This window comes from Phaseolus vulgaris, chromosome 11 (genome assembly GCF_000499845.2).
Source record: "Phaseolus vulgaris cultivar G19833 chromosome 11, P. vulgaris v2.0, whole genome shotgun sequence".
In the NCBI taxonomy this organism is placed as follows: Eukaryota; Viridiplantae; Streptophyta; class Magnoliopsida; order Fabales; family Fabaceae; genus Phaseolus; species Phaseolus vulgaris.
In genome coordinates this window covers 10,197,560-10,269,648 of record NC_023749.2, presented here as the reverse complement: position 1 = coordinate 10,269,648, position 72,089 = coordinate 10,197,560, and the positions used below count along the sequence as shown (strand labels likewise).

At 33.4% G+C, this 72,089-nt stretch overlaps 2 protein-coding genes and 1 pseudogene across 2 annotated transcripts in view; all 3 read left to right on the top strand.

Moving 5' to 3' along the window:
• The first annotated feature begins 12,779 nt into the window (after positions 1-12,779).
• LOC137831119 (aluminum-activated malate transporter 2-like) lies at positions 12,780-15,570 on the top strand. The gene is made up of 6 exons (XM_068638662.1): positions 12,780-13,139; positions 13,269-13,409; positions 13,572-13,844; positions 14,155-14,285; positions 14,389-14,532; positions 14,884-15,570. Exons 1-6 carry the CDS (start codon positions 12,866-12,868, stop codon positions 15,352-15,354), a joined length of 1,434 nt encoding a protein of 477 aa, XP_068494763.1. The 5' UTR covers positions 12,780-12,865; the 3' UTR covers positions 15,355-15,570.
• Positions 15,571-39,136: 23,566 nt separating this feature from the next.
• Positions 39,137-41,533, top strand: LOC137834013 (uncharacterized; annotated as a pseudogene).
• A 30,484-nt stretch (positions 41,534-72,017) lies between these two features.
• LOC137834007 (uncharacterized) overlaps positions 72,018-72,089 on the top strand; it is a 495-nt gene continuing 423 nt past the window's right edge. The window contains exon 1 of the mRNA XM_068642077.1: positions 72,018-72,089. This exon is cut by the window's right edge and continues 423 nt beyond it. Coding sequence (XP_068498178.1) covers positions 72,018-72,089 — 72 coding nt within the window.

The following is a 72,089-nucleotide window of genomic DNA, read 5'->3' as shown; positions in this document are numbered from 1 at the left end:
CTGAAAATTTAAGCTCAAGAAAGAAAATCACTCTGAATCTAAGGACCTAAAACATGTTATCCAAATATTACCAAATTTCAGTATGCGGTAAAACAAGTTGAGAGAAACACTTTTCACCTATTGCAAATCTGATCATTAGAGTAAAAATGAATTTATTCTATTTGAAAATCTGGTCGAATAAAAATGTTTTTTAACTCTTCACCTTCTACAAATTGTGATCAAATCTTGGGATAGATGAAAATTAGAGAGAAAAAATGAAGAGAGAAGGAAGAGAGATAGAGAGATGAGATAAACACGAGGGGTTACAAACGTCGTTATTATTATTATTATTATTATTAGTATTATTATTATTATTATCAATATTATTGTTTATGAGGTCTGATGTACATGTTACATATGAGTTGAATTCAATTAACAAATCATAATAATTTTAAACATCACTTTCAACAATTCTATTTACCCCAATTTAGTTCAAAGAAGTACTAAGTCTAGAGGGAAGTTTGGGTAACAATTCTTTGGAGCATTGGGGATCAAAGGAAAAAAATAATGTTTAGGGAAGGGAAGGTTGATACTAAAGAGATTTTCCATTTAGCCCAGGTATAAGGTTGATCTTGGTTGAGGCGGAAAGTACCTAAACTTAATTTTTCATACTTGGATTAGGTACTTTATCTGGTGCATTGTTCTTCCTTTCTAGCTGGAAGGTTCTATGTTAGTCATGCTATACTTTGGAGCTTTTTGATTCTAGACAAATCTCGAGGGTTGGATGCAAAGTTTGAGTAAGGCAGATGCTAGCTGGTGTATATCCTTTCTCGTTTAGTCATTTTTTGGAATTCAAATTCTGTTTAAGGTTGTGTTGTTGGCCGAATGATATGTTTAACTTTGCTATCTGATCAATCTCACTACTTTTCCGAAGGCCTAGAACAAATCATTAGTGTGTATAGAAAATGGACTTTTTGTTCTTTGAATGTATGAAAGTTCTGGGAAGACCCATCAACATGCAAGATCATTGGGAGCTCTACTCTTCGGTCAAATGAAGGCTGAGCTCGACTGCAAAATCAGCCAAATCTTGTGATTTAATTGCTCCCCTAGGTTGGTACTGAATCTAAAACTCAGATAACTCGACGACCCATTAGATAATTCGACCGACCAAATTTGGCTTTGCTAATATCTTCATTATCGGATAGTCAGTTTTAACTATTATGTGATGATTCTGAAAATACATGCACATTCTCCGTGCTATTATCACTAAGGCCAAGACAAACTTCTCAATCATCTGATATCGGACCTCGACACCGTGAAGTACCCGACTGAGATCGTAAACGGTTGCTCCTCCTTTTCAGCATCTTGAACCAATGTTGCATCAATTGTGTCCTCTGAGATAGTGAGGTAAACAGTTATGGGCTCCGTGGCGTTCAACTTTTGAATAACCGGGGGTGACGCCAAGAAAGCTTTCAATTGGAGAAAAATCCTTTTGCACTTGTGCGTCCATTGGAACATTGCCGCCTTGCGTAGTGATTGCATGATGGCCTTGGTTCTCTCTATTAGTCTTGGTACGAATCTAGAGAGCATTGTAAGTCGTTTGATCAGTCTTTGAATTTCCTTGACATTCTCGGGGCTTCGCATCTTGCTGATCGTCCTACATTTCTAAGGGTTTGCTTTTATGCCACGATGAGTGAGCATAAAACCCAACAATTTCATCCTTCATCCCTGAACGCACACTTGTCATGGTTGAGCCTCATGCAATGGTCGCGAAGGGCTTGAAATATTTTCTGTAGGTCTTTGATATGTTGTTGGCATGAGTCGGATTTGACCAAAATATCAAGCACATAGACTTCAACTTTTCGACTGAGCTTCCCCTTGAAAATGTAGTCCATTAGTTATTGATAGGTGACACTTGCATTTTTAAGGCCGATCGACATGACTTCATAATAGAAGTTGTTACAGCCAATCATGAACGTTGTCTTTTCTTTGTCTCTCAGGTGCAATTGAATTTGGTTATATCCCGCGCGGTGAGGTCTTGTATAACTGACTAGTCGGTTCAACCTTCAAACTCGCGACATAACATTCACAAGCCGTCTTTTGATAGACATGAACTGTTACGATGTCACCGGTTGCCGATGGAAACTGCATCACAAGGTGGGGAGTGGACACTATTGCCTGTAGGCAATATATGGACGACCGTCTAAGCAATATGTTATAAGAGGTATATGCATTTACCCAAAGATACTTGATTTTTATTGTTTTGCAAAGATACCCTCCTCCCTAAATGTAGTGTGCAGATCAATGAATCCTCTTATGTCCACCCACTTCATAGAAAATGCCACAATCTGTTCGTCATAGGGTTGGATTTCTGATTATGGAATTCTCATTTTCTTGAAAGCCTTCCAGTATAGAATATCAACCAAGCTTCCTTGATCCACCAAAACCTTGATGATGGTGAATTTATCTATTTCCATGGTGATGACCATGGGGTCGTCCAAGGTTGGGTTGATGGCAGTGAAATCGTCATCTGTGAAGGTGATTGGCTGCATCCTCGGTTGACGTTTGGTGGTTACCGAGTGGATCGACTGAATGACCCGCAGGTGCTTTTTCCGGGTGGAATTGGAACATCTACCTCTAACGAATCCTCCAACGATAGTATTCATGTACTCCGTGGTGTATTTGGGGTTTTGGTTCTCAAGGGAAGGACTCTTACGAATTCGTTCCTCCCTCCGATCGACATTTTTGAATGGGATTGGTTTGGTTATCATGTTGATGACCTCCCATACACTGCACCTCGATCTATCATTCCTTTGAGCACTCTCACTCCATGGTCGAGTCCTATGTATAGGGCTTGCACTCGTTCTTCTCTGTTTGGTTGGATGTTTGTCATCATCAAAACAATGTGATCCTCCGCGCCCGCGTTGTACGTACTGTTCTTTCCGGTCCTTAGAAGGGTACCTTTCCCTTTCCGGAGATCGGTACAAGTTGGTGCTTGTCTGAACAAACTTGCGCAGATGACGGGTTTAATAAAATCCTTTATTTTGTCCTTCAGTGCTTGACATCGCTCGATCGTATGGCCAAAGTTGTTGTAGTATTGAGAGTGGTTAGACATATCACCGTTTCTCAAACTTTGTAGCTGCTTTAGGGCCAGAATCAGTTTAACTTGTAGTGCCTCGTCCATCATTTTACCCCTTGCAGCATTAAATGAGGTGTAAGTAAGAAATCGAGGCCCTTGGTTTTCTCTGTTCTTGTCCGAACGACCAAAGGTAGGTCGATTTCCTCTGTCCTTCTCTTTCCTTTTATCTCCTCCATTCTCGGATCGAACGCTTATGTGAAAGTCGGTCAATTCCTCTATCTGCATGCACTTAGTTGCTCAGTTGCTTAGTTCGTCAAGATTTTTGGCTGGTCTCTTAATCAAACTTTCGATAAACCGACCGGGCTGGATTGTCAAGACTAGGTGATGCATGGCTATCTCTGGCATGAGATTTTGGATGCCCATATGAACTCTACTTAATCTTCCTATGAATGTACACAAGGATTCCTCCTTTTCCTGCTTTACGTTAAGTAGTGCCATGGACGACATAAGATGCATCGTAATCTCTGATTAATAGGGAGGTATATTGGTATGTTGGAATATTTGAAGAATATTTGTACCATCTTTCAGTTAATCAATATTTAGCTGATTTGTTAGAGATATTTCCTGCATATTTTGGGATATGAATGTGACTCATTAAGTGCTATTGTAACTATCATTACTGTCATTTATTGCGTGTCTTGAGATGTTATTTAACTCGGTCGATTAGTCAACATACCCGAAACTCGTTTGTCAAGTATCGACTGGTACAATTAAAAAAATAAGTAGAATTAAAGTGAAGTGTAAAGTTTAATAAAGAAAATTAGGTTTTAATTTATAAGTCAATTGAAATTTGAAGTAAAATTTATTTTTAATTACATCTATAAAGAAAATGTTAAATACATAACCTTCCATAGAAACTATAAGTCGATTGAAATATTTCAAGTGAAATCTAAACAAATATCCTTGATCATTATCATAATTTTTATTTTATATTGTTTTTTCCTAATTCCTCACTTTTTATTGTGTTGCATTATTCATTGTATTATATTGTTATATATATTTTTCTTTACATAGGTGATGTTAGATCAGAATTGATCCTCGTGATAATTTTAACTTACCAATTAGTTATAGAATTGATATTTAAAATTAATTGTAAGTGATAATTGAAAATTGAAACAAAAGTTTTTATTATAAAACTCATCTTTATAAAATTTATCCTAAACAACACGTGCTATCACATGAAAAATAATATAAAAAAGAATATGGAGAATTAAACCAAATTCATACAAAAAAAAAATAAAAAATAAAGAAACTCTCAAGAGTAACCTAAGCAACTATATTGAGAGTTTAAACCAAAAGAATGAAAAATTAAATAAAGAGAGAAAGTCAAACAAAAGAACCTTTTGTAATGTGTAGGTTTTATAAAGACAAAAAAAAGGAACGAATTCCAATTAATCCTCATTTGCTATCAGCAAAGTAATAAAATTCTATGATATTAATATCGTTATTATTACTTTATCATTACTTTTTCTTGGATTGATGTGTTTTAAATGTCATCTTATTGACTTTTACTCCAATTTTATTTAGAATAAGAGAATCTTTAACGTAGAGAAATGTAATCTAATGTAATCTAGCACTGGTGCAGAAAGGCCAAACAACAACCAGTAATTTATATTTAAAACGGCGGCTATATAACCGCATTTGTCGTACACGTAGTCTTAAATCGAAGATATAAAAAGGCGGCTAAATAACCGCATTCATAAATGCCATTTATAAATGCGGCTATGGTAAATAACCGCTATATGCTTCTGAATGGTTTTATCCAGGGAGGAGTAACACATTTATGAATGACATTTACGAATACGACTATGGTAAAAAGTCGCATTTATAAATCTTAAGCTGGATTTATAAATGCGGCTATAGTAAATAGTCATCGTTGTAAATCATTGTTTTTTTAGTTCAATCTGTTTAATTCTAATTCTCATATAAATTAACATGTTCAATTATAACCCAACCAGAAAAATACATAAATTCAGATAATCAATTTTTATATATTCATAAAATTGTATTACAAACACTAATATATATATATATATATATAGATATCTAATTTCTACACTACATTATTGATCATCAGCTATCCAAGAGTTATAAAAATATAGGAAATATGTGGACCAAGAATGTCTCACATATGCTATATGGCTTCCGAAGATATTGGTTGCTCATCCGTGAAGAACTGCATTACAAAATACGATTGACATAAATTAGTTTTAAGATGTACATATATGTTAAAGAATTATAAAGATTAGTAACCATCATGCTACCTCATGCCAATCACTTTTAAGGCCTAGTCTTACAATGGTAATCATCCATTGCATAATGTAATAGCCACACTCATAGCTTCATGGTTGTTTATTACACTATAATTCAATAAATAATTAAAATTAATATTGATAAACAATGAAAAGAGAAAGAAAAAAAAATCACAAACCTTTAGTTTTATCCAATTCAGATTTTGAAAATTTGAACTGGAACGACCTTTTAGGATGTTATATCCACGTCATGAGTTGATTAATACAAAAAACCGAGTTAGTAGATGCTTAATTAGTAACATACGAAAGTGTATAGTGTACTTACCTATCAATGATATTCTTAAGACTTGTGGATATCTTCTTGTGTAGGGAATAGAACCACACAACAATCTTATCAACCATTGATAAGACAAGTAACTATCCATGAAAAGAGTTAGTAAATATTTAAAACATGAAATAATAATAATTGAAGACATATAATTAAACTTACTCTTTAATATAAGGGCATAAATAAATTTCTTTTCCTTCCTTTTCCAGGGTGTTAGTGATGTATGATTGGATTTCATTTGCCTTTGTTCCAGTGGGATTAGTATATGTGAGATCTAAGAATCCATACACATTTTCCTTCCCCTCAGTGATAGAAACACCATTCAAAAACCTACAAGTTATTAGTTAAAGCATAATCAATGCTAATTTAACATAAAGTAAATTGAAATATAGGTAAAGATACTTACATCATAAAAAAATGAATTATATTTATATTGAGCTCCTGATCCCCAACCACAAATTAGAACAAATTTGACATGTATATGTACAGTGACAACTCAGTGTTTATTTAAAAAAACGTACCATCCCATGGAACTTCAAGAGGATCTCGATCAATCTTTTTAGCAACTATAGCTAAGGAAGTTATAAGATCATCAATCGAAACCTCATGCTTCCTTTTCAGACTTGATTTCCGACAAGGTTTCTACAAAATAAAGAACATTAGTATTAAATTATATGTAATATATAAATATAAATTAATATAATGAAATGAAATTATTACCGGAGGTTCTGGCATAATTCGAATGAGGTATTTGGGGCAGGCTACGAATGTCTGAAATGCAACACCACAGTGGTTACATCATCTGAGGGTAGTGGAACACGAGCATCAGGTACTTATACTCTTTCAACTGTTACCTTCGCCACATCAGGGGAGAGAGGAACATTATGTAAGGTGGTGACCTCTTTATAGACTTTTCCAATGGCCACCACCTGAGGAAGCATGTCGCCCTCTACCAGTAGCTCACATTGGCTCGTCTCGCCAATGACATCCTCCCCTGATGTGGTAGGAGCCGACACAACTTCCCTTTGTGCTCTTGGGAGCGGGATTAACAAGCGCCTGAATTGCCGGCTTAACACAAAGTTGTTGCGATAGTATCTCCTGGTGCAACTCTAGCCTCATCCGATCAGCCTCCTTTCTCATCTGCTCCATTAATTCTTTACGTATCTTACTCGTCATTTATGCTTTGGTCTCTTTGGGGGAGGAGGATAAGTGTTGTGGTGCAACTCCAAAATATAGTTTAATTCGAACCCCTTTTCCAGTTGCACGAAGATGACCACAATGCTCAAGTCGTCCAATTGCTTCAATCAGGATATTGTGACGAACTTCAGGGAAAAAATTACCTTGGAAGCTCAAGGAATCCTGGAAGAGACCAAAATCATATTAGTTTTAAATATAATAAATTCTTTAAAATAAATGCAAAAGAGGATATTAATAACTTACAATTTTTTCACAGACTATCTCTGATTGAACAGAACTAAATGCACCCGACTTTTTAATTCGGGTCCTCTTCCATTTTACATGGCGCAAATGTGGTAATGGATGAGTAGTGAACCCTGTATCAATCTCAGACCCAGTCCCCTCTCTGGATTGCACAACGCCTATGGTGCCACGAATTAGCTGGAAGACCTATTGGATTTGCTTTTGACATGTACTGTGAACAAAATTCAATACTTTCTTCAGCTATGTACCTTTCAATCATTGAAGCTTCTTAACAATAATGATTTTTCACATAACCTTTCAAAATTTTCATATACCGCTCAACAGGATACATCCATCTTAAGTACATTGGTCCACATAATCTAACCTTTCTTACTAGATGCACAACTAGATGAACCATGATGTTAAAAAAAGATGGAGAAAAAAACATCTCCAATTCATACAAGATAACAACAATTTCATCTTTAAGTTCATCTAGTTTTAATGGATCAATGACTTTACAACAGATGGAAGAGAAGAATGAGAACAAACGGATTATGGTATGTCTAACATTTTTTGGTAAGATCCCACGAATAGCTACTGCCAACAACTGTTGCATCAAGATGTGACAATCATGAGACTTCTGTTGATCAAGAGTGATCAAGTGCTTTGAAGAAGTCAACTTGTGCTTTGAAGAATCCAAATCCTTTGTGCTTGATGCAAGGCTGTGTTGCTGCTGTGTTTTGGGAGGGATTTGGGTAGTTTTATTTGTAATCCACTCCTTTGTTGAATCTAAAGCTAATGTGTTTTAAATCCTTTTTAAAATAAAGTGTTTTTCAAACTAAGTGAAAAACAACCTGTTGTTTTGTCGAATCAACCAGTTGTTTTAATCTTAGGAGTTTTTGAAAAGGTTGAAAATTGTTTAAGTTTGGTTGACTTAACTGCCAAACCAAACAATCGGTTGTTTCGTGGTTTCAACCGATTGTTTCTTTGAAAATCTTAACATAATTCTGTTTTGATGGTTGAATGTGCTTTAAATGATTTCCAACTGAATACGCTCCTTCATTAAATGCTTTGACCAATCTTTGGAAAATATAAATAGTTTGTTTATGTTTTCAAACAAGATAAGAAAAACAGATTTGAGTTTTTTAGTTGTGAAAGAGTTGATTCAAGATTTGAACATTCACATCAAAGCTTTGGGTTTTCTAAGAGAGTGGAATAGGATTGCATTTATATTGATTTCAGATTGTTCTGTAAACAAGTGTAATCTCTTTTCAACCTTCTGTAATTCTGGTGTTGTGTTGCCAATCAATGTTGTGTGCTCTTGAGGGGATCAAGATCAATACTCTTGGTGTGTAAATTGCCAAAGTGAGTGTGTTTCTTGAAGGGTTCAAGGTCACTGCTTTGGTGGATTGTGTGTTGTAATCTGGTTTGATTACTTAGTGGATTACCCAGTGGTTTTCTGGGGACTGGATGTAGCTCTTGGTTTAAGTGTGAACCAGTATAAACTGTTGGTGTATCTTTCTCTTACTCTTAAACTCATTTACATTCTGTTTTTAGCTTTTACTAGTATAAACAACCGATTGTTTCGCAGAAACAACTGATTGTTTTTCTGCTGCTTTGCTGATTTATTGAACTTACTCTTGGTTAACCTAATTTCTGTTCTGAATTCATACAAAGAATTTTGTTAAACTTGAAAAAGATTTCAAAAACCTCTCTTAAACAATTCACCTCCTCTCGTTTAAGGCCATATATTCTAACAACTTCAACCCAATTAACTTCAAATCTTGCATTGACACTAGACCCTTCACATTTGAGGAATGTCCTTGTGGCACTTTCACACGCTTTAGACATTGACAATAACTTACTTTTTCATCTTTTGGCATGGTGTAACAGGTTGGGGGCAAATATGTATGCTTACCCATTCTATCGGTGCCAACTCGCCTCGTATGTTCATCTCAATCAAATCTAAACGAGCATTTAGACTATCCTTCGTTTTCCCATTAATGTTAAGAAGTGTACCAATTAAGCTATCACACACATTGTTCTAAACATGCATTACATCTATACAATGTCTGACTTCTAATCTCGACCAGTATGAAAGATTAAAGAAGATTGATTTTTTCTTCCAAATGTTTGTCACAAATGAATTTTTTTTTACTTACCGAAGGTGTGCTTTATGTTATTTACCTTTTCGTAAACCTCAACACTAGTTAATGGAGTTGGTGGACCACTAGTCTCTTGATGTCCATTAAAGGCTTTTTTCAACCTCCGCTAAGGATGATGACTTTTAAGAAACCTCTGATGCCGAAGATATACCGTCTTCCTTCCATGTTTTAACTGTGGAGAATCGATGTCTTCTTCGCATATTGGACATGCTTTATGACCTTTAACACTATACCCTGATAAGTTACCATATGCCGGAAAGTCATTGATGGTGAAAAATAATATGACATGCAACTTGAAAGTTTCATTAGCAAATTTGTCAAATACTTCAACACCCTGATCCCACATTAACTTCAAATCTTCAATTAGGGGACTTGGATAAACATTTGTGTCATTCCCTGGCTATTTCAGACCAGATATCATCATAGACAACATCATGTATATTCACTTCATGCACAATCCAAGAGGTAAGTTTTAAATAAATAGTAAAACAGGCCATGAATTGTGATTTGTACTCATATTACCAAACATATTCATTTCGTCTCTAGCTAAACCAAGTCAGATATTTATTGATTCTTTACTAAACTCTGGAAACTCATCATCAAATTTCTTCCATTGAATAGAATCAGCTGGATGTCGAAACATGCCATCACATTTCCTCTCATCTGCATGCCATATAAGATTCTTAGTATCGTTTGAGTTTGCAAACAAATGTTTCATCCTTGGAATGATGGGAAAATACCTCATAACCTTCATTGGGGGTCCATGCTTTTTTATCTCTTCAATAGTATCATCATCTTTTTGTTTCAACTTATAACGTGATAACCCACACCTCGAAAATTTTTTAAACAATTCAAAATCTTTCCTGTATAATATACAATCATTAGAACATGCATGTATCTTTTTATACTCTATACCCATTGCGCAAAGAATCTTTTTGGCCTCGTAATTACGATTAGGTAGAGTATTTCCCTTTGGAAGCATGTTCTTCAATAACTGAAACAATTTCGTGAAACTTTTATCAGTCCATCCATTTATTGCCTTCAAATTCATCAATCTTAACATTGTCGACAACTGTGTGAAGTTAGTTGACCCAGGATACAATGAAGTCTCAACATCGCTTGACATACTTCCATATCCATGCGCTCCAATCGATCATGTGCTCCAATCGATCATCATCTACATTATCATGTACTGCAACATCCATATTGGACCCTACATATTCTTCAGTTACGGAAACACGTGGTAAATTTAATAATTCACCATGCCATGTCCAAGTTGTATAAGATCGAAGAAACCCATCATATAGAAGGTGCTCCCTAATTATCTTAGCATCCAGTATCCTTCCATTCAAACACTTAATACACGGACACCTCATCGTTGCTCCATCATGACCACTATTATTCGCGTTACGTTGCGCAAATTGTATAAATTCTTCTACTCCTCTTTCATACTCATCACTTATGCGAAGAGAAATAATCCAATTTCGATCCATTATATTCTGTAATAGCATTCAAGTGGTTCTAATATGTGTTCTATCTCATGCGTTTGCCGAGGGTCGAACACCCCCAGACTCAATACCAACGCGTATCAATTGCCAATGGACGAACACCCTCAGACTCAATACCAACACGATAATTCTATTCTAAACTAATAACTAACATAATATAAATTTAATAATAATAAATATTATAATAAATACTAAATAATATAAATTTTAAAAAATACAAATTATAATAAATAAAAAATAAACAAATTCATAACATTAAAAAAATTTCAAAAAAATTTAAAACACCACCAATGTTGTGCGTGAAGGCAACGTTGGTGAAGTGTGGCACGGGATCAACAACAACGACAGACGGAGCAAAGAAAAACACACCCAAGAAGCGTGAAGGCAATGAAACAGTACCTCAACCAATGCATAAAAAAAAAAAGTAAGAGAAAAGATCAATGCAGAAGAAGAGACGAACAAGAAGAAGCAACAGAGCTCGAGAACTTACAGTGGCACGAGGAAGCGAACGCAAAGCAAAAGAAGAGGTGTGAGCACAAAGCAAACGCGAAGCGAAAGAAAAGGAAGAAAGTACGAAAAGTGTAAGTGGCGCGCTTCAGAGTTAGAGTAAAAAATGATTTAAGAATGCGGCTACTAAAAATAACCACATTCTTAAATCATTTTTTACTCTAACTCTGAAGCGCGCCTACTAAAAATAGCCACATTCGTAAATGAAATTAATTTCAAAAATACCATCGCATACGTCTAATGGTAAAAACACATTAAATAAAAAGTAGTTTTTACATTTTGCACTGACTTTTATTTTAGTTATATTAGTTGTTACAGGCTGTCTATATAAGAATACAAAGTTGAATGATCAAATTCATGATTCATATATACGATAAAACCACATCATTCATATGTAAGAAAGAAGACAGAATTTCAATTTAAAGTGGTGACTTGAATTATGGGCTAATGAATCTTTGTATAAAAGGGCATCATCCAAACACTATTTCTTTATATTATTAGCAAGTCCTGATTGAGAATAATTGTTTGCAACTGCATGCTCACTATTGCCATTAATTACATAGGGTTTAGCCGCTGGACCTACCTTCCGGCTTCCACGAACAATGACATTCCAAGATACAGATAAAATCCCCGTGTCATAAATTCCATTGAATCATCAAGGACTCGTCCTTTTCATCAAAACCTTTGCCTTTCTATCGCTGATGTTGTATAAGACGAACTTCAACAGTTGAAAATGATAGTAAGTCACAAATAATTATATATGGATGGCCATGTCCTTAATTACAAGCTGATGTTAAGGGGACCCTGTAATGTAACTTGGCCTGTGCATGTGACTGTTTCTCCTAGAAGATTGAAGACAATTATGAGTTCAACACCCTCTCCTACCATGATCCATTGATAAGCTCTAAAAACTTTATCTTAATGTTAAAACTTTAGGTCCTACTACTCAATTCCTTGTACATATCCTATTCTTTTTATGACAAAAAATATTACAGCTAGCTACAGTCATCTCATACAAACTTTTTTACCACTTAAGCTGTACTCCAATAAAATTTTCCAGTTTTCACCACTTGAATACATCCAAGTGGGTGCAATTCTTGTTTCACCTTCCTGATTTAAATTGTCACTGGAGCCAAGTGTCTCCAGCCATCAGTTTTGTTGCAATTCTAAGCTTGTGGGCAACATGTAACACAATCCACACACGTCTAAAATGCACCATTATTGTAAACTTTTGTCGCATAGCACCAATCTATTTATTTTCTTTATTAAGGGTCTGTGTCAATTCTCCTCTCCTACCTTTTTTTTCCACCTTACAGAGTTCAAACCCCTTTTTGTATTTGGATAGTCTTTGTACTCTCACCGTACAACTATTAAGCGCGTTAAGCCACTAACTAATGTTTATTACTTGCATTAAAATATTATTCCCCACACACTGAATCAGGTGCTTTATCTTGCCACTCTCACTCTATAAATAAACATGGAACGTGGCTAGTGTAGAACCTAATTAAGCAACAACAGCATCATATCTATCTTTGTTCCTCGTTGCTTGTTGTTTACTTTCAAGAGAGATGGCGTCTCCAAACACAAACCAGGAGAAAGCAGGGGTAGTTGGTCGAATATTGGTCATGCCAAAAGTTCTTAAGGAGAAGGTGTTGGGAATTTGTAAGTTAACCAAAGAGATAGCCCAAGATGATCCTAGAAAAGTTATTCATTCACTAAAAGTGGGGCTTGCAATCTCACTGGTTTCTCTTTTCTATTACTATCAACCACTCTATGAGAACTTTGGTCTATCAGCAATGTGGGCTGTGATGACTGTAGTGGTAGTTTTTGAGTACACAGTCGGTAAGCTAATTTGTTCATATTTTAATCAATGATCATGATGCACAAAACCATGTTTTTGGTTTTGTTTTTTTTTAATTTATTCCACAGTTAAATTAACCATTGTATTTGTAATTTATGGCACATTTTTAGGAGCCACTCTAGGAAAAGGTTTGAATAGGACCATTGCAACATTGGCAGCTGGTGCTCTTGGTGTTGGGGCTCATTACTTGGCCAGCCTTTCGGGAGCAACAGGGGAACCAATATTGATTGGTGCATTTGTCTTTGTGCAAGGTGAAAAGAAGTTATATATACTTAATAAATAAACCAAATAACAACAATGACGAAGAAGCTTTAAGAAAAGAAAAAAGCCAAAAGAATACGGCTGTAGGGGAAGCTATTTTAAATCAATCATACAGTATATAGTTTTGATCGTTATTGTTTTTTGTTTTGCAGCTGCCATAGCATCATTTATAAGGTTTTTTCCGAAAGTGAAGGCGAGATATGATTATGGGATGCTTATATTCATCTTGACATTCTCTCTGATATCAGTGTCTGGTTTTCGAGAAGTTGAAGTGTTGGAAATGGCACACAAGAGGCTTTCGACCATATTTATAGGGGGTTCAGCTTGTGTGATGATTTCCATTTTTGTTTGCCCTGTGTGGGCTGGTGAAGAGTTCCACTATTCCATTGCTCACAAGTTGGAAATACTTGGCGATTTCATGGAAGGTCAGCTATAGATAGTAGAAATTGCATCTGGATAAAGTTATACATAATAATATTACATTTACCAAAATCAAAAGGCTATATATATATACATATATATATATACACACATATATATATATATATATATACATATATACATATATATATATATACGCATATATATATATATACATATATATATATACATATATATATATACATATATATATATACATATATATATATATATACACATATACAGTGCTATCTTTGTAACAACAAAATGGAAAACTTGTCTTGAATCATACATAACTTGTTATATATTTTACAGCTTTTGTACATGAATACTTCGACCAACCAGAAGAAGGAGAATCTGAAGACAGCAAAGGAGATTCTAAAGACAAATCATTTTTAGAAGGTTATAAAAAGGTTCTCAATTCTAAAAGTCTTGATGACTCTTTGGTGAGTGCTCTGTGTATATTTCCCTTCATACTTCTTCACCTAAATCAAAATCTCATGCATGCACATGTTTCATCTAATTTAACTTCATTTCTTTATTGTGCAGGCCAATTTTGCAAAATGGGAGCCAGGTCATGGCAAGTTTAGATTTCGTCATCCTTGGGACCTATACCTCAAGATTGGTGCTCTTTCTCGCCAATGTGCATATCGAATGGAAGCTCTAGATGCACACATCAATTCCGATATCAAAGTATTCATCATGAATCTAATTAATACACCTTTTCTTAACATGTCCAATAAAAATATCATTGAACAGTATTAGGTTGTAAAGAAAAAAGTTTTTACATACCATTATATATAATTGTCTTGATCAATCTTTTACCTGATACATAAAAAGTCTGCAATATTCAATTATAGTAATTATGAACTATGTAATAATGTTTTCATCTATGTGACAGAACAAATAAATAATTGGAACTTTAACTATTGTGGTTCTATTTTTTTACAACCAAATGAGTTTGCATGTATTTGAATATAAACTTTATTATGGGTCATGATGATTACATATATATTGACATGTTACTTGTCTCAACATTTGTAGGGGTCCCATGAATTTCGTTCCACCATCCAAGAGTTATGCTCAGAAATGAGTTTGGAATCTAGCAAAGCCTTTAAGGAACTAGGATCATCAATTAGAACAATGACTAGGCCATCTTCTTCAGACACACATGTTGCAAACGCAAAGGCTGCAGTGAAGAGCCTCAAGTCACTGCTCCAATCAAGTTCAAGGAAACAAACTGACCTTTTATCCCTTATACCAGCTGCAACAGTGGCTTCACTACTGATTGATATTTTGGAAATCACAGAGAAAATAGCAGATTCGGTGAATGATCTTGCCACCCTCGCAAATTTTGAGGTTGTAGATACAGATAAATCCCCTAAAGTACCATCACAATCTTCACACTGTGAATGTGATGAATCGGTTCCCAAAACTGATCATCTTCAAGTCGTTATTCTAATTGAGGAGTCAGCACTGGCTGTGTCAGATAGTGAAAAATCAAACGTAGTTTGAGTTTGACAATTACTACACGTAAACATTGTAATAATATATATCATTGCTTCAACTTATTCACAACAAAAAATAATGGTGCATTAATTGCACCATATAGTGTATTTTGAAGGCATACCCTTATGTTTTCTAAACCGTGAGGGGTATCTTATGTACAATAATGTCAAATTTGTAATCTGGATTTCATTTCATTACTGAACATCATTCTCATCATTTTAACTGATATTTTGCACTCTCCATTTTAATCCTTAGTTGTTTTCTACATAATCTTATTTTGCTTGGAACAAATCATATTAACAAGTAAAATGATCAACTCTTTAAAATCATAATAAACCAGCAACTGATGGTGATTACTTTTGAAATCACATGCTTGACAATCACCTCTTTGAGTTAAGTTATCATAATTAAGAAACTTGATTTCATTAATCAAGCACTTATCATGATTATTCCTCTTAAACTAGGGAGGATTATTTTAGTTCTGCCTACATGCAGATAGGTATGGTGGTGATGAGTATCTATGGCACATGACATGTTACTTCTTCTCAGTTGGAAAGAAAGTGGAGTGATCTAATTAGTGGGTTCATGCTTTTCACCGTCCCATTAATTCAATGAAAAAAAGATAATTTTTGCTTTCACCAAACCAATGCATAGAGTGTCATATCATATGCATAACACTACATTTATGGCAATGCTTGTTGTTGTTAAATTTCTTTACTAAAAATAAACCCCTAAATACTCAATATTTACTTTTGCTATGGATGTAATATACCACAGAAATCACAGAGGTGGTTATCTAGTCAATTAGCTATGGTGGAGATCATTTTTCATTACCTCCATAGTTGTGGCCATTATTCATCAAACATTATCCAACCTCTATATAATCATGCATCATAAAAGAAGGAATATATATATTCTAGAGTCTTCAAAAATATCTGCAACAAATTTTCTCAACCATTGAAAAAAGTAGAATATAAAACATGCAATTATTTTCTGGAAAAATACTTATTCTTGCATATATTATGTTATATTTCCAGAAATTGGTCTTTCTCCATCTCTCACTATAACCTTTATATCTTTATATCCAACTCTAGATAAAAAAAATTAATTTTATGTGGCATCTCATTAACATTATAATACGAGATACAATAATTCAACTAGAAATGTAAAAATTATCTCACAGCAAAAAAGCACTGAGATACACATTAAAAAATAAAAGAAAAGAAAAGCTGTTACATGTACGTACGCACACTATTCACACAAGGCAGATATGCGCACACACATATCACTAGGAACGGTGTTCATCACCTTTCACCAGATTTTAAATTATAATACAGACATTTATATTTAAATTTAATAATTATCAAACTTTTTCATGTTTTATCTTATTTAATGTAAGTGGATGTCCTTTAATTTCAACTTTATATATATATATATATATATATATATATATATATATATATATATATATATATACACACACACACACGTTATTTGATTTTAATTGTTAAGATGTATAATACCTTTGTGCATTTATCAATCTCGTATAACATCATAAAAATTTATGTTGATATATCCTGCATGCTTTATATAATATTTAAATGCTACTTTCTTATAAATGTCTAACTTTAAATCTTATTTTAATTATATTTTTACAAATACTCAATTATAACTTTGAATAAAATTATCTACTTTGATGTCAATATTTAATATTTTATTAATTATTTTTTTCGTTGAAATAATTTATAATTGATTAATAATTATTAGAATAGTTAAATACAGCTCACGGTAGCATTAAAAATATACTCTAAGGTAATTTTGGTAATTTTGAATATTGATACACCTTAAATTGGTCTCTTTATTATAGTTATGCTATTATATAAGATTTATGAGATTATATTTTAATTAGTTATATAATAAATTTTTTTATTACATTTGGTGATATCAAATAGTTGTAATTGAGTAATATATTAGAAATACACATTTACCTCTTAAACTTTATATATTGATGATATGTAACTTATAAATATATTTTAAATATAATATTGAGATTTATCTCCTCTAACAAAATGATTAAGTAAATAAATAGATAATAATTAATTATAAAAAATAATAATTTGTTTATAAAATAATTAACTAGGTAACTCAAAAGAAATAATAATACAAATTTCCAAACTCGTAATTCGAGTAGAATATGAATTAAACAGGTGGATGATTTATGATAGTTGTTTAATTGTTATTTAAAGGGATAAAAGAGTTTTAAACAATTTCAGAAGCCTTTGTTTTATTTAGGTTAGAGTGTTTTTCAAACTTAGTAAAATTGATGCTACTATTTATAGTTATTTGTAACATATTTTGAAAGTGTTTATTCTAATTAAGCTTTGCATGACCGTTATTGTTCGTCATATTATCATTTATGGGTAATCTTTGCTAGAGGTAATATTTCCTTTATTCATTTGGTAATTTTGAAAGTTTATTTTCTATTTAACTTTTTTTTTCAAAGTTTAAGATAACATTATAGTTACTATTTTTTTTATTTATTATCTTACCATTCACATAATATTTAATTAGTTTACATATATGTATTTATTGTATTTATTGAAGTATACAAATTAAAATAGTAAAATAAACTTATAAATATTTTATTGAATTGAATAAAATTTATGCATTTCTTGGTTTGATTAAAAGATACTTGAAAGAAAATTAAAAATTGGTTGATAATGAGTTTTCGTGAATCCCGAGATGACAATATCATTAAAATGGTTGTGTTTAATTTGTTAAGAGTTGTTCTAGAACATCATATCACTTGGTGAGCAATTCTGGTCAACAAAAAACAACTTAAGTCGGAAAAAGCTCAATCAAGAATTTGAAAATTTGAAGTATCAATAATGGCAACTAGCTGAAAAACAAGTTTGATGATAACAACTAAATTGAGATTTAAAATTCACATACATAACTCAACTTGCTGTATAAGTTGCTTATAATGTATAAAATTGATTTACATAACATAAAAGTTAAATCTGAGAATCAATTTTTTGTGAATAACTTAATTTGAACGTGGAATGTTGACTTTAACCACTTATTGAAAAAGTAAGTTCAAATATTATGAAAATAATTGAATTTGATATATTGCAAAAATAAAATAAGTAGCTTTATTTGTCAATTGAGCTTATTTAGTTAACAAGAATTTATGTTATGTTCAATTGTACAATACATAGATACTTGTTTATTCTTCATGCTATTTGTTTATTTTTAAGTATAATTTAATTTTATGATTTAACGTGTGACATAGAGATTTATGTTTAGTATAACTCATTGTTATCACTCGATTTATATATTCTTATTATAATTCGGTGTGTTACATAGTTAGAAGTTTACAGTTAACGTAACACTCCATAAAATAACATATAATTATTATAATACAAGTTCTACATATTTCTATACAAGCTTAGAGTTTTTCAAAACATTCCTAATACATGATTATGACATATAGAAATACAAATATTTACAATATAGATTTCAAAATCAACAGCCTAAAGCTCTTCAGACCCTCAAACACCTGTAAGATCATTTGCTCGTGTACGTAGTACAGTCATCGCAGTTCAAACACAACAAGAAAATTAAGGGTAAGCTAGTGAAAATAGAATTTTATAATATACACAATTAAATCAAAAAGAGAAAACCAAATTACATGATCAATTTATCAAATTATTCATTTTTCTTCAAATCTCAACAATAAAACAATCACATAGATCTCACATGGATCTAAACATCCAGAATATTCAATAGACAACATCTTCCGAAAGACCCGTATTAAGTAAGTCCTACCAGAGACTAACACCTGATCCAAAGATTACCAGCGAATCCAACAGAAAGGATCAGGGTAAGTTCCATACAACCCAAGCCGTGCATCTCATATATCACGATGTGCATGAACTCCCCCATCAGCTTCTCACCACCTGATATCTTAGTATATGTGACTTAAATCATCAGTGAAGCTCGGAGATCTCTGTTACCACATAGGCATCAATACTTAATACACAACAAACATCAGTCCATACATTATCCCAAATGTATGAATTCAATTCCACACCATTTCATCATACAATATCATTCCAAACACAATGCACAACATTCAAAAACTTAATTAACATAAAAACAACCCTTAAATATTAAACCATCAAAATCTAATATTTTTATAAATTTTAAATAATATATAAACAAACAACACACAACATCCCTACAAGAGAAATTGAAACTTGGGACCACGTCCCTTCCGCATTTAGATCTTCTATCCTAGGGTGCTATTAAAAATTAAATTTAGCTTCCCTTACCTTAATTGCTTGCTTTCCAAGCAACTTCTAGAATTTTATTCCCCACAGTCTGGATAAACTTCAAGATTTACGGGTCTAATGCAAGTTATCCAAACATAACAAAAAATCAGTATATAGTAGAATAAGCTGAGAGGATTAAACTTCTCAACTGACCCCACCAAGAATGATGACTAAATTCTAAGGAAAAACAGAGAACAAAGGAACTTTATAGCAAAAATGAACTTACTTTGTTTGAAAATATGCTACAATATGGTCCGATCAGATTCTAAAATAGATGAGCTATGAAGAGAAAATTAAGAGAGAGGGAGAAAAGAGAATATGGAGAGAGAGAGAGAGAGAGAGAGAGAGAGAGAGAGAGAAGAGAGAGAGAGAGAGAGAGAAGAGAGAGAGAGAGAGAGAGAGAGAGAGAGAGAGAGAGAGAGAGAGAGAGAGAGAGAGAGAAGAGAGAGAGAGAGAGAGAGGAGAGAGAGAGAGAGAGAGAGAGAGAGAGAGAGAGAGAGAGAGAGAGAGAGAGAGAGAGAGAGAGAGAAGAGAGAGAGAGAGAGAAGAGAGAGAGAGAGAGAGAGAGAGAGAGAGAGAGAGAGAGGAGAGAGAGAGAGAGAGAGAGAGAGAGAGAGAGAGAGAGAGAGAAGAGAGAGAGAGAGAGAGAGAGAGAGAGAGAGAGAGAGAGAGAGAGAGAGAGAGAGAGAGAGAGAGAGAGAGAGAGAGAGAGAGAGAGAGAGAGAGAGAGAGAGAGAGAGAGAGAGAGAGAGAGAGAGAGAGAGAGGAGAGAGAGAGAGAGAGAGAGAGAGAGAGAGAGAGAGAGAGAGAGAGAGGAGAGAGAGAGAGAAATAGAACCAGTGGTGGGGGCGGCTTCTCTGCACCTTTATTCCTCTCTTTTTTAACGTTCTTACAGTTAATATAGCTTGTCGTTACGACTTAATAGTTTATTTTTATAAAACATGAAGTTTACCTTTTATGTTTATTATTGTATCGTGAGATTTATGCTAGGCATACCTTTATGCTTTTATTATTTTGAAGTTTGGTGCTTACACTTTATAAAATATGATGTTTATATTTTAGATTTATATAACATAGTGTGATGTTTATACAAGATATAACAATATAACTTGATGTTATTACTCAATGTCTTTAATATTATGAAGGTCAATGTGTACATCTTTTGTATTCTAGCATAATGATACAAAAATATTAGGGCATAAGGTTAAACTAGACATATGCTTAAGGTGCAATGCCAAATTAAAAATCCTTAATGTACTAATCTAAATTGGATATATCAAATTAAGCTAAAGATGTTCAAAGTGTGAAATCAAATTAGAAACACTTAAGACGTGAAGTCAAATTAAAGAAGTTCAAGACATGAGAATTGAGCTAAAAATGCTTAAGGTGTGATGTCGAGTCAAATATGCTCAAGATACAAGGTCGAGTTAAATATACTTAAGGTGCAAGGGCAATTTAGAAATGCTCTGGAAGAGAGGTTGTGTTAGAGACACTCAAGACAGAGAGTAAGCTAATTTGTTTAGCATGATGTCAAGCTAAAGATGTTAAAGACATAAGGATAAGTTAGAGATGTTCAAGTTGTAGAACCGAGCTAAAGGTGCTCAAGATGTTGAACATAGCTAGAGATACTCAATGTGTGAAGTCAAACTAAAGAGACTTTAGACAAGAAGTTGAGTTAAAGATGTTGGACATCTCATAGGTCCCAACCATAGTGTTTGATGAAGCCATGAGTGAAGACCTGTTGCCTTATGTATATAGGTAGCTTAGGTTTTATTTTTGGTTGTCTTGATTTATCTTTTACCTTTATGATGGAGATCAAGATCAGAAGAGATAGAGGCCGAAGATCAAGGACAAAAGGAGGTAGAGGCCGAAGTTGAAGAAGCTCAAGAAGTCATTAACCTACCTCAAAGGCTTACAAGGAGCAAGTTTAAGGAATTAGGAAGTAGTGGTAGATTGTTTTCTCTTTTTATAGTGTCTTTTGTATAAAAAGTAGAATGTTTAAATACATAGTTTTTAGGAAGGTACTTAGAGGGAAACATTAGATACCTCTTTTGTAAAGCATCTTTAGGCTTTAGTTTAGAATTTTCTAGAAGGTGACTCTTCATGAGTCACTATAGGCGTTAGCTTAGGAGACTTTTGGGTAGCTTGTGGTACAAGCTTTGTAGCATCATGACCGGCCCTTGCTCCTATAAAAGGAGGGTTTGGGTCCTTCTAAATTCAGAATTGATATTTGAAGTAACAAAACTCTCCCAAATTGGTGATTGAGTGTAGTGAGAACTTGCCTTCTCCTCTTCCTAGTCTCATCTTGAGAGCCTTGGTTCCCTCAAGTGGCGGCAATTCACACTTCTCTTAGAGCTTTCACACTTCAAGTGGCGTGTTCATCAACCAAGAACTACAACCACATAAGTCTTCCTTCTTCTCCATCTATTTCTTCCATTTCCATGTCCATTTGAATTCATAAACAATGTCTTAGGCCTTTTCTTGCATTTCTATTCGGTGCTTTAGTTTCTTTTGCTATTTTGTTCGGTTCATCTTCTCCTTTGCAGAATATAATCGGTTCATTTTCCTTTTCTATAGTTTTGTTCGGTTCATTTCACTTTTAAGGCTTTTTAATCGGTTCATTTGAACTCTTGCATCTTTTAATCGGTTCAATTGGCAAGAAATGGAACTTCCATATGAGTTTTGGTGAGTTCTTGAAACATAGAACATTGATCCATTTCTATAAAAGTGCCTTTTAAATCTCCAACTCAAGTTGATTCCATAAAATGTCAAAGAATCATCTATATCTTGCTATTGGAATCATATCACTTTAGGAATGATGAAGGTTCTAAGAATAAAATGGTTTTCAATTGGTTAAAATGTTTTTGAATTAGTTAAAAAGATTTTTAACTGATTAAAAAAGTTTTCAATTGGTTTTAATTTAAGTTGTAGTTTTTGAATATGTTATCTTTTAAATAAGTTGATTCAAAATACTAAAATGTTTTTAGATTTTTATGTAATGTTTTTTATATACTGAAAACTATATTTTAATATGTAAGATGATAAATGTTTTAGGGTTTAGGGTTTTTGAGAAAAATTAGTTTTCATACAAACGATTGGTTTTGATTTTAACTTGTTGATTTTACTAACAGTACCCTTTTATGTTTTAAAACTGTTTCTATTTTTATCTTCTATAAAAGGGTGAGTTTATTTTCTGAAAAAGGTTTCGTACAATGCTTACACAAAATACACTTTTACAATATGTGAGAATTATAATGTGAGTTGTGTTTGAAAGAATGAGTCTTTGATTGGTCTTTGAAAGTTATTGGTGCCTAATTTTCATCATCTAGCTAGAGGTCAAAAGGCTCTTCCAAGTGTTGCTGTGAATTGGAAGATCCTATTGCATTTCTTGGTTCACAATCAAGGGAATTTCGTTTGATCTTATTATTGTTTTGTAATTTTGTGTTTGTATGGATAGGGTTTCATGGTGGAAATTACAGCTGTGACAGGGTGTTGCAGTGTGTGATTTGGTTCTTGTAGTGTTGCTTGGTGGAAATTCCACCTTGGTGTGAGGTGCGACTAGATATGACTTTGTTTGGAGTGAACCAATATAAAATCTTGGCGTCTTGTATGTTTCCTTTATCACTGCATTTTAATTTTTTAACATAATTTTTTTGTACTAATCAATCAATTGTTTATGGAAATTAATTAGTTGTTTTTGTTCCCTGTAGATCTATTTGATTGATTGAATTAACCAAAACTATAAACTAAGCAATACTGTGTGGTATTTTTATCAATTGATTTTGTTTGTATCCATTCATATTCATTACATTTTATACAAGTTAGTGTGAATCAAAGAGTTTCTTTAAAACATTAATTGAATTCTTTGTATTCTCCATTTTCTTGAAGTGTTGTAATAATTATTTTCTAGTTTTGTTAACAATTAAACAATTAATTGTTTTCAAATATAATATGTTGAAATTAATTCTGAAATTTATTTCTTAAAACATATTTAAATATTTTCAAATTGTGATTTTTATTTATAATTGTGATCTAAGATTTGTGTGTCAAGAAATTAAATCAATTATTTTTTATAAAAACAAATTCATTTTTTCTTAATTAGTTTACTTCTCAAAAAATTAATCTGTTATTTTGAAAAAACAATCAGTTAAAATCACATTTATTTTGTTTTAAATCAATTATTGCAAAAATTTAAAAGTGTTTAATTCATCCTTCTCTTGAATTTAGTCCTCCATTATTTCAACAAAAGATACTCAGGAGTAAACAAACAAAGGTTAGACATATAAAAATAGGCAAATTGACAAGTTGTCAAACTCAAGTGGGCCTCAACTAAGCGGTGTACCAATTACGCACCTTTTAGAAATAAAGAAAATACAAGTACAAGAAAAAAATAAAATTTGTAATATATTAAAATGAATTAGTTAAGTTATTTTTATATGAAATTCTGGATTGTGCTTGTCAATGTGAAATTAGTATATTATCTTAGTCATATTTTATCATGTGCAATAGAATATAAATATGCATTAAATATTTAGAATTAAAATTACGTTAGTTGAAAGTAACGTATTATTTTTTATAATTTTATTATAATTCTGACGGTAAGGACCGAGAAAAATAGTCTTAGAGTATAAATGATACAATTAAAATGGCATCTGAATATTTTATTATTAAAGTGAAAAGACTATATAAATAGAAATTTAGTTATTCAGGTTTCATTTTAAAAGAACCAATATCTCTCTAAAAACTCATTTTCCTTTCCTCTGCCTTCTCTCTAAGATTCTGATCTTCAGTTTGGCGATCAGAGTCTGCCGTTGGACTCCTGGCAGCGAAGACTACAAGACTGCCCGATCAGAATCTCTTATTGAGTAAGTTTAGTTTTGTTCCTCTTTTTCCTTTTCTCTCCCTTCTATCTAAGATTCTGATCTCCTTGCTTATCAGTTTGGCGATCGGAGTCTGCCATTGGACTCCTGGAAGTGAATCCTATAAGATTGCCCGATCAGAATCTCTAATTTTCTCTCCCTTCTCTGAGTCAAATTTTGAACTTGTAGGTTTATCTCAATCTAAGTGTATGCATGTGCCTCTTTTAGTTTTAGGATTAGTCTTTAGTAGATCAGAGTCTTAGAGATATAGTTAGATTTTTTATCAGGACTTTGTGGTGCAGGTTAAGCTACTTTTGAAGATTTTGGTAGGTTTGGAGTTCTTCGTGAGCATATGCTCAAGTAAAGGTAAGGGAAGCTAGTTTAAAATCTTCAATAGAACCCTACGTTAGAAGATTTGAATGTGAGTGTGACGGGGTCACCAATTCCAGATTTTGTTGTAAGATTTCTTGTTCTGAGTAGATGGTAGTTTGTTTGAAATTGAAAGTGTTGTGATTGAGAATTGGTTGTTTGATTTAAATGGTTTTGGAATTAGAAAATATATATGTATAAATGGACATAATAACTCAATGATTCAATGAGAGTGATTGTACCATGCTGAACAGGAATTGTCAATGTAATGTGTAGATTTATAATTTATGAATTGAATGAGATATTGATTTATAATCTAATATGTATATTAAGTTATGCAGAATTTTTCTGCATATTTCGCTCAAGCTAGCAAGTGCTAGCTCAAGCTAAAAATTTTGGGTGCTCTGTGGAGGATTTTAGCCCAAGCTAAAAATTCTGGGTGCTCTCTAGAGGATTTTAGCCCAAGCTAGCAAATTTTAGCTCAAGCTAAAATTATGGGTGCTCTATGGAGGATTTTAGCTCAAGCTAGCAAATTCTAGCTCAAGCTAAAGTAAAATAAAAAATAAAATAAAATAAAAATATTAAACTAATTTTTATTTGCTTTTAAAATATTGATTTATTTATTTCTATATAGTTTTTCTTACAAAGTATGTAAACCTTTATTTCATGTATAGTTAATTGAAAATCTCTTTAATTAGATATTTATATAATTAGTCAATGAATTGTTGTGTATTTTGGAAATTCTAAACATTGGTATGATTTGATTATTTTATGTTGAATATTATGAGGTTCAAAATATGAATTCTAATCAAGACATAGTATTTTCAGGAAAGAAAATACCGTGTTGAGATTGTTATTAGGGTGTATTGATTTGTGAGTGTCCTGTGAATGAGACGATCCTGACTCTACTGATATACTATTAGGGTGTATTTTCAGTTGGTGAGAGTTGAAGGAGGTCCATTTAGCTGAGTTTGAGGTTTGAAAGAACTTATCAGAGCAGATCAAATGGATTTACCCTGTCATATGAAGATGATGAGATATTGAGATAATTATGTGCATGGTTGTGTGGGTTTCACGGTAGTAGTATGACAGGTGCAGGTCTCTGGATGCTAATTTCAATACACGAGTCTTCCGGAAGTAGAGTCAAGTGTCTGTGTTATGAGTCAATAGAAGTCTGACATGAGAAAGATGAATATTGAAATTGTTGACAGACACTTGATGGTTATGTGAAATGCATGAGAAAGGATGGATTTATGTGGATGTTTAAAGTTATATTTGTGTTATAAGTTTTAAAAATACCTAGCTTACCCTTTGTTTTGTTTTGTGGTTGTTTTCTTTAATCTGTGATGATCGTGTATTTTACACGGGAGCAAATGATGTTACAGGTGATAAAGTTTCTCGGTGAGAAGATGAATGATGGAAAATGTTTTTTTTTTCTTTTGAAATTTTGTTTTAAATTTTATGTAAATGTTTCAAGTCTTATGAAGAGAGAGATAATTTGAAACATTATCTCTCACCAACTGGTTTCTCTTTGAGGGTTGCCTCCTCTAGGGTTTCTAACACCTTCTATTCTCCCAACTGATTTCAATCCACTCAATGATTTCTAAGGTTGTGCCTCAAGCCTCTTATTTAACCTAGTTGGGCTTGGGATAAGTGACTTCTCGTCTAGGTGTTTTTTGGCTCACCTAGGCGAGTTGCATGAAAAAAAGGTCCAACGTCGTTGGAGTGATCTTGCATGGGCGAGATTGGACTCACTTGGCGCGAGATCCTCCGGGGGCTCCCAGCTTGGGCGAGCTTGGGTGAGTCCTGGTGCGTTCCAACTTTCCCTTTTTTAGCTTTGTTTATTCTCCTTTTGTCCTTTCCTCACCATTCTTCCATGGAATCCTGAAATTAACACAAATTTGAGAATAAATCGTTCTAATTCAAATTATAAACACAAAATATGTTAAAAGGTTTAAATTCATAAATTAGGGGTTATATTATGGTTATTTTATCAATTAATATCCACAAGTACCTGTATTTTAATGTGAAATATTACTGAAATCTGACACTTATCAATATAATGACATTTACATGCACCGTGTTTTGTTCTAAAATCATTTTTCAATGAAATAAATTGCGGCAATTTTTTCTGACATTAATTACATACAAAATCGTCACTTTATACAAAACGTTAAATGGTGAGTGTTGTAGCGAGTCGCATAAGACCGCCATATTAAATTTTGTAGCGGCCAGTTCTATGGGGGTTTGGGAAATCGCCACACACGTGTATTGTGGCGTTTACAAACACCACTTTATATGAAAATAACTGTCACCGCATACACGTTTTTTTGTAGTGAAAGAGATGTTGAGCCAATAAAAGTGTTGTTGCATCCATAAAGGAGTGAGAGGTGGTTTAGTATAAATATTGCATCAAAGGTTCACCCAACAAAAGGAATGTTTGCGCTCACATGGTATGGAAATGAGTTAAAAGAGAGATTCACTTAGAGAAGTATGGCTGGCGCACTAATATATAAATTGCTTTGAACATTTGTCTACAAGGATGTAATTTCCCTCACATTTGTGTGAGAGACACAGTAGCATAGTAATTACATCACAGGTTCAATCATAAGGGTCTAAATGCACCCACATGAGTATAAGAAGTGTGCTAGAAAAGAAACATTTGCAGAAAATATTCGCTCACAGAGTTATGGTTTACCCATTCTTGTGTGGGGTCATGCTAGAAAAGAGAAGTGCATCAAAGATTTACTCATTGAGGTGTGGTTTTGCCCAAATGGTTGTGGATATGAGCTAGTATAGAAATTACACCACATGTTTTATCACATGGGTGTGGGATGTGGCATAGAAGAGAAAAAACATTAGAGTTCTTGCATGGAGGTGTGTATGTGATCACATTGGTGTGGAAGACATGCTAGCAAATTTTTTTTGGATTAAAGGTATCTCTACAAAGATGTGGTTATGTCCACATGGGTATGTCCATATGGGTGTGGAAGGCATGCTAGTATAAAAATTATATCAGATGTTCATACATAGATAGTGTGTGAAGCATGATAGTTTAGAAATTGCGCTAAAATCATTGAATTTAGTGTTGCCAATATTATGTTGTTGAATTTTGGTGGAGAAATTGCAAATTACTTGGTCAATGTTGTTCAGTTGTTTTAGTAATTTCTCATATTTGTTGAGATTCTTTCAAAATCATAAAATCTATAGGTCAAATTATTAATGATTCACATCTATTGAAGTTACATATTCTAAAATTTTATGATGAAATTTAGGCATTGTTTTATTACATTTAATAGATTCTTCCAATATATTATTGTAATATTGTTTGAGACCTAATGTTACAAGAGTTAAGGACTACATCAAATGGAAGTGTATTTGTAAATGACATCTAACACTACAATCACTAAGTGAATAAGAAAATAATGAGCGAAAAGTAAATATGAGTATTGAAACTAATTTGAAGTTAATCTACTTTTTTAAAGTATGTTATTAAACATTTGATGACCTTATCGTTTAGTTAAATGTAAGATATATTTTTATCATATTAGATTATATTAAGTCAGTATAACTTAATAATATATCAGAGATAAAAGTTAATATATTAGGTAATATATCTTAATGATGATGTAACTAATTATAATAGATTAGAGATAAAAAAAAATTATGCTCTTGATTTTTATCTCTCATAACAAAATAAATTAATTGTTATAATTTTTTTAAGTTACCTATTAATAATTATCTACGGATTTGGATTCATAGATAAATTAGGATTTATACGTAAGTAAAATTGATATGTAATTTTGGCGCATTGGAGTTAAAAATATTTTTAAAAATATTATCTCTATGATAATTGGACCGGTAGGTAAATAAAGTTATGCTTACACATACAAATTATAATAAATAACTTATTAAAAAAATTAAAATTATATTAATATCATTATTAATATTAATATAATAATATTAATATTAATTAATAAAAATAAATATTAATATTATTATATTAAAAATATTTATTTTATTAATATTTATTTTTATTTTTATTTTGTAATTGAATTGCATTTTTTTCTTCTTTTTATCTTGTTAATTTAGTTGTGTAGAGTAATTTATTAATTTGTTAAAGTTATTTTATATCATCAGGTAAAAATCGAAAACTGAACACAATTATTAGAAACCTTTAATAGAGTTAACGTTTGAGCCACGAAAATAGGTTTAATTCTTCCAACTATTCAACAATATATTGATAATAATTAAAGAACATAATTAAGTGTAGGATTTGCCTTGATAGAGGTGATTTAGATGAATTAAAAGTAAAAGTACGTCTTCAAAGAAACCTAAGTTGATAATGTAGATTAATTAATTTTGCCTACTAATTCTCCCTCTTTATTTATTATGTACCAAGTCCCTTTAATAATTTTATAATCTATAATTTATGATAAAATGTGCATTAAAAGAATATATCGAAAATTAGTGGTAGCAGTTTTGTTTGAATTTAATACCATGCCTAATCATTTCTAGTGAAACAAAAGATTTAATATGAATGGTGAGTAGTGGTGAGAAGTCAATGGGGAGAGTTATTTTATTTTGTAATAAGGAAGAATGAGTGAAGATTCACGTTAGGTAATGTTATGAGTAACAATTTTCAATTCAATTTTTAAATAGAAAGTGCGTTGAGAGTCCATAGAAACCACAGAATGAAGATGCTAAAGTGTGAAAAAGCAGAAACAGTGTGTAAGACAAAAAGTGGGTTTTGAGGTGTCTTCCACCATAACTTTCTACTGCTACCACTTTTCCAAAACTCAAACAAAAGTGCTTTAATTATAACCCTTTTTGATTTGTTATAGCAGATATCACTTCTTCATAAATAATCTCCTATGCTTATCATCTATCTACAACATCAACTATCATTAATCCCAAATAACCATTTTAACTCACATATATTACATTCATTTTCCAAAATACAATGTAAAATAAAATATAGACAAATATTTATAATCGATGATTTTAGAAAATATATTATTCTGATATTAATAGTTTATAATTAAAGAGTAAATAACATATCTCTCACGTCAAAAGTGATAGCTAGTATGTAAAACATATTATTGGTGGTTTGATAGCGGATGACATGATCAACCCATCAAATATTTGTTATGATAAACTTTAAATGATTCTGATATCATATTAAGAAATGAATTTTAACCCTAACTCAACTTTAGAAAACTAATTTATAAGGTGAGATTTGCATATAATACAATGAAGTGGCTTCATGTATATGATCTCTAACAATACTTACACTAATAGTTGTAGTTAAATAATGTTAATATAATTTTAGTAGTGGATTGCAAAATAACATTTGGCGCATTTAAAATTGATTTAAATCCCATAAGGTTTGTTTGGCTTATTATTTCTTACATTTACAAGATTTATATATAAGTGATATAAACTAAAGAAATGAGATTGAAAACAGTAACATAGGGTTATTTTAGATCAACTTCATCCTAACTAATTTTAGAAAACTAAAATAAGAAGAAGAAAATTATCCAAAAGTTAAAGTTAGATTATATATAAATTTAAAATAAATTTTGAAAAATTAATATAAAGGATTTTTACGAATTAATTTATATATAAATTAGTTATAGTTTTTATAATGAGTTTATTTTATTTTATTTTATTTTTATAAATAATTATGGAAAGTTTTGTTAAAAAAATATAGTTGATATCCAATTACTTTATTTAAACTAGCCGAAGCACAAGTGATGTCTCGTGTGTCCACATTTTTTTCTAGATATTACAGTTTATAATAATTATAATTTTATTGAATTAATATATGATATAAATTTACAAATGTTATTATAAATTTTACTATACACATAAAAATGAAAATATTAATTTAAAGTCTAGTCATCTTATAATAATAATTTTTTTTAATTTTTGTTGTTGCATGTAAGTTATTGGGTAGTGGTTTTTATTTGGAATAATTATTTTTAAAAAGTAGTTATTTAAAGGCTAAAATTATAAGAAATCATTTTTTATTTATTTTTTATTCAAATTCAAATTTCTTTAAATTGTTTTAAATTCAAATTTTGAATTTAAAATAAATAATTATTAAATTTATTATAAAGGATAAAATTGGAAATTACACAACAACAAAAATCTCTTTATATTGTTATAGATATCTGATTAGGAATCCAATTCTCATGCTTTTGTGCTAAAAAAAAAATGTTAAAAAATTCATCCTTCTAAATAAATCTTACTAACTAGAGAAATTAGCCACAAAAAATATTTGAAGAGATGAAAAATTAAAAAAAAAGCAAAATTACAAAAATGGAAACCTTAATACTTTGCACCTTGCTAGCTTATTGCGTGTTGATTCATCATGTTGTCCCCCATTATTAGTAAGTCGCCATTATAAACCCTAAATCAATTTCCTTTAATAATTTAGAAACCTATTAAATGCTTATTAATTTAGAAACCTATTTAATTGGAATATTTTCAAGATACAATTTTTTTTTATATGTAAATTGTAATTACCATATAATTAAAGTTATGAATTTTAGTTTTGAAATTGAGTTTAAAACAATTTGTATGAATAATATAAGAATATTGAAAGAAAGAGTTTGTAAAGTGAAAACGTAGTTGCAACAATAATTACCTGAATATTATATTTTGACTTTCACGCTACCTAAGTAAACATGACGGATGACATTACTTTAAAAGGATGTCGTACCACATTCGAAACAAAGTACAAAAATGAAGTTACGCATTTCAAAACCAAAATGGTTACCACGTCATCTCATCTTCCTTGACTTTTTTTATTCATAATAATTACTTTTTCCTTTAATCAAAATGGTGAAGTTAGTAATGATAACTGTAGAAAAAATCATAAAAGTAGTTAAATAAGATTTAGAAATAAAATAAAAAATATTGAATAAGTTCCCAACTACGGTTTGTATTTAGAATTATTTGTTTACAAGGTCAATGTTCCTATTAAGCTTATTGGAACAACATTACTAATTTTTACAAGGTATTGTCGATTTTTAAATTCGAAATTTTGATACGATTTTGTCTTTTAATGCTTTGTTTGAATTAAAGATTGAAATTGAGGGAGTAAATTTGAGATGATTTAAAAAGAAATTGTAAAGAAAGTGAAGATGTTTGGATTCACATCAATAAAATAAAAAGTGTATGAAAAGTTTGTGTGTAACACCCCATAAATTACATATAACTATTACAATAAAAGTTGTATTAGTTTCTATACAAACTTTGTGTTTTTCAAAACATTCCTAATACAAGATTAAGACTTATGAAAACACAAATATTTACAATATACAGTTCAAAAGAACATCCTAATGCCCTCCAGAACCTCCAACACATGTATGGTCATTTGCTCATGTACGTAGTACAGTCATCGCAGTTAAAACACAACAAGAAAAGCAAGGGTAAGCTAATGAAAAGAAATTTCATATCTTATCTAATTTTTGCAAAAAGAACCAATCAAACAAATCATTTATAAATATTTCTTTAAATATTGTCATAAAAAATTTCAATATCAATTTCATCATTCATATAGACCACACATGAATCTATTTTCAATCACAATCATTGGATTTCATTTCAATCCCACTTCATCTTCCAGAAAACTCATTAAGTATTCCCTTACCAGAGACTAACACCCAACTCAAAGATTACCAGTGAATCCAATAGAAAGAATCAGGGTAAGTTCAAACATCTAATACCGAGTGTCTACAGTGGGACCCGGTGTGTATGAACTCTCAACTTCTCACCATCTGATATCTTAGTCTACATGACTTAGATCATTAGTGAAGCCAGAGGATCTCCGTTAAACATAGGTTTTTCATACTTAATGTACCATCAAATAACAACTCATACATTATCCCAAATGTATGACATCAATTTCATACGATTTTCATCATACAATATCATTCAAAAAGTGATCCACAACATTCAAAAGTCTATTGGACATAAAAAAAAAACTCTTTAATACTAAATCATCAAAACCTAATATTTCCACCAATTTAAATAATATATAAACAAACAACCCAATATATAAACACACAACATCCCTGCAAGAAAAATTGAATATTGGGACCACGTCCCTTCCGCATTAAGATCTTCTATCCTAGGGTGCTATTAAAATTAAATTTAGCTTCCCTTACCTTAATTGCTTGCTATCCAAGCAACTTCTAGAATTTTATTTCCCAAGTCGGGATAAGCTTCAAGATTTACGGGCATAATGCAAGTTATCCAAACAGAACAAAAATTCAGTATATAATAGAATAAGCTGAGAGGATTAAACTTCTCAATTGACCCTACCAAGATTGATGACTAAATCCTAAGGAAAAACAGAGAACAAAGGATATTTAGAGTAAAAATGAACTTACTCTGTTTGAAAATCTGATCGGGTAGAAATGTTCCTTAACTCCTCAGCTACAGCGTGGTATAATCAGATTCTAAAATAGATGAGGTATGGAGTGAGAAATTAAGAGAGAAGATAGAAGGGAGAAAGAAAGGGAAGAAAAAAATGGTGTGTGCAGGGGAGGCAACGATTCTCAGCTTTTTTGTTTTTTTGTTTTACTTTTTTTTTATACTTTTACATTGTGAGTGATGTGACGCGTGTGATTGAAATTGTATTTTTTTAATTGATAAAAATATATAAGTTTAAACATTTGACCTTGTATTTAAAATATATTAAAAAATTAATTTGATTGATTATTTGAATTATAATTGTTTTGAATTAAAATATTATATGTAAACTGTAACACCCCATAAAATATATAGACTTGGAGTTTTTCAAAATATTTCTATAACAAGATTATGACTTATAGAAATATTAATATTAACAATATAAGATTCAAAACTACATCCTAAAGACCTCCAGACCCTCTGACACCTGTATCATCATCTGCTCGTGTACGTAGTAAGTCATTGCAGTTCACAACACAACAAGAAAAATCAGAGTAAGCTAATGAAAAGAAATTCCATAACATATTTAATTCATGCAAAAAGAACCAATCAAACTAACCATTTATAAACATTTCTTTAAACGTTGTCATATAAAATTTCAATATCAATTTCATCATTCATATAGACCACACATAAATCTATTTTCAATCATAATCATTAGATTTCATTTCAATCCCACCTCGTCTTCCAGAAGAATCATTAAGTATGTCCCTACTAGAGACTAACACCTGATCCAAATATTAGTAGTGAATCCCAAGATAAAGGATCAAGGTAAGTTCAAACATATAATACCGAGTGTCTGCAACGGGAGCCAGTGTGTATGAACTCCCTTTGAGCTTCTCACCACCTTATATCTTAGTCTATATGACTTAGATCATCAATGAAGCTAGAAGATCTCTGTTAGCAATAGACTTTTCATACTTAATGTCATCATACAACAACTCATACATTATCCCAAATGTTTGACATCAATTTCATACAATTTTCATCATACAATATCATTCAAAACACGATCCACAACATTCAAAAGTCTATTTAACATAAAAAAAACAACATTTAAATACTAAACCATCAAAATCTAATATTTCTACAAGTTTAAATAATATATAAACAAACAACACAATATATAAACACACAACATCTATGCAAGAGAAATTGAATATTGGAACCACGTCCCCTCCACATCTAGATCTTATAGCCTAAGGTGTTATTAAAAAATTAAAGAGTTTCTCTTACCTGAAATTCCTTATTCTGATAGAATTTCTACCTCATGAGTCACTCCAAAATTTAGGAACCTAGAGCAAGTTATCCAAAAATTACCAAATTTTAGTATGAGCTTAAATCAAGTTGAGAGAAACATTTTTCTCAACTGGCCCCACTAATATTGATGACTAAATCATAGAGAAAAATAGAGAATAAGGGATCTTTAAAGTAAATATGGATTTACTCTGTTTGAAAATATGATTAGGTAGAAATGTAGTCTAACTCCTCAGCTACAACATGGTGTTATCAGATTTTGGAATAGATGAGGTATGAAAGAGAAATTGAAGAGAGAAGGGAGAGAGAACGGGTGAGAAAAAAAGAAAAGGAATGTGAGGGGTGGGGGCACTGACGGTCTTATAATTATCCCCAACAACAAAAATTTCCGTCCTCGAAAATTAGCTTACCAAGAAATATTAGGATATTATTCTCTTATATTCTCTTTTATTTTTTAAGTGGAATCACATCATATGAGATTTCACAATACTTTAACTATGTCGATATTTTCACCATGAAGTTACTTTAATTGAGAACCCAAAATTTTAACTTACTCCACTTTAAAAGAAAGATATTTTATTTAACTAAATTAGACATTAGAATATGAGTGTGACCAATCATATATATTTCTTTAGTTACGATACACGAAAGACATAATGAATATTGGTTAATGGAAGAGACAAAACAAGTTTAAAAGCAATAAAACTTATTCTCTTGAGAATCTTGTAGAACCTATGAATTTTGGATTCATCTTTTTAGATATGATTGCTCTCCTTACACCAAGGAATGGCGTAACTCTCAGAAGATCAAGATTACCCATAAAGAAAATTAAAAGTCTTCTTCATTTATTTGCATCAGATGTCTACCTAATCGAAGATGTCTTAAGTCATTATAGTTCTCAATGATCCACGACTTGTATTCTTATATGAATAAAGACATCTCACACCAACCTCTCCGCAAGTATATCTCTAATAAAACTCAAGTTATCCAATTCAAGCTTATACTAATATAGGCAATACCAAATCCCAAAGAAATGGAATCCATAGAACCATGAGATAGGTATAACTAAATCAAAATGAATTTTTCCCATATTAATTGGGAGAACCTCTTTTACTTTCCAATGGTCATACGTGGGTGTCAACATCACTAGCTCATTTTGTTCTTCAATTTCGAGCGATAATATTCTCATATTCAGAAGGATGTGCAACATGAATTACTAAAGACCTCTGCTTAGAACTAAGAGTAAGATCTACCACCATCTCACTCCATTCAATACCATGTACTAGAGGATTAATTCCCAACCTTATGAAAATATAAGTATAACCTCCAAACATAAACTTCCTTAACAGTACCTAATGTCACTTCTTCACCACTTTTGTCAAACTGAAACCTTTTATCTCACCCAATTATTTGCATTACCTCAAGCATATCATTATCTTCCATAGGTAGAATGTGCGTAGTCTTCATTAATCCATCTCATATTACTCATATTGAGTCATTTTTCTTCACTATATGTGATCACAAGTAGGTGATAAAATTCATGGAAATATTATTTCACTATCATCCCATGAATGTAAAAACCATGTTAACATACTTCCTAGTCATTATTTGTTCGGTCTTTGATTTTTTTTTTTTGGACAAGATAAACGAGTAGCTACATACTTGACTATATCTTCCTTCATACCATGTCACCAAATAAAAATCCTTAAATATTAATACCTTTGTGTCACACTTAGATGTAAACTGAGTTTGCTTTCATGACTCTTAGATATCCCATCTGATTCAATTTATCATCCTCTGTCACACATATTTTGTTTCTAAATCTTAATATACCATTTGTTTCCCACAGAGAACTCTTTAGTTTCAACAGTACATAATAATCTTAGAATAATCTTCAAATTCAATTTCACCAATTTCCTTACTCTTACTTTTTCTAGAAACTCATTAATTATAACAAATGTACTACAACTTCCAAATTTAAATTGTTGGAACTTCCACTTAACTCCAACTATATAATTATGTCTCCCCGTGACTTTAACTAAATGCAACAACATTTCCTTTCCCAGGATAGTAATTCCACTAAAATTAATAATCTTTCAAAACTCCATTCATCTTCTTCAAAAGGAATTATGCATCGTTCATTACTCGGTCTACCACAATCTAGATTTCATTATGTACTCTTATTGTTTATGGAAAAGGAACCACACATATAACAAAAACAACTTTATTTCTACTTAGTCACGTCCAATGGTTGTAACATTATCCTAGGTCTTTGATATTCCACTTTAGTCTCTTATAAGTCAGACAAAGAAGGACCTATGGAGCCACTTCCTCTTTATGTTGAACCATAAAAAGAATATGCTTGATGCATATTAAATCATTTTTATAACTTCTTGTTTGCAAATACAAACAACTTATCTTAAAACTCATAATTCTCCTTTTACTTCCATAATGAAATTCTCAATCCACTTAGTTATTAACTCTCATTAATTTGAGTTTTTCACCATTATATCAGACACTTGAAATATCTCCTTGCTCATGGCAGTTTCAACCAAATTTTCCTTCCACCAATGATACACATATTGAAATCTTACTCCTTTAATAACTTCACCAATCTCTTTTGTCTCACGTCTAGCCTCTTCTAATCAAACAAGTACTTAAGATTCTTATAATATTGAATGCAACTAATCAATCTCTTGTAACAATCAATTAAAACCACAAAAATTTATGTTTCCATGCTAGCCTTGTAACGACATCGTTACTCACTTCTACTAATCATATTTGGATCTATAAGTTGTCTTATACAAATCTTCACTTTTTACATAAAGTTTTGGATACCCGAATCTCATGTCTACTTGGAAAACATTGATACTCAACCCAACAATCTATTTTCTCCAATTTAATTTTTTGACTTTACTACTCAGATGAAGACATTTGATAATGTGCCATTAACACCAACCCTACTCAAGCACTAGACCAAAGAAAATTCCACTTTTATCTTTGAAGACAACCTTGACACTTGCTCTAGAAAACTATGTATAAAACACCATTTTGTCGAAGTACTACTTCTCTAACATGTATTATTTATCCTTATTTGAAGTCGGATTATAAAACAAGTTACCCTAATTTGTGACCCGTTCCATACTCGTTATGCAATTACTCATTCCATATTATTCAAATTTGAAGATGTCACATTTCCATTCATCACAATTAAAAAGATTGTGATCGACATAAACTTAATTCACCCTGAAATATTATGTTTAGGTCCTCCAAAGACAAATGTCTCAAACTCACTTAGAATTTGAGTCTATCGGTAATAATAACCACCTATCGTGTGTGTTTATCTCTCTCTCTCTCTCTCTCTCCCTATATATATATATATATATATACACATATATACACACACACTACACTCAAACAAATGTCGGTGTAAAACTATTAGCTAAAAAGACCGTTTTAAAATTTTCAACCAAACACTTACACTAATTAAATTTATTTTCCTAAAATAAACCTGTGTTCAATATCAACTTCACATAATATAGAAATAACCATCCCAAAACATATACAAAAAATTAAACTCTACTTTTAGAATTAAGATAGAAAATCATCTTGATTTAGTCATAAGTGTGCACCCCCACCACTCTATCAAGATTCTTTTCATTCTTAATACTTTCATCTTTATTCATAACAATCACTTTGAGTCAACCACAAACAAGATTTAACAACACCACCTTGTTAAATATCCTATTCGAAACTTTTAACCATGGTTGTCAAACTCGCGAGTCAACTCGTTGACTCGTCCGAGTGTACGTTCCCACTTTGCCTTACCGAGTTAACTCGGTAGCAGACTCGGTTTTGAGGTAAACTCGGTGGACTCGGTGTGGAATCGGTAGACTCGGTGTGGACTCGCGACTCTGGTCCGAGTTGGAGAGTCCAGCTGGGTTTTTTTTTTTAAAAAACAAAACTGTGTCGTTTTGAATGGGGGGGCTGAATGAAATAAAAAAAACATAGGTTTTTGCGTTTCGTTTTGTGTTTCCATTCTGTTCTGTGGAGTGTGGCAGCGATAGATTGAGTTGTGAGTTGCAGTGGTGGTGGTCGCGTCGCAAGTTGTTGCAGGTGGTGGTCGCGTCGCGAGTTGCTGTAGGTGGTGGCGTTGCGTTGCTGCAGGTGGGGCATCGCGGTGGTCGCGCCGGAGTGTTCGTCGGACTCGTGGGTTGTTGCAGGTGTGGCGTCGCGGTGGTGCGTTGCGGTGGTCGCGTCGGAATGTTCGTCGGACTTGTGGGTTGTTGCTGCTCATCATATAAGGTTAGAGTTGGGTGGTGTGAAATTAGGGTAGGAAAGGGAAGGGATTATTAGGGTTCTATTTTTTTTTTTTAATTGGCTGCATAATGAACTATTTTTTAATTGAGAATAGTTGCTGGTTGCCCTGCACTTTTGGTTTTTTTACAGAAATTGAATTTGGAGGAGCAGTATTTTTGTTAAGAAATGTCTGGGAGTGGATCAAATTCAAGTGAGCTCAATAGAACTGCATCTGCATCTTCTAATAGAAGTAAAAATGCTCCAGGAAATAGAACTGATGTTGGATGGAAGCATGGGATAGATATTAATGGAAATGGTAAAAAAGTGAAGTGTAGTTATTGTTCAAAGACTGTGAGTGGGGGAATATTTAGGTTCAAACATCATCTTGTTGGAACTAGGGAGGACTCTGAACCTTGTTGTTCTGTTCCAGAAGAAATAAAAGATTTGATGATAAAAATTGTTGCAGAAGCTAAGCAAGCCTCTTTGAAAAAAAGAAAGTTAAATATAATTGATGAAGACCAAGGATGTGAGAGGCTTGAAGAAAGACAACATATATTTGGTTCTAAAGGAAAAGAAAAAGTTGGTAGTAGGGGGGCAGTTCAAGCTACCATAAATCAAATGATGAAGAAAGGTTATAAAGAAGAAGTGGATGCTCAAGTTGCTGAATTTTTTTACACAAGTGTCATTCCGTTTAATGTAATTAAAAATCCAGCTTTTACAAAGATGTGTGAAATGATTGGAAAATATGGAGCTGGCTATAAACCTCCATCTTATTATGATATTAGAGAAAAACTATTGAAGCAAGCAATTGACAAAACTAATTTAGTGCTTCAAGAATACAAGGAAGAGTGGAAGAAAACAGGTTGCACAATCATGTCTGATGGGTGGACAGATAAAAAGAGGCGTTCTATTTGCAATTTCTTGGTAAATAGTCCTAAAGGGACTGTTTTTATGTATTCATTGGACACCTCAGACATATCAAAAACTGCAGATAAAGTTTTTAAGATGCTGGATGACGTTGTTGAATTAGTTGGATAAGAAAATGTGGTGCAAGTGGTGACTGATAATGCTGCAAATTTCAAGGCAGTTGGAGAGTTGTTGATGCAAAAAAGGGAGCATTTGTATTGGACCCCATGTGCTGCCCACTGCATTGATTTGATTTTTGAAGATTTTGAAAAGAAGTTGAAGGTCCATGAGCTTACTATCAAGAAAGGAAGAAAGATCACCACTTATATTTATGGCAGATCAATGCTAATTAGCATGTTGAAGAAGTTCACAAAAGAAAGAGACTTAATAAGACCGGGTGTAACTAGATTTGCCACCACTTATTTAACTCTAGGTTCTCTTCATGAACTGAAAGCCTCATTATTGACCATGTTCAGTTCTGAAGAATGGAAAACAAGTAAATTTGGAACTTCACAAGAGGGGAAAAAGGTTGAAAATATGATATTAGACAACCGATTTTGGAAGAATATCTCCACGTGCCTCAAAGTTGCTGCCCCTCTTATGGTGGTCCTAAGATTGGTGGATTCAGATGCAAAACCTGCAATGGGTTTCATATATGAAGAGATGGATCGTGCAAAGGAGAAGATTAAGAACAATTTTAATCATATTAAGAAAAGGTAAAAAATTTATAGCTTTTCTCTTTAAAAATTTAATTACTCCTTCTTCTTTTATTACTTATATGATAGTTGGTTGGTTGGTATTGATTACTATTGAATGAATGTATGTAGCTATGAAGAAGTTTGGAAAATAATTGATGCAAGATGGGATAATCAACTTCATAGGCCTCTGCATGCAGCTGCATACTATCTCAATCCCCAATTCCATTATGAACTTGAGTTTAGATCTGATGATCCTGAGGTGAAAGAAGGCTTGTATACATCCATGAGAAGATTGGTTAAGGATGCTACTGAAAGAAGGATAATTAATGTGCAACTTGTAGAGTATCATTTTGGTAGAGGAGCCTTTGCAATGGATGACGCAAAGGAAAGTAGAAAAACAATACTTCCTGGAGAATGGTGGGAGATGTTTGGGTATAGAACTCCAGAGTTGAAGAGGTTTGCTATCCGAATTCTAAGTTTGACTTGTAGCTCTTCTGGATGTGAGCGAAATTGGAGCTCATTTGAAATGGTAATTGAAGTTATTTATAATTTCTTTATTTAGTTTTATATGGTTAGTTACTAAATTTCCTATTTAATATAGGTTCATACAAAGAGAAGAAACCGTTTGCATTAGAAAAAGATGAATGATTTGGTGTATGTCATGTATAACTTGAAGTTGAGTAATAAGCAAATTAGAAAAACAGTTGCTCTTCCCTTTGATGATATTCAATCAGATGATGAATGGATAACTGAAGAGGGAGATAATATTGATGAGATTGATCAAGTTCAAGATGCAAATGTTCACTTAAATCCAGCAATAACAGTTCCAACTCTAGATGCATTTGATATTGAAAATTTGACTTTTGATGTCAATGTGGATGAAGATGAAGATGGAGATGATGATGAAGATGATGATGGAGATGATGATGGAGATGATGGAGGAGAGGATATCATTAGAGGATTGGACATGGAAATTTGAATTTCTAATTATTTAATTTCTATGACTTGAATTGAACAATTTAACTTTAGTAGTATTTGTATGACCTTCTTTATTTGAGACTTTGAAGTTAGATGATTTGGTATATTATTATTTCTCATTAAGGACTAAATGTAGTTATTTACACTATTTTTTTTTTAATATGAAAGTAGACTCTTACGAGTCTACGAGTCGAGTCTACGGAGCTCCCACGAGTCTATGTAGACTCGCGAGTTTGACAACCATGCTTTTAACTAAGTCTTGAAGCTAAACTTAAACAAAAATCAACACGCAGGAGAAACACAATAAACCCACTACCTTCAAGTCATACTAAGGATGAACTGCTCTGATACCATTAAATGTAACACCCCAAAAAATGTATCTAACTATTACAATACAAGTTCCACCGATTTCTATATAGATTTGGAGTTTTTCAAAATATTTCTATTATAAGATTATAACTTATAAAATATTTAACAATATAAGGTTCAAACTACATCCTAAAGACCTTCAGACCCTATGACACTTGTATAATCATCTGCTCGTGTACGTAGTACAATTAAATGTAACACCCCAGGAAATATATAACTATTACAATACAAGTTCCACCGATTTCGTAGTACAATCATCGCAGTTCACAACACAACAAGAAAAACCAGAGTAAGCTAATGAAAAGAAATTCCATAACATATTTAATTCATGCAAAAATAGTCAATCAAACTAACCATTTATAAACAGTTCTTTAAATGTTGTCATATAAAATTTCAATATCAATTTCATCATTCATATAGACCATGGATCTATTTTCATCACAATCATTGGATTTCATTTCAATCCCACCTCGTCTTCCGGAAGAATCATTAAGTATGCCCCTACTAGAGACTAACACCTGATCCAAAGATTAGTAGCAAATCCCAAGATAAAGGATCAGGGTAAAATCAAACATCCAATACCAAGTGTCTAGATCGGGACCCGATGTGTATGAACTCCATCTCAGTTTCTCACCACATGATATCTTAGTCTATATGACTTAGATCATTAGTGAAGTTAGAGGATCTTTGTTAAACATAGACTTTTCATACTTAATGTCATCAAACAACAACTCATACATTATCCCAAATGTATGAAATCAATTTCATACAATTTTCATCATACAGTACCATTCAAAACACGATCCACAACATTCAAAAGTCTATTTAACATAAAAAACAACACTTAAATACTAAACCATCAAAATCTAATATTTCTACAAGTTTAAATAATATATAAACAAACAACACAATATATAAACACACAACATCCATGCAAGAGAAATTGAATATAGGGACCATGTCCCCACCATATCCAGATCTTCTAGCCTAGGGTGCTATTAAAAAATTAAAGTTAGTTTCCCTTACCTGAAATTCCTTATTCTGATAGAAATTCTACCTCAAACAAGGGAGTCACTCCAAAATTTAAGAACCTAGAGCAAATTATCTAAGAATTACCAAATTTTAGTATGAGCTTAAATTAAGTTGAGAGAAACATTTTTCTCAACTGGCCCCACTAATATTGATAACTAAATCATAGAGAAAAACTAAGAATAAAGGATCTTTAGAGTAAAAATAAACTTACTCTGTTTGAAAATTTGATCAGATAGAAATGTAGTCTGACTCTTTAGTTACAACATGACGTGATTAAATTTTGAAATATATGAGGTATGAAAAAGAAATAGAAGAGAGAATAAAGGAGAGAGAAGAGAGAGAGAACGGGTGAGAAAAAAAGAAATGGAATGTGGGTTGGGACACTGACGATCTTACATATAGTATATGTAAAGTAGTATTTTCAAAAAATTAAATATTCCTTATATTTATAATTATGTATAAATAAAAAATAATATTTATAATTTTTTTAATAAAAAATATTATTTGTAAAGTATCTGTAAAATAGTATTTTTTTCAAATATTTAAATATTCTTTATATTTATAGTTATTTTATAAATTCAAAATAATATTTATAAAGTTTTTTGACTTCATTTTTTTAAAATATAATATTATATATAGAGCCGGCTTTTCCAAAAATTAACTGTAATGTAGCCTTTTTAAATTTTAAAATATTCTTTATACTTATAATTATTTTTTAAATTTAAAATTAAATTTATAAATTTTGTTTTACTTGATTTAAAAAAAAATGTATATTATATGTAAAGTAGTCTTTTTCAAATATTATCTGTAAAATAATATTTTTAAATCTTTAAATATTTTTTTATACTTATAATTATTTTTTAAATTCAAAAATAATGTTTATAAAGTTTTTTTACTTATTTTTTAAAAAGAAATAATATTATATGCAAAGTACATGCAAAGTAGTATTTTCAAATATTTAAATATTCTTTATACTTATAATTATTTTATAAATTGAAAATATTATTTATAAATTTTTTTATTTATATTATATGTATCAAAATCAATTTTACAAGTTGAATATAATTTTTTTTTAATTTGATAATTAACTCTACTTAATATTATTATTTTAAAAATATTTATGTATTTAAACTTAGTTACCATTATCAATCACCATCCATCAGATTTTTTTTTTAAAATGTACCGTCCCGTTTCCGGGCGTTGACCAAAGTCAAAGTCAAATATATGGTGGGACCCATCCAGGGAGCACAGGGAGGAAAGTCAACAGGTTGACCGCTTAAGGAGTCGCCAGGATAAGGCGTCGTCGGGTTAAGGCGTCGTCGGGTTAAGGCGTCGCCAGGATGAGGCGTCGCCAGGATGAAGCATGGCCAGGTTAAGGCATCAACGGTGTCACCCCCCGATACCCACGGGTAGGAAAGACTGTGGAGGGGGCGACACCACGAGGGGCCTCAGTACCTCAGAACAGTAATAAAGAGAAGATAAAGGTGGCTTCAAGGCCATATTCCCAGTACCAGTGAGAAGTAGCCTGACTCGTGAAGTACCCACGCCACCTCTGGGAGACCCTGGGACAGATACGACCCATGAGAGGGCCACGCCTAGGGACGAACCATGTGCGTAGTACGAGAGGAAGGTAGATACACTCCCAGGGCAAGTGACCAGAGGCTGGGGCGCATAAGTTAGCACCCAGAAAGTCACCCCTTGCGCCAAATGCACTTCGAGAAAGGAGGACTTACACGATGGATTATCCCTAAGTTGGGTTACGACGCTGTAAGGCCCTCCACGTAGAATAGCGATCAAGTCAGAAGAACACATGGCAGTAAGCATTGAAACGTCAAGGTATACAAGTTTCCCTGAAAGTTTGCTAAGGTACGTTTTTATTCCGTTTACGTTTCAAACGCTTTAAAGCACTTTAAACGCTTTAAATGCTTTGAACGTTTTAAACGCGTTGAACGTTTTTAAACACCTTAAATGCGCTTTAAGACGCTTTAAATGCACTTTAAGACGCTTTAAATGTTTTAGACGTTTAAAAGAGGCTTTAGACGTTTGAGACAGGGATCGAAACTCAGTTCTACACAGACACACACTCTAGTCGCTTGCTCGCGAACCCACTGTATGCACAGGCAATTAGAGAGAAATCAGTTACTCAGTTATTTTACCACCTTCAGAGCATCCATTCACGGTGCTCCGATACGGAGGTGTGTTCTTTGATGTTTCTCGCTAGCTGACTTGATCGTCGGAGTGCAAACGGCCGCGAGGGAGCCCCTTTGTTCACTTCTTTTCAGGTACTCACAGCAGCTAAAGGTGGGGATTTGGACCGAAGACGAGGGAGTCCTTGATACGCGAGTCTTAGCTACGCACGGAGCACAATCTAGTCAATCGACGGGAACAAAAAATATTATACTTATTCACCATAAACAAACCATCTAATTACCATTATATATTTTATATACATAAAAACAATTAAATAATAATTCACTCAGCACAAAAAAAACATTGCATATATATATATATATACATAAATCTAATCAAAATATATATACATGAAATTAAAAATAAATATAAAAAATAAAATATATAATTATTAGAAATACAAAAGTAATCAATTTTGCAATGTAATAATCTCTCATATTAAATATGTAAACGATTATGATTTACTAAAACATCAATTATATTTTTTTTTAATATATTATATAGGCAAAACATCAAATAAACATTGAGATTTGAAAGTAAAAGAGACAAGTTAATACGACTTTACACTTATACTATTGAGATTTATAATGTAAAGATAAAAATAATTTATATGTTTTGAAACAAAAAAAATAAAAATATTATACATGTTAATAAAATGTGAATGTTATATATATATATATATATATATATATATATTAATTTATTTGTTTAGTATCTAATTTATTTATCTATATTTGTTCTCACTTATTTATTTTTTACTTTGTCTTTATGAAACAAAAGTGAGAAAATCAATTCTAAAAGAGGAATGCACAAATTAATCTAAATTCATTCACAACAATCATCTCAACAATCTCTCTAAACTTTTTAACGTTCAAAAGAGCAAAAATGTTAACCTTGATTTTTCCCTCCAGTATACATTTTTTTATCATCTTGGAATAAACGATAGTTGTTACTTTTTTATTCTGCCTCTCACTATTCATATTATCCCTTATAGATATGGTATTATATAATATAACAAAAAATTGTGAATAAATAAAAATATTTATTTCTCTTCAAATAATAAAGATATATATATATATATACTTTTGTCTTAATTTATTTTATTTTAGGAGATTGTTCGTTGTAGGAAATAAATACACATGAAAAAAAAAGTTTAGAATATTTTACTTCCTAATTTACAAAAATATAATTAAATTAATAATTACAAAATATTTTTTCTTCCTAATTTACTAAAATATTAGAGAATGTTCAATATGGTACTTGAGTGATATTCCTACTAGAGGAGAAAAAATTGATACAAGTTTTTCATTGCTCACTCTGCAAAATATCGATTGAGCAATAAGTTTCAATGTTTTAGCGACATTCCAACACTTCAATGATATAGAGGAGAGATAAATATATAATTTTTCTCTCACTCCAATATCCATATGATAGCTTGAACAACCAAACTCATAGAGGATATAAAATTGATGTGATTTCTCTCTCACTCAAACACAAATCATATCACTTAAGTAATTAGTTGAATGCTTATGTGATAATACTCTAATAACACATTAAATATAAGATATGGAGTGACATTTTCAATAATCATAAATTTTTTTTTGAATTCAATTTAAACTTAGACAAGTTTCACCCCACTTCTAAACATATTCCTTCACAAGAGAAACACATAATTCAATTAGATTTATATAGTGAATTTCAACTAAACATTAAGATTCACAAATAATGACCAAAACAAATAATTATAACTAAAAGAATTAAGAGTTTCATAAATCCTAATTCATTCTCAAAATAACTACTATGTGTATAATTCAATCTCAGCAACATAAACTCAATATTTCAACATAAATTTTCATTGTATTTATCCCCGTTACCAATCAAAAACCTCACAAATCCATAATAAACAATTCATACTTATACAACTTAGGTATATTTCAAATTTATTCATTTTCTCAACATGGTGATCAAACCAATTATAAATTTAAGTTAACTTCTTTTACCTTAAAATATTGTGTTCTTTATGAATTTAATTCTAAATACAAAGAAGAGTTACACTTTTTTAAAACACTTAATTACATAGTTAATTATATCACCACAATCTCTTCTTTTTTTAAATAAAAATTTTCATGTTAGGCATCACTATGCAATTTAAGATCTCAGCTAGGCTGACACTTCAAGTAAAAATAGTCATTTGTCATCATATGAAAAAAGTATTATTAAACAAAAGAAAAAAATAAAGAAATACAAAAATACGGGGGACTAGACTAAAACCCATATGTTAACAAAAACGATATATAGGTAGACTATACCTATTCATAAAGAATTCTAAGAACAGACAAAATGGAAGACTATTATACCAATGAAAAAAATTCTAAATTAGCCAACTTATCACCACAATCTTAGATTAACTTAAATTCATCTTTACTAAACAAATTTCTCATGTAGTTAAAAATCTCCCATCATAAAAAAAAACAATCATAGGGTTCAAAGATCTTGAAGAGAAAATTTATTTAGATGAAAAATCTAATTAAACAAGCTTGTTTTTATCATTTTTTTTCAATGAGATTTATCGAGAAAGGAATATAAAGTGCACTTAAAAAATTAGAAAAAATAATTCTGAAAATGATAGTTTTATAAAATTAATAATACAATAGTTAAATTTACAATTTTTTACTTAAATTTAGTATTTATTATTCAAGATGACACCTAAAACTCATAAAATATATTCCTACTTTCGACATCTTGAAACCTATTCAATAATGAATAATTATAACTAAAGTTAAAGAAGAAATTGTTGGTTGAATTTATGTCATACAATATTTTTGGTAGATCTCTACTGGCAGCACCAACAATTTTTAGTTTCGTGTCAAGTAGTATTTAGGAATGTATTCTTGGTCTAACACTTTTTTATTCCAAAAATAAATAAATAAAGCATTCTAAAGTAGATTACCAAAAGTTAAATTTATCATGAATTAAGTTTAATAAGTTTTTAATTAGAACACATTAAGTTAGGAACATAATGTATTTTCTTGTTCAAATGATTTACTCTTTCCAATTAATGTTCTTTTTCGCTGTATAAATTCAAAATTTATCATTGCATTAGATTATTGGTGTATAAAAAAGTATGATATATAAAATAAATTAGATATACAAAATTTTAGCACTCTAACATTTCGTTTTAGTTTTGCATTTCAAAAACATAGAAACTTTCAAATTCTATAATGCAATAATTGCTAGCTTTTTAAGTTGTTTTTTTAATTTCAAAATACATTAATACTCCATTTATCAACATGTACATATGATATCAGAGGTCCAAAACTATAATTTTGAAATGAAGGACCTAAAATTAATTGAGACAATTTAAAGGGAGTTGAAAAACATTTTATCCTTTAAAAAACATATATTAATTTTTTGGTAGTTGTTTAAAAATTATCCTAAAATTGAGAGTTTTATTTCTAGTTGTTCAAAACTTTTAAAATTGATTTATCCTTTTTATTTTTTGGGTACATAAACTCATTTATTATTTTTAATACTTAAACCAATATACTAAAATTAAACAAAGTAAAGACCTGCTTTAGAGTTACCCACACCAAGCTTAGTTCTGTTGCCAACTTCCATTATGGGCCTAAAGCCCAATAAAATGCAAAGTGGACCAAAGTCTAAAATCACTGCAAAAAAGGGTATTTCTTGCTGCACCCCATACTTTCTTCCTGCATCGCATAATTGTCACGAAAAGACTATTTTACCTTTAATGAAAATAATTAGTAACCCTAATCCGAAAAACCTTCATCTGTTGTGCACCCCAGACATCCCCTCTGCGCACCTTGGCTATCTTTAGAGGTTTTTGGTGTTTTTGAAAGCCTACATTTGTGCAACCCTTCCCAATATTGACTTTATTGACTCTGGAGACTTACTATCTTTTTCATTAACAAGGTTTATTTTATTTTTTTGAATTGAGTGATTCAAAAATAGTTTAGATTACATTGAGAATAATTTTTTTAATAAAATACATTGTGAATGGTATAATATAAAATGTATTTTTGGATATGAGAATACATTCTAAATTGTATAACATGTAGTGTATTTCATAAAAATAGACATTTCGTTCCAAAAGGTATTCCCAAATCTTGAAATACCTTTTGGGTTGTACAATCCATAATACATTCTTGATATTCCTTAATCTAGAAATACCTTTCATTATGGATTGTACGCTCTGAATGTATTCCTAAATTTGAAAAAGCCTTCTAAATTATGCAATCTGGAGTGTAAAATTAAATTTCAGATTACGCAATTGAGAATATAACTTCATATTTTGGATTGTAAAATCTAATGTATATAAAATCAAAATTACTATATTATGGATTATGTGGTTCAGAAAGTGTCTAGATTACAAACCTGAAGGTGACAAAAAAATGAAGGAATTTAACCACAAACAAAAATCTACAACCAATCACCACCATCAACTACCACCTCTCATTACCACTACCACCACCATCACGAACAACCATCCATGAACCACGATAAACTTCACTACTAATTTCATTCATCACTACAACTAAGCACCATAACCTAAATATATATATATATATATATATATATATATATATTCTTCATAAATATTTTTTATAAATTAAATTGCTCACCCTAATGTGAAATTTTAAAAAAACAAACAAATTTAAAAAATTGTTTACTTATTTTCAATATTTATTTAATATCAAATATTTTGTATTCTACAATGTTTATACTAAAATATATTTTGATTCATGTAATTTTATATGAAGTGTTTTGAGATATTTTTATTGTAATTTTTTTTTTTCACTTTAGGGGAAACAATTTTTTTTTTATAAATCTTAACTTCAAGATAGTTAATTCTATGTGTGTTCATCTATGTTATTTTATGTTGTATAACGTAAATTATTATATAAATGTCTTGGGTTCCTCGAGTAGATGTATTAGGGATAGTCAATAAGTGATTTGGGAGATATGTATTAATGAGTCTCGAGCAATTATTCATCTCATATATAAGAGACCTAACATCACCTTTAACACAAAATCTTAAGACAATGTGTTTGCGACTCTTTCTCATTATATATTGTTCATCTCACTCATTTGTACTCAATGTGAGACTCCTAACTTTACATTTGAATTCGTCACAATCTCTCTCTCAAATGTGAGTCTCCTTTATAGATCTCAAGCTCTCCCTCCACCTCGAATGTGGTATACCCATGAGTCCTCTACTCGTATATACAAATTCTTGAGTTCCATCAATTTATTTTTGTACTGACTAGCTATAAGGATATTGTCTACATATAAGAGCAAGAACAACACAAGCCTTCTATTTTGAGGATGTAACCACAACTATCATAACTGCTCCTTTGGAACTTTGTTTGCCTTAGAAAATAATCAAATCTCTTGTAACACTATCTTAGACTTTGTTTCAAATCATACAATAATTTATTAAAGAGACACGCATTTCCCTTTTCTTCAACAAACCCCTTAGGCTTCTACATGTAGACGATATCCTCTAAGATTTCATGCAGAAAAATTGTCATAACGTCTAACTATTCCAACACCAGATTATATTGGTTAACAATATACATCAAAATCCTTACCGAATAGTGTTTTACCACAGGCGAGATCTCAATGTAGTCTACCCTCTCCACTTGTGTAAATTTTTTTGCCACCAGTCTACTCTTGAACCTATGTTTCCCCATACCTGGTATTCCTTCACTTTTCTTGAATACTCACTTGCATCCTACCACCTTCTGGTTTCTTGGTAGATCAACAAGCGTACATGTTTGTTTTTTCTTCAGAGATTCAATCTCCTCCTCCATAGCCACCTACCACTATTGACCATATTTGCCTTCTATAGCTTCCTTGAAGCTTATAAGCTTTGGACTTCTATCTCTTGAGTTGTTGTCGAAGTATAGTGATGACTATTTTACAGAAAATGTACCGTGTCATAAGTAATAACTTGTCTCTAAGGATGGATATCGAACCCACAAGGAATAGTTGAATTATCAAGTATAAGATTCACTAAATAGAAAACAAAATAATAAAGTTTGTTGGAAGTTTGTTGTGTATGATTGCAAAAATTGTAAAGAAAGCAAAGTAAAAAGTTGTTGATTCAATTGGAAAAATTGGGATTGGGGTTCATCATTCTTACTATTTTTTATTTTGAAAAGCATAATAATGTTATATTGTTTGATTGATGTTGATGCCCTATAAAATTCATTTATATCGATTTCTAACATATAAAATATTAAGAGAGTCTCCTAAATATCGATTCCTCGCATATTTATAAAAACTCTTTATCATTATGATCAGATGTTGATAGCAATTAACATTTCAAATCTATTCCTAACATTTAAATATGTTAAGCATTATCATTTAGGTCAAAAACTTAGAAGTACTTTTCAGTCAAATCTAAGGATCAAAATCATGGTAAATAAGCTTTATGAATAAAATGACAATACCAATCATCAATCAAGAAAAAAAATATATTGAAATATCACATCAATACTTTGAACAGATTACTCTCAATCCCAAAGGATAGAATTATCCACTCACGTTGGCCATTACAAGCATAGAAAGCAAGAAAAGAAGATTCAGGATGATTCTCCTTGATGGATGCCTCCTCTAGTTTTTTCTAACACCTTTTATTCTCCAAATGATTTCTAGAGTTGTGCCTCACACCTCATATTTAACCTAGTTGGACTTAAGCTAAGCGACTTCTCGTCTGGGCTTGATTGGGCTCGCCTGGGCGAATTGGAAGAAATAGGCTCCACGTCTCTAAAGTGATCTCGCCTAGGCGTGACTGAGCTAGCTTGGGTGAGATCCTCTAGAAGCTTTTGGCTTAGGCGAGCTTGAGCGAGTATTTGAGAGTTTCAACTTTCCCTTTTTATCTTTGTATATTCTTTTTTTTTCCATCATCTCCATTTTTTCTTATAATACTGAAGTTAACACAAATTTGAGAATAAATCGTTCTTATTCATATTATAATCACAAAATATTTAAAAAAGTTGAAATAAATAAATTAGGAGTTATATTATTTTATCAATTAATATTCATAAGTTCCTATATTTTAATATGAAATATGTACCGATCAGGTAGTCGGAAGTGGTGACGTGGCAGCAAGCGATAATATAGGCGTGTTGAGCGGAACACCTGGCTGACAGAAGGGAAGTACATCGAGAAGTTTGTGTAGTCGCCAATTGTTGAGTTGGCGTTCTCCGATCTCTAGCATGTATAACCGGCAGTCACCAGGCTTGTGTCATAGTCGTCGTATATTAAAAGTCCTCAGTGCATCCAGGGGGGAGGAGATGTACACCCTGGGCAAGTTGAGGCACCAGAAAAAGTCCTTCTCACCTCAGAGTGAGTTCAGGCAAGATGAACTGAAAAGTCAGGGGTGTTGGTGACCTTAAATGGTGGGGAAGAAAAAAAAATGCCTTTCCCCCTTTAAGTGAAACATCAATATTGACCTAGTAAGACCAGAGAAGGCTTCCACGCTTGTAGGCGGTGCGAAGGCAGATAAAATCCTTCTCGTCTTGAACGAGTTCAGGTACGGCGTGAAGGGTGAAAGAAGTTAAAAAGATAGCTAAGGTAGGTTCAAAGAGAACACCTCACTATCCAGCTCATTGCTCTGAAACTCAGGGAGGTAGAGAAGGATCCGAAAGGCGCCTCTACCTCCCAGATGAGGGAACAATGGTCAAGGTAAGAAGGCAAGAAAGTTCACATCGCCAGAACCTTACGGCGATCAGAAGAATTCCAGGCGATGACAGGAGTAAGGGCTCACCTTGCTGGGCAAATCAGGTAAACTGTATTGTGATACTAGTTTAAGTTAAAACCTGCTGCCTAGTAAGTAACTTATTGCCTTAAGTTTGCAAGTTATATTAAATGTCATCGCTTAAAAGTTAATAGTTGCCCAAGTTTTGCTTTGAGTTAACAGTCTGATGAATTGTTATAAGATTAACGGTTTGCTCAAGCTCAAAGTAGTGAGTAAATGGTTGAGCCCAAGTATCGCTGAGTTAATTTATTTGAGTAAGTTCTACCAATTATGTTGGTTAATCACACAACGAGTAAAAGGCGTTTAAGGCAAGATATCAGAAAACAACATCTCAGCAGAAGAAGTTATATAAAGCAATATCAGTACAAGTTTATACCCAAACAACTATTACAATTGAAAGATGAAGCGGCAAATTTCGAAAGAGAGGTGGTGGGGAGAGGCAGTTAGTCTTCAGATGGTACGATCTTCCCATCCACCACCTCGTTGCAAATTGACACCATGGAGAGGTCGAGCTCAGCGTATTGGCATGAGACTTGCTCCAAAGCGACGTCGAACCCGGCGGTAAGGACTTGGGCGGTGCTTTGCTCGAGCTCTTGTGTTTGTTTCTTCAGCTCTTCGGTTTCTTCACGAGCCCGAGCAAGTTCTTCAGCAGCCTTTTTGCTTTCGTCCCGAGCCTGAGCCAGCTATGCAGAAATCTTCGTGGTTTCCTCTCGAGCTTCAGCGAGCTCAGTGATGGCATCGTCCCTGGCCTTCTCGACCTTCCCGAGGAGAACCTCCCGATCTGCCGACCTTTTCTCAAGGTTTTCCACCTTGGTCGCATCTGCCTTTATTGCAGCCTCCAAGTTGGCCACCTTGAGCCTGTAAGGGACAAACTTGCTCTCCAACTCGATCTTCTCTTGGGCTTGGAGGTGCAGCTTTTGGCGCAGATCAGAGGCCTCCTTGCGCGCGCCTCTTAGCTCAGCATCCATGGCGTCCTCCAGCCTTGAGTGCTCCAACTCAGTCATTAGCAGGTTGCACGAGAGCTTTTCAGCCTCAGCCCTCGTAACCAGATTTGACTCCTTGAGCGCTGAGTTCTCCTCTTGGAGCTTCTTGAGGGAGTCCTTCACGGCTTTCGATACAATTGAGGGGAGATCCTCCGCCATCATCTTCAGTTTAGCTGTGAAGGGCCCCAAGATCTCTTCGATGGAGGGTGAGAGGCTTGAGGTTGTTGCTGGTGGAGGTGCTGGAGGAGTTTGGTGCTGACTTTCACCACCACCCTCTTGAGTTTGTAGAGCAAAGGGGGCTTCTTGGCGTGGTGGTGAGGTTGGAGATTCTGTTATGAGTATAGGCGAGTTGTGAGCGCCCTCATCTCCTCCTGGTGCGGCCCCAGCAATGGACGTGGTAGAAGGAGGACCCTCTCCAGCAGATACGAACGGTGTGGAGGCGCTTAGAGGGTTCTCTATGAAGTTGGGTTCGCTGCTTTCAACCACGGGGGGTGCGGCGGCCAAGGGTGTTGCTTGGACTGGTTGTGTTGGAGCTGGAGGTGAGGGCGGTGTTGGTGTTGGGAGTGCAGGTGGTGAAGAGGGAGCCGCCCTTGTTCTCTTGGTGACGAGGCCATCCTCAGTCACCTCATCATCCTCTTCTTCCTCTTGCACCACTTGAGGAGCTTTCCTTTTCGGTTTCCTTAGGATCAGCTTTTTCCTTTGAGGGGCGGGTAGTACCCCGGAAGAGGTTGCACCTCGGGGAGGGGTATTGCCTTGAGCGGCTGCGATCTCCACCCCCGAGTTGGGCACGGTTTGGGAGCCCGCCGCTAGCTTATGAGACCGGGCGATCGCGCTCAGCTCAGGCAGTTTCCCTTTGCCCAACATATTATCTGCACAAAGTAAGGAATAAGTAAGCAATCAAAACAGAAGCAAATAATACAAGCATATTTATGCAGAGACAACATAAGCAATACATAGATGGAAAGATCAGAGTCAACACAGAGTAATAGAATGCCAAAGTAGAGTGGGGAAGACGCTAACTTAAGTATTAACTCGAAGTGAAGGACTTGGTGTGGAGGTAGGAGCTAACCTATGTGTATTTCGAGTTGGCTTTCGAAGAACTCGTAGGGAATGATTGAGGCAATGGGGAAGGTGATGTTGGCGGCAGCTACACTCTTCCAGAAGAGGCAAAGGTCCTTGTCCAACTCCCCCATGTTGTCAGGGCTCCTTGGTCTTCTGAAGCTGTCCTTAGCGTCCTTGTCCCCCTTGTGTACCCAATATAAGGGGAAGCCGTCGAACAGTGAAGGATCTTGGTCGTTTTGGCACACCTTCACGAACTTCCCTTTCCAGTCTTTGTAAGACTGCTGGAAGATTGAGAAGATGGATCTCCCAGCAATCACATTCAGACTGACCCAGAGGTGATCTCCAAGGTTCTTTGCCTCAAATAAGAAGAGAAAGACGTCGACTGAGGCCGGTAACAACAAATGTGCACAAAGAATTTGGAATTCCCTTATAAACGCCCAACTGTTGGGATGAAGCTGGGTGGGGGCGATATTGAGCTCAGTTAGCAGCTCCCTCTCGAAGCGGGTAAAAGGAAGCCTAAGCTTCACTTTCTTGAACACGGTGGTGTAGATGAAGCAGAACAACTCGCCGTTGCTCCCCTTATCGTCCGCGCAGACCGGTTCACCCGGGAAGCAAGGCAGCACGGCCACTTTGCTATCATGCTCTTTATGGAAGGAAAGGTCGGGCTGGTCTCCTTTCCTCAATCGGTGCACGCCCAACTCGGTGTTTATCGAAGAAGTCTCTTTCAGCAAGGTTGGGGTGGCCCAACGGTAGAGTTCTTTATAGTCTCGTGGAGGAAGGGAAGCTCCTCCGGCGACTGGTGGAGTTGCCTGAGTGGGATTGGCGTGAGAAGAAGCAGGCCTCTCAGCCTGGTTAGAAGGAGCACCAGATGCTCGTGGTGGGTTGCGCGCTGGTGGAGGATTTGCCCCAGGGGCAACCCTACGCATTGTGGGTGGAGGGTTTCGCAATGAAGGAGGAGGGTTAGCGGTGGACTTCGTGTGAGCCATTGCAGGAACTGCAAAGGAAAAAGAAAGGGATGAAATGAGGATAACAGAGAACGACTCGATTGAGGACGAAGAAGACAGAATGAACGAATAAGGGTTCGCTGGGATAAACGTTTTGAAGAACGAAGCCCTAAGTTACGAGAAAAGGAGAAAAGGAAAAAACAGCCCACAACGTATGCTTCAGACAGTTAATGGATGATGCAAACCGATTAAAATGTAGCAAATATCCATAGAAGGAGTAAAAGGGTTACCTTTTTTGATCGGATGAGCGTTGAAGAAAGTTGAAGATTGAGAGTGACGAGAAGCTTCGTGGTTCGCAGAGAAAATACTTAGAACGCTTGAGAGTGAAGAAAGATGATGGAACAGTGGAAGCGCAAAGGGTTTAAGGGATTTTTGAACGTTTTCGGAAGCGCAAATGGCAGTTGAAGACGACCGTTGATGAAGCCACGTGTCGAGTGATGGAAAAAGAGGTTGGTGGAGCGTCAGAAAAGCAGAGGGTACGGACGTACGGAAATCCATACCAGCGCCACGTAGATCGACGATGACATGACCTCTTAGTCTTTTCGCTGGTCAAGTCTCAGCTTAAGACTGGGGGGCTTGTGCACCGATCAGGTAGTCGGAAGTGGTGACGTGGCAGCAAGCGATAATATAGGCGTGTTGAGCGGAACACCTGGCTGACAGAAGGGAAGTACATCAGGAAGTTTGTGTAGTCGCCAATCGTTGAGTTGGCATTCTCCGATCTCTAGCATGTATAACCGGCGGTCACCAGGCTTGTGTCATAGTCGCCGTAAGGGAGTTTAGGCGACCAAGTGGTCAGAGACCGCCGAAAGGGGCACATCGTCGAAAGATCAGGAAGGCTTGCTTAGGGCTTTCAAGGGGCACGAGTACGAAGGATGAGGTTATCAGATGATCATTCCCTGGCCAGAGGTTGAGGCAAGGGAACAGCTTACCAGAACATGCACGGTGTGCAAGTAAAGCAGATCGTGATAGCAGCAGGCGAGACCACAGAGAAGGTGTACATGGTGACACCCCGTACTCGCCGCTTAAGGGGTCGCGCTCCAAGGAAGTTGTAGTTACTCCTCGCATGGGTAACTTAGTCAAATAGCTTGAAGAGTAGAGGTGACGCTCAAGTAGAAGGTGGCTCCAGATGGTGACACGTGTGCAGCTGGATGTGAGCCACATGTCCAGAGGTGTAACCGTCAGGAGAGAGAAAGTGCTCAGGTATATAAGGAACTCTAACGAACTTCTGAGGTACGCGCGTTTAGAACACTTCTTTATGCTTTTGAGAACACTTGAGTACGCGGAGAGAACATTTGCACGGTTCCTTGAGTTTAGCTTTTCTCTCTTAGTATTTGGTGATTTCGTCACTGACTTGAGCGTCGGAACGCGATCGGCCGCAGCGGCGCCACTCTGTCTTTTTCAGGTTCTTGCGGAGAATCGAGGTGTGAAGGACGGAAGCTAACGTGGTGCAAAGCTGATCGAGAGAAGATACCTTTGACGTGGCAAGACTCTTGCATTCGAGTCAACCAGCGGGATCAAAATATTACTGAAATATGAAAATTGTCATTTAGTTGATAAGATCAACATATCCAAACCTCTATTTAGGTTTGATCGTCCTCCTCTATCTATCACGGATAAGTTGATAGTCAAAGTCAACTTCAGCACGTCTTGGCTTTCTTGAGTAAGAGGTAGAAGGTTGATTTACATCGTCCAACACCTTTAGATGATCTGATCCATCATTAGAAGGCTCCACCTCAACATAAACATTCTCTAGATTTTTCACATCACAACTATTTGAGTCTTATCGAATGTGACGTCCTACTAACAAAGCATCTAGTATCTCCAAGCTCCAACCTCCAAAGCTTATACCCCTTTATACCTTCCAAGTATCTAATGGAGATACATCTCTCAACCTGTGCTTGTAGTTTATCCTTCGTGCATGTTCAAATGCCAAGGTGCCAATGTTGTTAAACTTGCAAACCCAAATTATCTTGCGAGTATGGAGGACATCGCAAGTTGACGTGGATTATGGATCGTAGGAGGTGCAAATCAGAGCAAATACATGATGATGCTCGTTATTCATGGGATCATGGCTCGTGTCGACCCCTCTGGTCTTATGATGCTAGAGTTCGACGACCCGTTTTAGACTAAAAAAATTATCCGACCAACCCAAAAAAAGGCCTAATTCTCGTCACCCATTTTTGTGTTAGGGTTGTCATCACAAATAAAAAAACGAATAAAACCCATGAGGAACACACAAGGCTTCAAGAGTCACAACCATTGTTGACACTACAACACTTGTTGGTGCTTGCTTTCACAATCGACGGTGCTTGTTATCTCATCTACACTTTGTTTCCATTGCTTCTTCTATTATGCATTTCTTTTATTTTTATTTTTGTTTTGCTCACCTCTCTATTCCTTTTGTTTTTCTACTCGTTGATCAGTTTTATTTAGAATTTGAAGGAAAAAAATGGCATCAAATGGTTCAGGTGACGCTCCTAGAAGAGGAAGTGGAATTGAAGCTAGGATTGATGCTTCGTGGAGACATTCTGTTATGAGAAAGCAAGAAATGTGAAATGCAAATGTTGTGAGAATGTATTAACAAGTGGAATTTATTGATTGAAGCATCATCTTTCAAGAACTTCAAAGGATATTGGAGAATGTATAACAATTTTTGAAGATGTTAAAAAAATAATGTTGGATATGGTTTCTCTGTGCAACAAATTTTGATTAAAAAAATCAATATCTAGAGAACTTGAATGGTAGTAGTATGGGTGATTGATGACTACTTCACGGCAAGTGCACCATGCTTTCAGAAGTAATAATTTATCCCTAAGGACGAATATCGAACCCGCAAGGAACAATTGAATTATAAAGTATAAGATTCACTAAATAGAAAACAAAATAATAAAGTTTGTTGGGAGTTTGTTATGATTGCAATAATTAAAAAGAAAGTAAGTCAAAGAGTTTGTTGGCTCAACAAGGAAATCGGGATTAGAGTTTATCCTTCTTACTCTTTTGTATTTTGAATAACATGATAATATTCTCTCATTTGATTGATATTGATGCATGTATAAAAGTCATTTATATTGATTCCTCTTATATAAAATTATTAAGAAAGCCTCCTAAATATCGATTCCTTGCATATTTATAAAAACTTCTTATCATTACGATTAGACGTTGATAGCAATTAACATTTCAAATCTATTCCTAGCATTCAAATATGTTAAGCATTATCAATTAGGTTAGAAACTTAGAATCTTAGAAGTACTTTCTAGTCAAATCTAAGGATCTTGATCATGGTAAACAAGCATTATAAATAAAATGACAATACCAATCATCAATCAAGAACAAAATATTATATTTAAATATCACCTCAATACATAAGAGTTTTAACAAATTACTCTCAATCCCAAAGGTAGAATTAGCCACTCATGTTGGCTATTACAACCATGGAGAGCAAGAAAAGAATATCCATAATGTTTCTCCTTAACGGTTGTCTCCTCTAGGGTTTCTAACACCTTCTATTCTCCCAATTGATTTTCCAATCCACTCAATGATGTCTAGGATTGTGACTTGCGCCTCATATTTAACCTAGTTGGGTTTGGACTAAGTGACTTCTCGCCTGGGCGCTATTGGACTTGTTTGCCCCATCATCACTGGAGTGATGGTGTACTCTTGAAACTTCTGAAGCTCCTTAATCTTTATTAAGGTTTGCACCTCCTCAAGAGTAATGATGTACTCCCTCGAATAGTAAAACATCTTTAAAATGTTATCATTCTTGACTTGTTATCATGAACGAATACGGTCGTTGCTTTAAATATAATTTATGTGTCAAAGACTTAGTCATATACAATTATTCAAGTTTTACCCACATTGACATAACAATTTGTTCCTTAACGACTTCTCACAGTGCCTAACCAAGACACAAAATTGTGGCACTATTGACTTTGTTGATTATGTCAGCCTTCTCCATCTCAGACATAGATGTTGGTATATTTACCTCATCTTTTATAGCATCAACACAACTTTGTTATATTAAGATGACTTCCACTTTGATTCTGCATAATCCAAAGTCATTTTTCCTGAAAAAAACTTCTCAGTGCTAAATTTGGTGATCATGTCTACAACTTCATGATTTTCCCTTTCTTATTTGCACAGACGTTGTCAATTCTTGAATTCATCAAGTGGACCTAGTAGGGAGAGTCATTATATAATCTAGGAGACTAAATACAATGAGTTCGAAGCCATAAATCAACTCATATACATGAGACATGATACCACTTGCAATCCAAAATATATTGCTTATGAATTGTTCCCGGTAAGAATTTTTAGTTTTCCCCCTTTTGATAGTTGAAATAATGTGCTGCATTGTTGTCTTTTGAAACCTAAGCTTAGTGGTATTTCTGAATATGTATGACAGAATGTGGAATATAAGATACTTGTTGAACCAAGTGGTGTTCAAGTTTTGAAGAATCCAAATCCTTTGAAGGATGTTGAAGTCTCTGCTATGCTTGATGTTGTTGTGTTGGTTTAGCTTAGTTCTGGGGTAGTTTATATGTTGTAATCCACCCTTTGGTTAAATCTAAAGCATTAGCATTCTCAATCTTTGTGAAAGTAAAATGTTTTCAAACTAAGTTAAAACAACCGATTGTTTTGTCGAAACAACCGATTGTTTATACTTAGGTGTTTTGAGGAAAAGATTGAAAACTGTTTTTAAAATGGTTGAACTGTTAAGTACCAAAACAACCGATTGATTCGAGGAAACAACCGATTGTTTGTTTTGGGACCATAACAAAAAAACTGTTTTCTGTTTGACTGAGCTTTAAATGATTTAACTGCTTACGCTCCAGTCATTAAATGTTTTGACCAATCTTTTAATGCAATTTAAGAGTTTGTTAAGATTTGATAACAAACTACATCTTTGAATATATTCAGAAAAACATATTTGAGATGTAAGAATCTTTTAACAAGTTTTTCCTAAGAGTTTTGAGTTTTTCAAAGAGTTGAGATTGCTAAGAGTTTGTAATTGATCAAAGTGTATGGAATAGGATTCTGCTTGTATTGATTTCATATTATCTTTTGTAACAAGTGTAATCCTTGTACTCTGTTGAACAAGTATTCGTTTCTGTGTTTTGCTGAGATTGGTTGTGTGTTCTTGAGGGGATCAAGATCAGCAATCTTAGTGTTGGTGTGTTGACCAAGGAGAGTGTGTTTCTTGAGGTGTTCAAGGTCATTCTCTTGGTTGTTGTGTAAGTGATCAAGGTGTGATTGCTTAGTGAATTTCCTCAGGGTTATGAGAAGACTGGATGTAGCTCTGGGTTTGGAGTGAACCAGTATAAACAACTGTGTACAATCTCTCTATCTCTAACTCTTTAATTTCAGTTTACTTGTTGTTTGCTGGTATAAACAACCGATTGTTTCTGCGAAACAACCGATTGTTTTTCTGGTACTACAGCTTTTGCTTGCTGTTTTGGCGAACTAAATTTCTGAATCAATTGTTTCCTGAGATAAATTCATTCTAGTTTTGAAAAGTTTGCGAAAACCCTCTTTAAACAATTCACCCCCCTCTAGTTTAAAACCATCTTTTCTAACAATTGGCATCAAGAGCTTGGTTCTTGAAAGTTATTCAAGTTGATCCTAAAAATCTTTTTAATGGATGATAGACTACCTTTTGGGAAAGGTGCTTCAATTAACAGACCACCTTTGTTTTGTGGTTTGAACTACCAGTTTTGGAAAGTAAGAATGAAAATATTTATGGAATCTCTTGACAAAGGAATTTGGGATGCAATTGAAAATGGTCCTTTTATCCCAAAGTTTGAAAAGGATGGATCTGTCTTTGAGAAACCATGGTCTCAATGGACTGATGCAGAAAGCAAAAAGGCCAAATTCGATTGCATTGCCAAAAATATTATAACATCTGCTTTAAATTCTGATGAGTTTTTCAGGGTCTCGCAATGCAAATCATCAAAACAAATGTGGGAGACTTTGGAAGTCACTCATGAAGGAACAAATGAGGTGAAAAGAGCTAGAAAGCATGCTCTTATCCAAGAATATGAGATGTTTAGAATGCTTAAAGGAGAAACAATTGCTGAAGTGCAGAAAAGATTTACGCACATCATCAATCACCTTATGAGCCTAGACAAGACCTTTGATAAAGAAGAGCTGAACATCAAGATCTTGAAATGTCTTGATAGAGCATGGCAACCAAAGGTAACTGCTATTTCCGAATCTAAAGATCTAACATCATTAAGTGTTGCTTCTTTGTTTGGAAAGCTTAGGGAACATGAGCTAGAGATGAATAGACTCAATGTTCAAGAAAGTGAAGATAAGCACACAAGGAGCATAGCCTTGAAAGCATCCAAGCACAAGGGAAAGCAAGATTCCAGTGATGACAGTGATGAGGAAAACCTTAGCTTGTTGTCAAGAAAATTCAGCAAATTCCTAAAGAGAAACCGCAACAAAGACAACAACAAGGATAGGTATGGAAACAAGAAACCCAATGAATTCAATTCAAATAACTATACTTGTTTTGGTTGTGGTGAGCAAGGTTATATAAAGGCAGATTGTCCAAACAAGAGCAAAGAGAAAAAGACTAGTTACAAGGAGAAGAAAGGCAAGACAAAAAGAACGTACATAGCTTGGGATGAAAATGAGGTGTCATCATCAAGTTCTTCATCAAGTGAAGATGAAAAAGCAAACATATGTTTGGTAGCTGAAAATGATGATGAATCTTGCAGCTCAAGTGAGGTAAGTTCATGTGCTTCCTTAAATGAACAAAATTACAGTGAATTGCTTGAAGCTTTTCAAGAAACACATGATGAAGCTAATAGATTGGTTCTTTCAAACAACCGATTGAAAGATCTTAACAGTTGGCTTGAAAAGAGAGTTAAATCACTTGAAGAGAATCTGGAAAAAACAAAAAGTGATTTTGAAAAATTGGAAAATCATTTCAAAAATGCCTCTTGCAAGTGTGATACTTTCATTTGCGAAAATTATGAAAATCTTGAGAAAAAGGTTCATTATCTTGTTGAAACTGTGGACAAGCTTTCAAAGGGGAAATCAAAATTTGAGAATGTCTTGGCATCTCAAAGTTGTGTTTTTGGAAAGGCTGGTTTAGGCTTTAATCCACAAAACAAGCAAGATAAGTTTTCAAAAGGTTTTTCAAGAAAATCAGAAAAACAACCGGTTGTTAAGAAGAAACAACCAGTTGTTACATGCTTTTACTACATGAAGAAAGGCCACTCTGTTAGATTCTGTAAAATAAGGAAATATTCTGTTCCAAGAGGTTTTATGAAATGGATTCCTAAGGGATGTGATGTTTCTAACTGCAAAGAAAAGACAAACGGACCCAAATTTGTAAGGGGACCAAATCTTGCTACTTGAAATCTTTTATGCAGGAAAACTAAAGAAAAAGAAGAGACTGAGTCATCTGATCAAGCTGTTGAAGAAAAAGGCAGTCATTGAAGCTGAATCAATGCTATGCAAAAGACCTCAACAGTGAAAAGAGGCTTCTTGATCATAAAGCACATGGCTCATTGAAGAATCAACATAAGGATAAGACTTTCCTTTATTTGTTCTTAATTTTTGTTTCAAAGTTTTTTCTTATGGTTAAAAAATCTTTTTATAATCAATGTCATCTGCTTTGAACTCCTTCTGCTGATGATTAAAATTCAAAAACAAGTTTTTAACTGCTACAGAAAAACAACTGATTGTTTCTTCGAAACAACCGATTGTTTTGGGTCTGACAGCACTGTGTAGAAATTGTTTTAATTGCTATTTTGAATTTCTATCCGTTGCAGGTCAATTCAAAAGAGAGAATCTTGGTCAAAGAATCTGTGTTGAAAGCTGATTTTGTTCAGAGAGAAGTTACAACAGTCATAAAGGAAAATATTCCAAAATCTTGGAAATTCAAGAGCCTTTATGACTAGTCAAAGATCACATGTGAAGACCATGTGATTCTCAGCTTTTTCTGACATTTTCTGTGCAGAGCAGAGTCAAGTCCTCTCTCTCTGAAAACCAGGTACCCATTGAATGAAATTAAATTCAAATTGATTCTATTACTGCTATAAAATCTGGTGCAGATTTCTTCCATAAGAACAACCAATTGCAACATCTCTTGTAATATCTCTTGCAACATCTCTTGCAAAAATCTGTGAAGTGAGTTCTCTTCTGTTTTCGTCTCTGCCATCATGGAATCAACTCCTCCCACCTCAAAGAGAGTCAAAACAAGGAGTGTAAGGTCTGGAGGAAGGCTAGAAGGCTGGTTTTATGAGACAATGATCTCATTGAGAAGTATAGGTATGAAACAAGTATCAAGAAGATAAACAACCCCAAGGTTGTATGCTTTGATTGGCTGAAAAGTCAAAAGCTTGATAATGTGAGAAGGCTGCTCAAGGATCAATCTCTCAGAAAGTTCCTGGAGATGAAGGGAAACATTTATCCAGATTTGGTGAGGGTGTTCTACACAAACTTGAAGTTTAAGGGAAACAATCTAGTTTCTCATGTGAAAGGTGTAGAAATGGAGATATCTCATGAAGTATGGACTGCTGTTGCTGGTCTTAAGTTCTCTGGTCTGAGAATCAACAAGGGAAACCTTGGAGTGGTGGAGGATTTTAACAAAATCCAATTCTACAAAATTTGCTTGAAGAATAAACATGCTCAAGTTAGTACATGCTCGGTTGGAGTTTGAAGCTTGATGAGAGATTGCTTGCTCTCATTGTAACTTGGATTCTAACTCCAAGGGGGAGTAATCATTCTGTGCTAACCGAAGAAGATCTGGTATATATCTTCTGCATCACCAAGAAAATCAAAATCAATTGGATCCATATCATCAAAGAACACATGCAAAAAGCCATGAGGTTAGGAGATTATCATTATCCATATGCTGTTTTGATATCTAAATTTCTACTCTATTTTGAAGTTAATCTTGAAGATGAAACTTCTGAGTTGGTCAAGTCAACTCAAGAGTTGAGCAATGGATCACTCAGCAAGATGGGTTTTACAAAAGTAGGTGGAAAATGGATAAGCAAGGATGGTGATCATGGTGCCTCATCTAGTGGTGCTGCTAATCTTGAACAAGATGAACCTGCTGATATGGATGTTCAAAATGAAGATCAACCTGAAGATTATCAAGATGCTGGACCTAGTGCTGGTGCTAGAGATCAGGAAGATGGAATGCCAACCATGTCTTCTTTTGAAAGATACATGATCAATAGGCTTGATACTTTTGGGGAGAATCAAAGAAATCTTCATGATCTGTGTGTTAGCAACTTCCAGAACATTGATAACAGATTCAACAACATGGATGCAAGATTCATGACTCTAGATGAACAGATTGAAGCTGTTCAGAATCAAATTTTGATCTTCAGTTTGCTGATGAAGAAGAATGAAGGAAAAACAACCAATTGGTTATCGGAACAATCGATTGTTTTCTAGCTGTTATATCTGGTTTTTAAATTTCTTTCTTTCTGCTGTTGCTGCTTTAATTTTGATGTAATCCAAGCAATATCTTGTTTTATCTCTTATCTTTGTCTATTTGTGAAGACAAATAGGGGGAGATATATGTTGTGTTTAAGTTTTTGTTTTTATTTGTTAAAACAGTTTGGATTATGTAATATTTTTCTGATATTTAGTTCTGAAGGTTATTAACTGTTTATCTGTGCGCTAACAAAATATCAGAAGTTCAATATTTTGCTCAAAGTTCTATTGCAGGAACTGCTTCAGATTTAATCAAGTACAACACAAGCATCAGGGATTTGTCTTCATCAAATAGGGGGAGATTGTTGAACCAAGTGGTGTTCAAGTTTTGAAGAATCCAAATCCTTTGAAGGATGTTGAAGCCTTTGCTATGCTTGATGTTGTTGTGCTGGTTTAGCTTAGTTATGGGGTAGTTTATATGTTGTAATCCACCCTTTGATAGTTGAAATAATGTGTTGCATTGCTGTCTTTTGAAACCTAAGCTTAGTGGTATTTCTGAATATGTATGACAGAATGTGGAATATATGATACTGAACTATGTACACTAGTCTCTTGGTTTAGTGTGTTAAACCGCCCTTTGTGATATGCAGAGTATAATGAGAAACCTTGGCAAGTAGAAAATCAGGGTTTTACGCGGCCATGAGAGGAGGAAGAATTGGAAGAGGGCAACAGAGGAAAAACATGTTACGCTTCAAGATGACAGAGATGCAACTGGTGTCTTTACGAGGCTCTTAATATCATTGAGGTACTGCTTTACCAGCTCTAACTCTTCCAAATTTTCTTTTTTATTTATGCTAAGGAAAATGACAAAATACACTACAAGAATAATAAGATTTAGCTGCAATAGAAAGTGTGGGTCACACTATTTGCGTAGGTTAAGCCTACATAAAATGAAGAAGAAAAAAAATTAAAAAAATAGTGTCCGTCAAACACACGAAAAATCCATGGTATTATTGAACTGGTACTTTTTTCTGCTGAGAATTTAATTGATAATTTGAGAAAATCTAAAGTGTATTTAGTTTACATTAATCATTAAACTCGCCTAATTGTTAATTAATTTTTTGTCATTTTTTATTAACTCTTATACTGTCATTCCATAGTTTCCTCTTTGAGGCTTTAAACTCCAACATTCTCTTCCATAGAGTATATAACAAGTCATAGAGCAATGTGATAACACTCACTTCTCTAGAGTACAAGTGGTAATTGAGCAATATGCTCACAATCACTTCCATAGAGTACAACTGGTCTAAAACTTTCCTTTAAGCTTCATAGGTACTTTGTGATCACAAATATTTTGAGTTGAAAATCACTTTACAAGTCAAAACTGATTTCACACCATTGTGATATGGTATGACAGTTTTGTTTGATAATTCTTATATATCACTACTCATAAAGCTGTGTTATATTGGCTAATAATTTCATCACTACTATATACATATAATTTCATCACTACTATATATATATATATATATATATATATATATATATATATCCCCATGTATGTATATATATAGAGAGAGATAGACTCAAATGAAATGAATAATGTACATAGAATCTAAAGTGATAATCAATACTTACTCCTTGTATATTCATCTTCTTATAATAGTAAGCCTCAAAAGAATATTAGTGAGTACTCATTATTTTGCTATGAAAGAACTGTCTCTTTATAAAAGAATCTCAATAAGATGAAATTATAACTTAGAAAAAAAGGTATATTCACCTTTCCAAATCAACAATTTTTTTCCTATGATAATGAGCTTTACTAGAAGAGGTGAGAAGACATTAGTAGTTTGATGTCCTTCAAAGTGGAGGTGCTAGCGAGGAGTAACTGTTGAAAATGTATTTGCCAATATGGCACTTCAAGAAGGAGAGGTGTCTTTGCTTCATAGTTCAAAGCTTATTTCATCTTCTGAATTTTTTAAGTTGAAGGTATTATAAAAATAGTTTAGTGGCGCATGCATATTTTCAGAGAAAAATATATCCTTGGGAGGGTCATTCATAGTTGCTCAAAATTGCCAAGAGATCCATTTACATTTGGATGAAGCATAACACATCTTCATCTCTCAAGAAATGGAGCATGATTTGTCATGCTTCTTTCTTAAAATAGTGGTTTTTTAATGGTGTTTCCCTATATATGTTTGATTTTCTTTACCATTCATTTGTGTTCTGATAGTGTATTTGTGTATTATTTGTGTTGACAGACTACAACAAAGAAGAAAATTTCTTTTACTTTCTCGTTTCCTGCTGAACTTGATATGCGGCATAGAATGTCTGAGCTGTCTCAGTTCGACTTGGTGTATGACTTGTCAGCTGTACTGATTCACAAGGGAACTGGTGCTAATAGTGGTCATTACATTGCTCATATTAAGGATGTAAACATTGGGCAATGGTGGGAATTTGATGATGAGCATGTTATTAATTTGGGTTGTCATCTATTTGGCGAAGGGTCTTCAAATTCTACCTCTAAATCCATCAAGACTGATGCAATTCATTCTAATTGTTCTCAAGCGATAGTAGCTGACAGTAATGGAAATGGTTTGCATGCCTCTCATTCAAAATCTTCACTTGTGGAGACATTTTTGTCTAGTGATGCGTACATGTTGATGTACCATCTTAAACATACAAAAAATGTTGGTGAAATTGGGAGTGTAATTTGTAGTGCTAAGCATGATGAAAGAGAGGGTGTGGAAGTTGCTTTGCAAAATGGTGCTTCTCTTGCATCTCATCTTTGTAATGAGATTCAAAATTTCAATGCCTCATATGATGAAGCTTGTCAGGAGTACAATAACAAGAAAGAGTTGGAATTGGGTCGTATTACTGGAAGGAGACAGGAGGTTCAATCTGTTTTAGCTGAAGTTCCTATTCAACCACTGGAAAAACCATTTTATTGGATTTCTAGCGAATGGCTTCGCCAGTGGGCTGACAACATTATTCCAGTGTTAGTGCTTTTCCTTTCAAACAATTATTAGAGTCAGGTTAATTGATGTATTAGTATTTTATAGGAGGCTTACTTTGCAAGGTATATGCAGTCCTCTTGACAACTCATTTGTCCAATGCTCACATGGGAAAGTCCCAGTTTCAAAGGTTACCTCAATGAAACAAGTGTCTGCTAAAGCATGGGATACCTTGTTCTCCAAGGTAACTTTTTGTTGGTCTCCTGTTACATATTTTTTGTGGATTATTAATTATCTACATGTGGTATAGTGCTGTTAAGGTTTGTTTGGTGTTCAAGATATGATAGGATGATACTGGGATAAAAACAACTTATGATATGAATATGATAGAATCCAAGTATGATAAGCTTAAGCCAGTCAAATGTTTGGTGCACCTCAGATAATTAGATAACTAAATTATGTTACCTTTTCCTGTATTCAACATGGACCAAATAATGGTAAGATATGATAAAAATTATGTTCAAATGACAAAATTACTCTTCCATTAAAATTACATATAGTTTCTCATATTTTATTGTTTTCTAACTTAGTTCCTCCCTCTGAGGATAAGAAATGCTTTGCACAGTTAACAATGATTATGTCTTGGGAAAGGTCAAAATTGACAAGCAACTCTTTCAACCTATTTTTATGTTTTCAGTTGGGTAATACTGGTAGGAAAGATGAAAAGAAAATTTACAAGATGTAGTGGAGATAAATCTAGTTTTATAAGTGAACTTTAGAAGTTGGGGGAGTGGTTGTGTTGCCCATGACCACATTTTTTACTGGTGATGTCTGTAAGGAAACTAGTGTTTATTGGGGGCTGATGGAACATAAACTTTCTTAGAAATGCTTATGTGAGGAGGAAAATTCTATTTACTTAGCTAAATTAATTACAGTTTCTAGCAAGAGTAGATGTCGATGTTATGGAACTGCAGACTTGCCTTCCATCATTCGCCATGGAGTGTCTTCCCTAACCCAACCTTCAATACTTGCTCCTTCCAGTGATTACTTTTCTCATAATAAACAACTTCATCAACAAGTGATGCAAGCAAATGAAAGAGCCGATCAAGCAACTCAAATAGCTGCTCAAGCAAATCAAAAGTGTGCAATGTTGGAGGATAAAATAAAGTTCATGGAGCAAAAGTTAACCATGATGATGGAGCGACAACAGGGTGACACCTCAACAAGCACAAGTCAGGTTCACCCTCACTATGCTCAGAACTTTGATGATCAACCCCTGCCTTGAGTTCATCATTTTGTAAGTTTTCTTAAAACAATATCTGTGTATGGTATTATAACTTGTTTTTCCTTGTATTAACTAGATTATGTTTCATTACCACTCTAAAGTTGCTTTTGGAGAAATAACCTTCATTGATGTCGCATACTGCTCTTGATGAAGTTTGATAATGTACAAAATAATCAGAAAGTAGAAGTTTCTTTTCCTTTGGTGGGTGATTAGATAGTAGCAGATATTGATTTGTTGTAAGCAGGGTAGGTTTTATTAGCTCAACTTATGATTATGATTATGCAGGGGGGAGTTAGATATCACGAAGTAGCTGCTAGGATTATGATGGTTTTTTGCTGCAGTTTTGGTGCTGGTTTTGCTGGTTTTTATGTTGTACAAATGTTGGTTTGCTGCTGCAGTTTTGGTACTGCTTTTTGCTGGTTTTATGTTGTATAAATGTTGGGTTTCTGCTGCAGTTTTGGTACTGTTTTTAGCTGGTTTTATGTTGTATAAATGCTGGTTTATGCTGCAGTTTTGGTGCTGGTTTGGTGCTATTCTGATGTTGTTTTTGCTGCAGTTAAAGTGCTTTTGATGTTCTTTTTGGAGCCTAGGCACTGTTGTTTTTAGGTTTAGTAGTAGGGTGTTAAGCATAGTTTGTTTGAGTGTGTGTCCTTGTTCTTTGGGAATGTTTGTAGTCATCTATTATGTAGATGATCTCTTTAGTTTTAGGCTCTTTCTTGTTATGTTAAAACAAGAAAGGTTTCAAACTATTGAAGATTTAACTTCTCTAGGCTGACATGATCAGAAAGTAGAAGTTTCTTGGAACCTTATATAGCTCAACTTCTGTTTGTCATCAAGTTACTATTTTTTAAAGCGTGTTTTCTGCTTTTCTTGGTATTTTGAAGAGTGTGAAGGTAAGCTTGTCTTGGTATCTACCAGCTCAACCTTAGTTCATTAAAGTAACTTTAGTACAATTTCAATCAAAATATCTTCAATCAAAAACCACATATATCACGTTTCTACCTTTGTATTTTTTGTACAAAATTCCAAGTTTATTATCGTGGGCCTTGTATTAGAAAATAATTTTTCTTGTTCTTTTCCTTGTTCCTATTAAAAAAATATTTTTTTTTGCTCATTTTAAAAACAATATTCAATTTTCAAGAGAAGTAAAAAGTATAAAGAAAAAGTTATAAATAAATTTTTTTTAGTAAGAAAAACATTTCTTCATATTAGATTGCTTCCTAAAATAATTTTATCTTGAATAATTATATTGAAAAAAAATGAAATAGGTAAAAAATAGGATAAATGCAATAATAAAAAGAGAAGTAGAGTAATTTAAAATTGATTTATTTTAATAAAAAAATAGTTTTCTTTTTAAAATTGATTTATTTCAATAAAAATATATTTCAAACTAAAATTCTTTGTGTGCTTGTAGGCTAAGCATACATTTTTTCAAATAAAAAATATTTTGAATATTTTAAAGGCTAAGCCCACGCTAATTTGTGGCCAACATGTGTGTGTCCCTCGTAGCTAAACTCACTCTACTGGGACATTTTGAAGGCTTGGCCCACGCTAATATAATTTTGTGTGGGCTTAGCATGGGTCAAACTCACAATTTTTTATAACTACTTGGACATTTTGAAGGCTTGGCCCGAGTCAAACTCACAATTTTTTATAACTACTTGGACATTTTGAAGGTTTGGTCCACGCTAATATAATTTTGTGTGGGCTTAGCGTGGGTCAAACTCACAATTTTTTATAAATTTCTAAACTCCTTGTAGGCTAAGCCCACGCTTCACCTACGCAAAAAACACCCGCCTTGTATCGCCCACACCCGCCAATATATTTTTACGTCGAGTATATTAGCTTCAAAATTCTTATTAACGCTATGCCGACGATAATCACCCTTTTGTGTAGGTTTTTCATACTTAGCCTCCGTTTTTGGCCCAATAATAATAAAACTTTTTTTGTAGTGATAACTGTGGTGAAACTTACAAACTTTGATGGAGAAATAAATCAAGGAATGTTGTTTGAATGTGTGCACTGAGTTGTTTACCAAACCACTTCCAGCTAGCAAGTTTGAATACTTAAGACAGAAGATTGGAGTTTGCAGTTCAAAAATCAAGGAGGAGTGTTAGATATTATGATTTTGTAACTGCACATAAATGCACGTAACTGCATGTGACTCTTTATTTTTCTATTTTAATTGTTGAATAAACATTTCTAAGTAACTGCTCATAAGCATTTAGGAGACAGCTACTGGAAGTATTATAAAACATCTTGCTCTGTTTTATTCCCTCAACACCAACAATTGGTATCGGAGCTATTTTCTTGAGGGATCTGTGAGGTTAGTAGAGTGCACCAATGGAAGGAGGATCAAAATTTTCAGCAATGGCACCACCTGTCTTTGATGGAGACAATTATCAAATGTAGGTTGTTCGTATGGAGACCTACCTAGAAGCATTGGATTTATGGGAAGCTGTAGAAGAGGACTATGAAATTCAGTCCCTTCCA

Coding starts and splice junctions, on each gene's coding strand:
- LOC137831119 (XM_068638662.1), top strand. CDS start 12,866: ATGGCGTCTCCAAACACAAACCAGGAGAAAGCAGGGGTAGTTGGTCGA. Junction 13,140..13,268: donor AGTTTTTGAGTACACAGTCG/GTAAGCTAATTT, acceptor GCACATTTTTAG/GAGCCACTCTAGGAAAAGGT. Junction 13,410..13,571: donor TGCATTTGTCTTTGTGCAAG/GTGAAAAGAAGT, acceptor TTTGTTTTGCAG/CTGCCATAGCATCATTTATA.